Below are 66,957 nucleotides of genomic sequence, written 5' to 3'. Positions count from 1 at the left end.
GTTTTTTTAAGTGTTTTAAGTAAATTAAGTGATTAAATTAATTAGAGATCATTTCATATCAAGATCTGAAGATTTAGCATCATAGTTTTGTTTAGCTGTTTACATAAACTAAGCATAAAGTTCAGCAGAAGTCGACTTAACTTCGCTTTAAACACGGCTATCTTCTGCATATTTTCAGGTTCATAACCCAGCCACCTATAAAATATTAATAAGCATCTGTGCTTCTGAAAATGTTCAGACTTCCTCCAGTGTATGACGGAGTACGATGGAGTATTAGGGCCAGACTAGAGACTTTTTTTTCCGAGAATAAAGTCGAAAAATAACGAACCACAACCAGTTTTAGAAAGAAAGCTTGGCTTTATTCTCGTAATGTTGAGACTTTGTTCTCGTAAAGTGGCAGCTTTAGTCTTGTAATTCTATCAGTTTATTCCTGTAATGTTACAACTTTATTCTCATGGCTGGCTCTGATGGAGGTTTGATTGTTTTATTTGGCAAAATGTTAATTTCTGTTTATCTGACTGCGTTCATTATTATTCCTCCACTAAATGAAAAAAGTCATAATTTATTATTATCTAGAGACTATTAATAACAGGAGGTTAAATGCAGCTCCGGACGAGCTTTGAATGTGGTGATGTCATCAGTACGCAGCTGTTCCAGCTGACCCAGATTTCTTCTGCGTGCTCCCGTTCTCCCCGAGTCCAGAAGTTCCTGGGTTCTAGTCACGAACAGACTTGGCGAGGACACGAGTCCAGACTCGTGTTCTTGTAAATTGAGAAAAAGCATAAAAACACAGCTAGCTTAGCAACATCACACTTAGCTTAGCAGCATGACAGATAGCTTAGCAACCATTATACTGAGCTTAGTAGCATCACAGTTAGCTTAGCAACCATCATACTGAGCTTAGCAGCATTACAGTTAGCTTAGCAACCATCATACTGAGCTTAGCAGCATTACAGTTAGCTTAGCAACCATCATACTGAGCTTAGCAGCATTACAGTTAGCTTAGCAACCATCATACTGAGCTTAGTAGCATCACAGTTAGCTTAGCAACCATCATACTGAGCTTAGTAGCATTACAGTTAGCTTAGCAACCATCATACTGAGCTTAGTAGCATCACAGTTAGCTTAGCAACCATCATACTGAGCTTAGCAGCATTACAGTTAGCTTAGCAACCATTATACTGAGCTTAGTAGCATCACAGTTAGCTTAGCAACCATCATACTGAGCTTAGCAGCATTACAGTTAGCTTAGCAACCATCATACTGAGCTTAGTAGCATCACAGTTAGCTTAGCAACCATCATACTGAGCTTAGTAGCATCACAGTTAGCTTAGCAACCATCATACTGAGCTTAGCAGCATGATAGTCAGCTTAAGCCGGGCGTACATGAGAGATTTTTTCACCCTGCGGTTGAGTCGTACAGGGTGAGCTCAGAGCTCACGATTTATGTTCAGCCCGACCCTCTCATCCGATCTACCTGCTCTCACTGTACGTCTAAAAACCAGGTGGGACTCAGCTCCGCAGTGAGATGGCGCTACTCGGACTCGTCTATCTGGAAGCCAAACCAGAAGCAGAGGATCATGAAGCTCACTAGAGTGAAACGCGCTGCCTTGGATATTTGGGCGATTTAGTGCTGAAAGCCCTAAAAAGAAAAGGAGACGACGTATTTGGACAAAGACATGGCTGAGCTAACGGTCTGACAGTTTGACAGAAAGAACTCCATCTCACTCATTGTACCCCCACCCATGCTGCTGGGTTTACAGCAGAGAGGAAGAAGAAGAATCCTTGTTTGCACACTGAGCGATTATCCCACGACATTTTCTCGCGACCTTCCGATTCCTGATCGGGAGGTGGTCGTTAGAGGCTGATCACCCCTCGTTACCCCCCCGTTAGGGTGGCCAGATGTCCGGCTTTAGGGCGGACAGTCCAGATTTTCATTGCACTGTCCGGCGTCCGGCGCTGCACCCAGCCGGACGTGTATTTGTCCTCCTTTACCCCCAGATTCCACATACTCCGTCAGCGCTCCGCCCCGCTCACGTACGTCGTGCAGAGTACTTGTCTGTCATGTAAATCAATGAGAGCTGTTCCACATCCTCCGCTCGTCACCGCCCACGTACGTCTTCTCCTCCTTCACCGTCAAAATACGGAGCTGAGCTATTTTTTGCTCCCCTCCGGTCCGTCCAGATCAAGACCTGCTATTGCAATCACACCAAACAGAAAAAAGAATGTAGAGAAGACCCGGTTTGTCAAATTAAATTATAGTAAAAACAGATCGGTATCTAGAAATTAGAGCATAGTTTGTATATATTCCCAAAAACTAAGAGCAATTAATTAAATAATTGGATGCAGACTATTGGTGCTTCAACAGACCAGGAAGAAGTTGTGAGATTCTAGAGCGCATCTCACAACTTTAAAAGAAAATTCTTATTGCAGGAATGGATGAAGAGATGATGAGTTTGGAAGCAGAGAATAAACAGAGTTCATACAAACTATGTATGATCCTAGTTATCCCTGTTACAAAAATCCACAACAGAAAGAAAATATTTGGGCAGAAACTGAACATCTGCTGGATGATGATGGGGATTTTTTTAATATGTCAGATTAAATTAAGCGTTCACAGGTTTTATACAGGAATGAGGAGCTCTAATTTAATGCTCTTTTAATGCTATTAGAAATAATTTTAATGCCATCAACAAGTATCATGTACACAAGTTATTAGTTTACATGAAATAAGGAGCTGTAAGCACAGTTCCATGACTCAAGTTTATATCTATATATATATATACACTATATTGCCAAAAGTATTTGCTCACCCATCCAAATTATTGGAATCAGGTGTTCCAATCACTTCCATGGCCACAGGTGTATAAATTCAAGCACCTAGGCATGCAGACTGTTTTTACAAACATTTGTGAAAGAATGGGTCGCTCTCAGGAGCTCAGTGAATTCCAGCGTGGAACTGTGATAGGATGCCACCTGTGCAACAAATCCAGTCGTGAAATTTCCTCGCTCCTAAATATTCCACAGTCAACTGTCAGCTGTATTATAAGAAAATGGAAGTGTTTGGGAACGACAGCAACTCAGCCACGAAGTGGTAGGCCACGTAAACTGACGGAGCGGGGTCAGCGGATGCTGACGCGCATAGTGCGAAGAGGTCGCCAACTTTCTGCAGAGTCAATCACTACAGACCTCCAAACTTCATGTGGCCTTCAGATTAGCTCAAGAACAGTGCGCAGAGAGCTTCATGGAATGGGTTTCCATGGTCGAGCAGCTGCATCCAAGCCATACATCACCAAGTGCAATGCAAAGCGTCGGATGCGGTGGTGTAAAGCACGCCGCCACTGGACTCTAGAGCAGTGGAGACGCGTTCTCTGGAGTGACGAATCGCGCTTCTCCATCTGGCAATCTGATGGACGGGTCTGGGTTTGGCGGTTGCCAGGAGAACGGTACTTGTCTGACTGCATTGTGCCAAGTGTAAAGTTTGGTGGAGGGGGGATTATGGTGTGGGGTTGTTTTTCAGGAGCTGGGCTTGGCCCCTTAGTTCCAGTGAAAGGAACACTGAATGCTTCAGCATACCAAGACATTTTGGACAATTCCATGCTCCCAACTTTGTGGGAACAGTTTGGAGCTGGCCCCTTCCTCTTCCAACATGACTGTGCACCAGTGCACAAAGCAAGGTCCATAAAGACATGGATGACAGAGTCTGGTGTGGATGAACTTGACTGGCCTGCACAGAGTCCTGACCTCAACCCGATAGAACACCTTTGGGATGAATTAGAGCGGAGACTGAGAGCCAGGCCTTCTCGTCCAACATCAGTGTGCGACCTCACAAATGCGCTTCTGGAAGAATGGTCAAAAATTCCCATAAACACACTCCTAAACCTTGTGGACAGCCTTCCCAGAAGAGTTGAAGCTGTTCTAGCTGCAAAGGGTGGACCGACGTCATATTGAACCCTATGGATTAGGAACGGGATGTCACTTAAGCTCATATGTGAGTCAAGGCAGGTGAGCAAATACTTTTGGCAATATAGTGTATATATATATATATAGATATGGATAGATAGAGAACATGGTGAAATCATCTTTACTCTCGACAGGCTGCAGCCATGTCATGAATTCCTCTTTTCCAGCCACTTTTTGCAGTTTGCATCGTCCTATTCTCTAGCTCTTTCTCGAGCTTCTTTTCCAAACAACCGCTTTATGATCAATTGCAGGAGTTCTGCGCAAATTAATCGTGTTAAAAAATGGTCACTTTTTAAACACCACAATGTATTAAATAAATACAAATGCTGGGAACCAATTCTTTTTTACATTTCTTTAATATTTTGTTCTATTCAGCTACACAAGCATCCTCTTTAAACTACTAAGAATTGTACTATAAATGTGACTTTACCCGATTCTTATGTACACCTTAGTAATTTATTGATATGCCGCACAATGTCCTCCTTTTTGGAGCTATAGAAATGGCCACCCTACCCCCCGTACACTATACAACTCACGACCAACAATCAGGCAGAAAGTCGGGCCGATCGGAAGATTCTCGCACGACTTGAAAATCGCCCCGAAAATTGCAGTGTATGCCCGGATTTTATTAACATCACGCTTAGATTAGCAGCATCGCAGTTAGCATAACAGCATCAGTTAGCATAACAGCATCGCAGTTAGCATAACAGCATCAGTTAGCATAACAGCATCAGTTAGCATTGGATTACCAACATTTGTTAATCAAAATGTCTTAAAGTGAAAACAGCCTATTTAGAAATGAGAAAAGTGAATAAAGCAAAACCAAAGTGTTAAAAATGCTGTTTCAGTTTTTAAAGATGGAAGAAACACGTTGTAGGTCAAAGGTTAAAAAGGGACCAGATCCCAGAAGTTCCGGCGGCGGCGGCGGCGGCGGCGGCCTTGCCTCAGAAATCTGGGCCAACCTTTAAATAATTACAGAACAGAGATGTTATTTAACTAAGCAGCCTGATAGATTCGCCTCCTATGGCTGCATGACAGGAGCAAAGAGAGGAGGGGCCTCCCGCGGCGTTAGCCTCCATCTTTAGCAGGGAACACCTAATAATGCAGAAGAACAATCAACCAGCAGGAGGCGCCGACACCGGGAGCCTCAGCCTGACAGGCTCCACTTTCAGCCAAAGGTCTAAATTTAGAGCAGGGCGCCTCAGCCTGCTAAGGGTGATGTAACTGCATTACAGAGTGCAGCAGCGACAGAGAGGGAGGTTAAAGGTTCAAATCTGCCCCCCTGGGTGGGGCAGCATACGAGCAACGCCTGGAGAAAGGAAGCTTCTGGATAGAAACAGAGAAACAAATTTAATCAAACCGTAGGATGGAGATGAGTCTAGAAAGTGTCACCATGAGATCGGAGCCCTCAGCTGCTTCTGTTCATCACGCTGCCACTTGGTCGGTGTCACCAGCGCCCACATCTGTCTCATAGAACCCATAAATAGAACATATGAACGTATGAGGGTCTGTTCTAGATCTAGGGATAACATCTGCTTAGAGAAGCAACTTCAGACATCTCATTCCATTCAACTGGTTTCTATAGCACCAACAGTCCAACTGGATCATCCAGTCACCACCAAATGCCACTAGAGCCTAAAAATAATCTAGAATGAAAAGGAACCTAGAAGCGCTGATCTATAAATACTTTCTATGTTAGAAAAGTTAATGGTAAGCTAGATAGACAGGTAGCTCTGTCTGGGGAACTGTTAATCAGACGAGCTCTGAGCCAGTTTCAAAAAGAGAAGATCCAGTTAGTCCCAGTAAAAGCTGAGCCCACAGCTATAGGGGAGAAACAGGACTAAACACTGAAAAACAGGCAGAGCTCCAACATCTAGAAACAAAGGTGTTGATGGCAGCAGCACAGCTGATATTTCTCTCCAGGATGGAGTCACAGCCAAACAGGAACAGACCAGATGAAGCTACTATGAGAAAAAGCAGAGAGAGCAGAACGTTAGAGATTGAACTAACAGATTCTGCAGAGTGGGAGAATAGATAGACAATGAAGCAGAATGATGAAAAAGGGGTCCCTATGTCCTCCAGCAGTCTAAGCCTATAGCAGCATAACTATAGAGATAGATCAGGATAACCTGAGCCACCCTAACTATAAGCTTTATCAAAAAGGAAAGTTCTAAGCCTAGCCTTAAAAGTAGACAGGGTGTCTGCCTCACGGACTAAAACTGGTAGTTGGTTCCACAGGAGAGGAGCCTGAGAACTAAAAGATCTGCCTCCCATTCTACTTTTAGAAATTCTAGGAACCACTAGTAAACCTGCAGATTGAGAGCGAAGTGCTCTGTTAGGAACATAAGGAACAATCAGATCTCTGATATAAGATGGAGCTTGGCCATTTAAGGCTTTATATGTGAGAAGGAGGATTTTAAATTCTATTCTGGATTTAACAGGAAGCCAATGAAGAGAAGCCAGGATAGGCGAGATATGATCTCTCTTTTTCATTTTCATTAGAACTCTGGCTGCAGCATTTTGGATCAGCTGAAGGCTTTTAACTACAGTTTGTGGACTTCCTGATAGTAAAGAATTACAATAGTCCAGCCTTGAAGTAACAAATGCATGGACTAGTTTCTCAGCATCACCCCTGGACAGGAGATTGCTCATTTTTGCAATGTTCCTCAGATGAAAGAAGGAAATTCTAGAAACCTCTTTGATCTGGGATTTAAATTACAATTTAATCCCATCCAGATGAAGAGAATGACCAATATAATTCCAGATTAATGTGTTTGATGTTCTTCCTACAGGTTTCCAATCAGATCAATTCTTGATTCTAGAACTGATGTTCTGTTCGACTCTCTTTGGGTTTCTGCCTTGTTACAGAATCCATTTTAACAAGATTTCCTGGTCAGCAGACGGTAAAATCACCTAATTGGGTATTTTGATTCATTTAATTCTATTCAGTTTATTTCTATAGCTCCAATTCCCATCATGTCATCTCAGGTCACTTTCCAGTTCACCAGATCATCCAGTCAGATTGATTCAAAGTTTTCTATCTAAGGAAAACCAGCTGATTGCATCGACTCATTGACTCTTCAGCAATCCCTCACACTAAGCATGCTTGTAGCGACAGTGGAGAGGAAAAACTCCCTTTGAACAGGAAGAAACCTCCAGCAGAACCAGGCTCAGTGTGAGCGGCCATCTGCTGAGGCCCACTGGGGTTCAAGGAGACAGAAGCAGACATAGAAAAAGAAGCATAGATACAAAAGGCAACTGTCAACCAGCTCCACAGGCGGCCCCGTCCAGGAAACACACAGCCAGGCAGACGAGCTCCGAGCCAGCTCCCATGTCAGAGGATGAAGAGAGCACATCCAGTTAGTCACAGTCAGAGAAACAGGACTACACTGGAAAACAGGCCAAGCTCCAACATCTAGAAACAAAGGTGTTGATGGCATTTAGACTGATCCTGATTTCGAAAAAATTGAAGAAAAGAAGAAGCTTAATGGTCATTGTATAAGATACAAGACATTTCCCTTAGCAGCATAAAGTTAAAACACGTTGTTTAATAAATACTCTGTATAGCAGAGGATTAGATCAGGAGGTAGCAGTGTGTGAGGAAGGTACTAGATGTTCGTTCCTGCAGCGGCTTCAGTCTGCTGGTGCAGATTAGCTGGACTCTGAGTCTGGTGAAAATAGAGAGTCCTGGTTCTGCTGGTGGAGACGGCTCTAATAGATCATTTCTAGGCGTGGCAGTGGGGGGGAGGGGGGGGGGGGGGTCCATGACCCACTGCAGTTGTCTCCTCTCAAATGCTCAGCCTGGGGGGGGGTTACCATTAGAACTCTGCTCTCCAGAGCAAGTAGATTGGTAGTATAGATATGGAAACACAGGAAGGAGCAATCAGCTAAGTGAGCTTAGTGCTTGGAAAAAATCTTTCATTCCTTTAGAGACAGCATGAAAAGTCAGCTGAGTACAAAACATAGAGAGGAAAACAAGAAGAAAAGGGACAAGAAGAGAGGGACACAACCTAGAACAGATAATGGATGTCTATTCTATTAACATTTCTACATCTGGAGAATGGTCTTATCAGCAACAACAATGAGACTGTCTATAGAGAGGAGATCAAGCACATGGCCAGTGGTGCCCCTAAAATAACCAGCTCCTAAACACGACCAAAAGCAGGAGCTAATTGTGGACTTGATTAAGCCAGGCCAACAATTTCCTTTAACGCCCTCCCAAAACAATTCAAGCAGAATGATGAAAAAGGGGTCCCTATGTCCTCCAGCAGTCTGAGCCTATAGCAGCAGAACTATAGAGATAGCTCAGGATAACCTGAGAAAAATGATGAACTCCATTTTGGGAAAGACTCCCTCGGAATGATGCGTATGAGAAATTGCTTAGGAAACCTGCAGATTAAAGGAACCATCTTCATTTCAGTTGAAGATGCAGACAGCAAAGACTTGTTCCCAACAGCTTAAGACTGAAGTCTGCTATCAAAGGACACAGAGCAGAAGATTCTCAGGAATGTGAACAACAAGCTGTATGGTGAGAAGATAAGACTCACTGCACAATTGAAGCTTTCGATTACAAAATAGATCACACAATGTTGTCCAACATTCTCCCTGAAACTTTGACGAAACATCTTTAAGTCCAGTGGATCGTTTGTTAACTTTTTTGGAAAGACTGACCTGGATGACTGAGAATCTTCACCAGCATCTTATGCAGACGTTTATTTATAAGAGGATGTGCAGCATTTTTTTGTGAACGTAGCTTTCTAAACTCCTCTGTAGAATACCATATTTACATGTTTGATGTTTTCAAATCAAAAAAATTTTGGATTAAAGGCAAAAACAAGGTAAGTTATGGAAGCAGAGCAGCATACTGTTCATTGCTGTTAATTACTGCTGCACTTGAACATAGCACCAGAAAACATATTTGGGGGAAAAAAAATCCCTTTTTACCCTTTATTTCTATTAGTAAAGTAGTAAAGAGCTATTTTTAGTAGAGTTTCTCCGATACCTGGCTGTGCAGGATCGGCCGATACCATCTGTTTGTAACTGATGTGTGTGAATATATGAAGAACTGCATCCTGCCTGGATGTAAAATAATCGCAATCATGGCTTCATGTCAAGCTGCTGCCTTCCTTAGAGAAGCAGGAAACAGAATAAAGTGAATCCAGTAGAACTTTTTATTGCCTACCTGGAATGGGTGAAAATAGTTGAAGAAACTTTAGGCTCTAAACGGTATCAGTGCCCTATTGGTTGGTACTCGCTGATACCGATAGCACCATTATAGAGCTGGATCGGGGCCCCGCCTGATACTGGTATCGGTTCAACACTAGTTTTTAGTGTTTATACCAGCAACCACAGATTAAACACATTTTTGTTCTACATTAAAATAATTCAGCATTAATATTACTAATCACTTGTTCTTATAAGTTATGATTTTAAAAGCTTGTTTTGCAAAAGTAAATTTTCAATCAAAAGAATGGAAACTGCTAAAGATGAAATGATTATTTTTTATTCATGTGACATTTATCACCAAAGATTTTTAATCCATCCATTTTCTCCTGCTTAGTTCTTGTCAGGTCGTGGTGGGGGCGGAGCCTATCTCCAGCTGTCTACGGGTGCGAGGCGACGGGTCGCCAGTCCATCGCACGGCAACGAGAAAAACAGGACAAACAACCATTCACACACACTCACACCTTTAGAGATGGTCATGTTTTTGGACAGTAGGAGGAAGCCAGAGTACCCGGAGAGAACCCACGCATGAACAAGGAGAAGACCCTGGGCTGGGAATCGAACCCAGAACCTTCTGACTGCAAGGCAGCAGTGCCACCCACTGCGCCACTGAGCTGCCATACCACAAAAAATCTTTATAAAATTCTGTTTAGATTTAATGGATGTTTGATTGGATTCAATAACTTATTACTTTTTGAGGACGATATAAAACCAAGAATTAGTTTTAGTTTGTCAATAATTCACTTTTTACTATAAATTCTGTTTTCTGGAAAACCAAAAATTCCCAAAATGAAGTGGAGTTCTGAAGATTCGGCCTCCGGCTCTTCATCGGCGGTTCTGGAGGATTTTCTTGAACTGAACTCTGCTTTGGACCCGATGATGCAGCAGAGAATCGCTCCACCAGACGCATAGATCCGCAGCATCTAGATGGTTCAGTGTCAGTCGTAGGATTTTAGCTCCTTCCTCATAAAATGAACCAAACCTTTTGATTTATGTTGAAGATGATCGTTTCCTCTTCATGGGGGAAGTCAGTGAGTCGACTGAACGTCGGCCCAATCAGCCGCCGCCATGATGGATCGTGAAGAAGAAGCTCAGAGAATCTGGACGAGTTTTTAGTTCCGATCAGAATGCGACATTTTTTCACACTAATATTCCAGGACATTTATTCTTTGGTTTCTCATCAATAAATCATAATCATCACTTTCAGGAAATTAAGGTTTGGATTATTTCACTCAGTTTCAGTTTGTAATAAACTTTTTAAATCCTTTAATGTTTTAACCCTTAATAGGACAAACACAAGGCGAGTCCGTTTGAATTTAGATGGTTTAATGTTAATGCCATGCTGTGTTTCAATAAGAACGTTACAGATTCCCCGTCTGTGGCTCCAGTCAGATATCCAGTAGTACAAATCAGCTCCAAGTTACATCGAAGGAAGCAAAAAATGAAACCGCTAGCAGAATAAAAGCAGGGGAGAAGCAGCAGAGGCTAACGCGTTAGCTCCTGTCGGCGCTGCCGCCCCCCCTTCAGACATCTTCACTCGTCGGAGGAGTCGTCTCCTCCCGATGTTTGAGCAGAACCAAAGCAGTTAGAAATAAGTTAGTGTCGGGAAGTTTAGCATGTGAAAAAACACGTACAGTATTTCAGCACAAAACACAGGAACGGCTACGGAACAGGACTGACTGTAGTGTAAAACATCAAGCACTTCTTTGCCCCACGTGGATATCGCACGTTCTGCGATCTTCCCCGGATGATCCGACCCATCTAACAATCGGCAGCGGAAAAACCTCCAAACTGCCCGTTAAAAAAAAAACACCATAAAGGTCAGAGAATCTGTTCGACGCGTCGCTAAAAACGGATAAAACGGCTCCCATGACTACTCTTCAACATTATTAGTAATAAAAGTTAATTTCTGTAATTACATTACCAAAAAAAATCTCAATACATCCAGCAACTGATAAAAATGTGGAGGAAAAAACAAAAATACAACAATGAAAACAAAGATTGTTTTTTTTTTTGTTTTTTTTTTCCAGAACTACTTGTACCGGGACAAAAACAGCAAACAGGGACCCTTTGATCTCTTTCTCTCCAACCTTCACTTCCTGTCGCAATTAAGTGGTTTTTTTGAAAACTGTGCGAGGGCTGATACAAAAATAAGAGAAAAATCAACTCGCTAGCTCCACGGCCCTGCAGGGTCAGCGAGCTCCAGAGGGGGGGAGGAGGAGTGTGAAGGGGCGGGAGCGGGGCATCGAGTTGTTGGCGGTCCGTGGCAGAGTCTCACTGGGCCTCGTCCTCCACGTCCTGCAGCGTCTCTTTGTTCTGTTCTTCACCTGCTGGACGGAAGAATTAGAAAAGATCAGCAACAAATCCTCCTTCTCACATATAAAGCCTTAAATGGCCAAGCTCCATCTGATATCAGAGATCTGATTGTTCCTTATGTTCCTAACAGAGCACTTCGCTCTCAATCTGCAGGTTTACTAGTGGTTCCTAGAATTTCTAAAAGTAGAATGGGAGGCAGATCTTTTAGTTCTCAGGCTCCTCTCCTGTGGAACCAACTACCAGTTTTAGTCCGTGAGGCAGACACCCTGTCTACTTTTAAGGCTAGGCTTAAAACTTTCCTTTTTGATAAAGCTTCTAGTTAGAGTGGCTCAGGTTATCCTGATCTATCTCTATAGTTCTGCTGCTATAGGCTTAGACTGCTGGAGGACATAGGGATGTTCTTTTTCTATGTCTGCTTCTGTCTCCTTGAACCCCAGTGGGCCTCAGCAGATGGCCGCTCACACTGAGCCTGGTTCTGCTGGAGGTTTCTTCCTGTTCAAAGGGAGTTTTTCCTCTCCACTGTCGCTACAAGCATGCTTAGTGTGAGGGATTGCTGAAGAGTCAATGAGTCGATGCAATCAGCTGGTTTTCCTTAGATAGAATCTGTAGAGTTGACACGTGTTGTGAATTGGTGCTATAGAAATAAAATGAATAGAATTGGATGCCAATAGTGTTGCATAAAAGACAAACATTTTGTAAATAAAGAATAGCGGAGTAGCGATCGTTCCTCGCGGCGTTTTACGGATCAAACTTCCGGCACTACAGGACCAATTAAAATGCTGTCCCTCCAATAGGAACAAGTCTTTGCTTCTAACCCCAGAGGGTAGCCCCGCCCCCAGTAGGGAAGACAATAAGATCTGGAAAATGTAATTTGAAAAAAAAAAAAAAAAAATCAAAATTCATAAAAAGCTATCAGCAAAATTATATATATATATATATAAAAAGGATTATTTTTAAATAACATTTCAATATTGCATTAGATGAAGTCCATTTTTATTTATGGACTGATTTTCAAAATGTCTTCCAATCACTTTTAAAGATTAAAATTTATTAATCTTCTAGGTTTGAGGTCCTCAACAGGGGGTCCGTGATCCCTAGGTGGTCCACAGAGGTACTGCATGGGGGTCACTAAAGCTTTAGTTGATTGAATTTTTTTTTTTTAATATTCCCTCCTGCAGTTTTTTCCACTAATTGAAACGTCTTTAAATCCACATGAACATGAATCCAACAGACTGTAGTAAACAGATAAATGGAGGCAGAAGATGTCTTTCAGTCATCAATGCTCACATTCAGAGACACACAGGAGCTCTTTCAAGCTGGGCACCGTTTCATTCACAACACCTGTCCCATCAACCAGGAATCAGAAATACTTTAATAATCCCAGGGAGGGATTACTTTAGTTACATTACTCCATCTGTAATAGAGTGACTATAGGACCAGTTTGATAGAACACTATTCTATGCAATATATATATAATTAGGGGGTCCCCGCTCCATCTCACCATCAGTTTGGGGTCCTTGGCCTGGAAAACGTTGAAGACTCCTGATCTAAAGGATGTTCCTCCTTCACTCTACCATCATTATTATTCTAAGTTTATTCAATTTTGCTTCCAGAAGCTGCAGGTCTCTTCCTCCATCATCATCATCATCATCAGAAGCTCAACCAGCTGATAAAGAAGGTCGGCTCTGTTCCAGGAACTCCTCTAGAACCTCTGGAGAAAAAGGGCTCAATAAACATCCCTAACTGCAGTAAAGCTTTACGTTTCCTCCTTGGATTCAGCGCAGCAAACAGATCCCTGCTCTCCTCTCTGTGACTCATTTTTGGATTATAGTCACTAAAAAGTTATTTCAAAGATATTATTGAAAAAGGTAAAACTCTAATATTAACTTCCCTCAGCCTTCAGAGTGGATCTCTGCCATCGATGGTTCCTGTTCCTGTCAGTCAGACCTCTGCTCCTCACCCAGGAGCCTCAGGCTGTCTTTCCTGTTTCAGCTCCTTCCAGAGATGCTCAGTAGATGGAGCTCAGGGCTCCTAGGGGCCCAATGTTTTCCTCTCTGTCATTCTTTGCCGTTTCTGTGTTTTGGCTCCTGATCCTGTGGAGCTGCTGCTGAGACCAAGCTGTCTGACGCCGGCATCGGTTAATCTTACCGCTGGTTAACGCCAGAGGAGCATGGGGCAAAGAGCCTAGAATCCAGAGGTTCTGAGTTCCAGACAGAGGGGCACAGACTGCCAACATGGGTCCCTGAACAAGACCCTTAACCCCCCCACTGCTCCCCAAGGGTATGGGTTAAATTCAGAGAGGGAATTCCGTTGCTCTGCGCTTAGAATAACAATAAAAGCTGGAATAACTTAAAGAATCACCAGCAGGGCCTGGGAGCCCGCGCTGGGATATAAATAAAAGCAGCGAATCTAATCCTGATGCTAAGCTAGTTTAGCATCAGGGAACATCTTCACTGTCAAGACTTGGAGAACAGAAGCAACATTTCATAGCTGCAGATTTTAAAATGATTTAAAATGTTTAAACAGGAAGTTAGAAGAGAAATGATCAGTAATCTGCTTATAGCGGGGGGGGGGGTCCTTACCCTCTCCCTGCATATCTGAAGTCCATAATGTCAGGTTGTCGCGTAACAACTGCATGATAAGCGTGGAGTCCTTGTAGCTTTCTTCACTCAGCGTGTCCAGCTCTGCGATGGCGTCATCGAACGCAGCCTTCGCCAACCTGCGGAGCAAAGATGGCCGATCAGCTCCAGGATCCAAACTTTAAACTTTTCTCCTTAAATCCTCTAAAATACACTAAAACAGGAAGGATGGCTTCAAACCCGACTCATCCATCCAATTTAAGGCTTTCTGCTTTATTTCTAAAATCATTTTCTTCTGTAAACAATTTTAGATTTTAGATCATAAAAAAAAGAGAGAAATTATCCTGTAGAATAAAAAAAACACAAATGTTAAAAACTTAAAGCGATGAGAAAGTGTGCCGTCTCCATCGGTTTATTTAGCTTCATGATCATAGCTCAACACCCTAAACTAACCATTACTGGTCCCTAACTAACTCTAAGCTGAAGCTAAACTTAATCACCTGAGTGAAGTTGCCCCCCCCCCCCCCCACCTTCTGCAAATCAGACCAAATTAGAGTCAAACGTTTGTGCTGCTTTGGCTGAAGATGTTAATGGAAATGTAAAGGTCAAAAGGTCAAACCCCGCCCACCTTCTTCAAATTAGGCACAATGGGCGTCAATAAACTCAGCTTTGTTTGTGCAGCAAAAATTTTTTATTTTTTAGATTTATATTCTATATTTAAAATACATTTTTGTAACTTAATATTTTTGTATAGCAAAAAAGCTCATATGTACTGCTGTCATTTTAATGATATTAATAATATTTTGTAGAGGTCATCAAAGGTCAGTTAACATCTGTTTTTGTTGCACAAACGTTTGACACCCATTTTGTCTAATTTGAAGAAGGTGGGGGGGCTGGTTGACCTTTGATGACCTCTAGAAACATCTCTTTATATCTTTAAAATGGTAGCGGCACAAACGAACATTTTTGTTGCACAAACGTTTGACACCAATTTTGTCTAATTTGAAGAAGGTAACTTCATCCACCCATTAGTCCTGAACCTTCAGAATCGTCTGCCCCTAAAAGCGCCCAGATGGTCATCAAACCGTTTTTTCCTCAGTGACAGTGAGCCATTCCTGGTTGAATCCGAGGAACGCGGCCGTTTGGAGGACGCTCACCTGCAGGCGCGGTCGGGCGAGTTGAGGATCTCGTAGTAAAAGACGGAGAAGTTGAGGGCGAGGCCGAGGCGGATGGGGTGCGTGGGCGGCAGCTCCAGCATGGCCAGGTCCGTGGCCGTTTTGTAGGCCACCAGGCTGTTCTCCGCCGCCTCCTTTCTGTTGTTGCCGGTGGCGAACTCTGCCAGGTACCGGTGGTAGTCGCCCTTCCTGACCGCAGGGGAGCAAACAGAAAGGAGCGAATGAGAAAACATCCAAACCTTCTCAGCGTCAGACTCCGGAAAGGAGAGAAAAACCAACATCATGTATGAATTATTGATCTACGGATTACACAAACACACACATACAGATATATACACACACACACAGGGTTTATACAGGAATGAAAAACTTAATTTTAATGCTCTTTTAATGCTCTTAGAAATAATTTTAATGCCACCAACAGGTACCGGTCGACAGGCTGCAGCCAGGTCCTGAATTTCTCGTTTTCCAGCCACTTTTGTTCAAATGTGCTTTTTTTCCCCCCCATTCTCTCACTTTTTCTCCGAATCAAGCTCCTTTTCTGAACATGCAGCTTTGCGATCAACCGGAAGCAGTTCCTCACAAATATATTGTGATATAATATGTCTGACTTAATCGTTTTTATAAAATGTTTTTAATAAATCATTTTAAATGCTACAATAAACAGATTTAATGAATTTGAATGCCAATTAAGGCCTTAATTAAAAAAAATTATAACTTTATAACTTAAAGACTTTTAAAGATTTTTAATGACCCGCGGAAACCCTGAGATATATATATAGATATGTGTGTGTGTGTGTGTGTACCAACAAACTTCCTGATGCAGACATGACGCTCTTTCTGCTGCCACCAAGAACCTTATTTCTTTCTTTATTTTTCTTTTTGAGGTAAACAGCAGCCAGGTTAATACTGCGATCAAATAAATCTTTTTCTGCAGACCGGGCGCCTCCGGGCGCATCGCTGCCCCCCTCAGGACTCTGACCTGTGCATCTTTTCCTGGGCGTTACGCTGCCGTGGTTATGCAGAAGTTAGGCTGCCGTTGGACAGAAGTTCTGGACTCGTTATAAATCCTCTTTGTTTACGTCCAACATTGAAAAAGACAAAGTGCATTGTCTGCCAATCTGCTGTATTCAGACCTCCTCAGGTGGAAAAGTTTCACCTGGTTTAATTTCATAAAACATCGTCTTTAAGGAACCTTTGGGTTTCTGATTATTAATCGATTAATTGAGAGAATAAATCAACATATTGAGTGATTTTAAATAGTTAGTTGCAGCCCTACTTCACCAAACGATTCGATTCTCCGCCTGGAGGAGTTCCTGATCTTCCCTGAGCTTCCCAGCGTCCATCCCTCACCCGACACCCAGCGCTGCAGGAACTTACATCTTGTTGTAGAAGACCTTGGACTCTCCCATGGCTGCAGAGGGCAGCAGATGTCTGTCCAGCGCGTCCAGGATGTCCCCACAGATGGACTTCAGCTCCTTCTCCACCTGCAGACACAGAGTCACTGACCGGGTCAGAAACATATACACCTGATGATGGAGACCAATCAGAGATCCTCCATCAACGCGTTCAAAGACTCGAACAACCACCCAGCATGATGCAGCATGATGGGGGGTCCATTTATTTATTTGTTATATTTATTTTGGTCACTTTTCTGGTCACCTTAGTTTATTCTTTGTCAGTATTTATTTAACATAACTCAGGTCTCTTAAGTCATTTTTCTTTAAAACAATTCTGTTATGGTTAAAAAAGTTGGTTAAATAAAGATTTAATTCGAAGTCTGTGTTTTTGTTCTTTATTAAAATTAAATCATTTAGCAATATCATAAAAAGTCCAGGCAGAGCTGCACATAAAATATGGTTTCAAATCTTTTCAATAATTATCGATATCGATCAATATGCATTTTTTTTTTAATCAATAAGCTTTTTTTCTATATCGCCCAGCCCTAATGTCCGACCTCTTTATCCCATTCCTATTTGGAAAAGTCTGGAAACCAGGAATCATCTTTCCTCTCTATGAAGAGCAGCAGGAATATTTTAGTCTCTTCCTGCTTCTAATAAAAGCAGCAAAGGAAAAAAAAGGGTTTAGAGAATAAAACTTTGACATTTTCTCAGATTTGTTTTTTTTTTTTTTTTGGTAAGATACATTTTCATATTCTAATTTTTCATAATGTAATTATTTTGTTGTTTTTTCTGATAAAAGTTAAGAATTCCCTTCTTTTCAGATGAGGCGGGGCTTCCTCTGGAGCAGGAAGCAAAGGAGCATTTCTACTGGTTGATGGATGTCTGCAACATTTGATTGGTGGAGTTAAAGTGAAGAGAATCTGATCATAAAATAAAATTAAAGGAAAAGTCGCTCACATTCAGAATCCAAACTTCTGAAAGTTCTTTAAATCTGAAATGATTCCATCCTGTTCAATAAATGATCAGTGTTTTTAATTCAGAGTAATTTTCATGTGAATGTGCTTTACTGGAGGCATCCATGTTTGTCAAAGAACACTACTGCCACCTACTGGTTAGTGACATTGTCACGGCGCGGTATCGGCTGTTGATCAAGTCCCAGTGCTGTATCTGGTGTTTGTCACAACGCGCTATTATCCAAGTCATCTTGAAAACATTCTTCTTCCAAATGTTGGCTACATATTACGGGTTTTTTCTCTGGCCAGAAGTTCGATGGCAAATCCTCCCTCTTCAAGTTGGCGATCCAACGACCAACCCGTCCGTGGAGGATCAGGAATCAGAAAGGTGGAATAACTCTTTTTTTCACTTTTACCCGATGTATTCCAGCATCCAGCTGCCATGCACGTGGGCATTGTCAGTTTCACTATAGCTCTGGTGAATTTCAATGGTGAAGTCCTCTGGAAATCTTCAATAATTGTTGTTGATTGCAGATGTGTCTAGTAGTTCCCATTGATTTAGCTTGGAAAGCGGGGAGAATGGCGCTAGGCTTACCGCACCGTGACGTCACTGCTGGAAGATGGCAGGAGGGAGGGGCTACTATATTTGGGCAAACATGGCCGCTCCCAGACTCTGTGATTGAGACGAAAATGGTTTAAATTTTTTTACTGATTAATGCTAAATTTATTAAATCACCGCAAACATCTTAGTTTTAGGTATAAATAATGATCCATCGATTATTCCTCGCTGACTGAACTTTTAAAAGGAACCCAGGTAATTTCTTCTTCCTTCCTCCCTCCTTCTTTTTCCATAAGATTTTTCATTGTAAAATAACAGAAATCATTTTTTTATGTTCAAATCTTCCAATCTTGGATTTAAATTAATCAATTTCTTTACTATTATCTAAAAAAATGAATCATCTATTTTCCAAATATTTTCTTTTATCTCCATTTCAGGCTTTCAACTCTTCAAATATCATAAATTATGTTCACTAAATGACTCAGTCATTCCATTTGTTAGATATTAAATCAAATTGGGGAAAAAATGGCCGCTTTCAGACTCCGTGGTCTGATTAACGCTAAATTCAACGTATCAGCTTTAGGTCTAAATAATGATTCATGGATTATTTCTTACTGACCAAACTTTTCCTTTAACATAAGCTTGCAAAAAGAAAACATCTGTATAAAATATATTTTTTTAAATAATTTAATTTGAAAAATAAAAAAAATATGAAAAAGTTATTTGAAACAAAAAAAACAACTTACTCTCAAAACCTTTTTTTTCTTCAGATTTGATGTTTAATTTCTCCAATATTCTTGCAGCTAAATCTGTCCTAACATAATCTGGATTATTCCCGAACATCAGAACGCCATCCATGAACGGCGGAACGCCCTGCTGGCGTCCTCAGACTGATTCGATGAGGGGAAGCGGCTGAACGCCGTCCACGCTCCATAACCCCGATCCAGGAAAGGTTTTCCCAGAAACATCTCTGCTGCCATTAGATCAGCGTGCTCTAACAGCCCGGCCTCTCCCAGCATTAAACCTGCTCTTATTCCTCTCTATAAAAGCCTGAGTGATGCAGGGAGGACCTGCCAGCCATGACTCAGGCCACGTCCGTCCAGCTGCGGCGGCGTTCATGGCGGATCGTGATCTCACCGTCAGCAGGACGGATCAGAGCCGCTCTGACGCGACACGTACGTGAGAAAACCGCCTCCCTCCTCCCGAGTCATTTACCGTTTGCCTGTATTCCCGGATCATCTTCAGCTTCTCCTCTCCACCCTTGTTCTCTTCCCTCTGCTCGATGCTGCTGATTATCCTCCAGGACGCTCTGCGAGCCCCGATCACGTTCTTGTAGGCCACTGACAGCAGGTTCCTCTCCTCCACTGTGAGCTCCACGTCCATTCCTGCCACCTTCTTCATAGACTCCACCATCTCTGTTTGGGGAGAACACAAGTAGAAGCTTCACTGAGCAAACATGAGAGGAGATGCTCTGCTTTGCTAGCCTGATACCTGAACCAACAGGACATGTTTGCTTTTTAACTTTACAACCAATATCTGAAGGTATTAAAACAAAAATAATCAAATAAACTTCTTTAAGTGACGCTCTCCTGTAGGAGCAGCGCTCTGAGCTCCTCCAGGAAAGCTGTTAGCTAGCAGTGAATATAGATGTACATGTACGACCTTAAATAAACAAAAAAGACAAATTATACTCCCTATTTTAGGATGTAAAGCTTTGGTAACTTTGCTCAAATCTTAAGAAATTTCACCAGCAGCAGCTGCTGGACATCAACCAATGAGAGAAGCTGATCTGGGAGCTGGCAGGGAGTCAGACGCAGCACTGCTGATGCAGAGCGCTATGATCACTCCTCTGAAACTGTTTATTAACGCCTAAATTACCTTCAAATGTAGAAACCTGCCGGCAGAATATGTTGGCTTTTATTACAGGATTTATACAGGAATGAGAAACTCTAATTTAATGGTTTTTAATGCTCTTTTAATTCCCCTAGAAATAATTGTCATGGTTACTTGTTGATGGCATTAAAATAAAGCCACTTTTGTCGAAAGGAGCATTTTCCCATCTCTATCCTTTTCTCCGCCTCGAGCTTCTTTTCCAAACATGCGGTTTTATGATCAACCGGAAGCAGTTCCACCCACACATACAGTGATATATCTGACCGAATTGTTTTGAATAAACTTTTTTTTTTTTAATATAGCATTTTATATGCCCTGATAATCACATTTAATGAATTTTATTGCCAATTAAGGCCTTAATAAAAAAATAAACCCTGCATTATCCTGCTGCCTGCAGTTTGCATTACGTACGTGAAAAACGCTAAAAAATAAACCCAAGAGGCGAGCGGGCCTGAGGCAGCTGCTGCTGGGGATTCCCAGTGACAGCGCAGCGCCGGTATGTGGGGGTCTGAGCGGCTCCCACAGAGAAATAATCTTTGAAGGCAGGATGGTAATCTGGATGAACTGACTGCACAGACCATGTTTTCAGGAGGACTTTCTCACTTCAACATAGATTCTAACTACTTTCTACCCGCTGATCACAGCTAATATAGCAAAGCTGCTCTCTGGCATTGAACTCAGGAGCAGCAGAAGCATCTGGACTCACTTTACTCGACGGCTAACCAGCAGAAGGTTCTTTGATGGCGTTCAGTCTGAACATAGCATCAGATTTGCTGATAGTTTCAATTAACCTATGAAACATAATATTGTTCCTAAAAATTATCTCATGTTTTCCTTAAGAAATTTCCACCTCTATTCAGGCTCACATCCTTCCTATAATTAGGACTAAAGTAGTTTTGGAACAAAGACACAAAGTTAGCTGCTTTCCATCTCAAAATGCAGGAAATAACGTTTCAGAGTCTAAATTTCAACATTTTCTGGGGGAGGATCCCCTCGAACCCCCCTGCACCGTGCAGAGCCTAGAGATAAGATACACCAAGGTGGACAGCCTATGAAATAATCCCAGCTAAAAGCCTGGCTCCAGGTGGACCAGGAAATGATCTGCCATCCTTGTGCCATCAGCTCCGCTCGTCTATCGACACATTTTGGTTGGAAAAACATCTCCAAACCAGAGGATCTGAAATACAGCTGCAGTTTAAGCACATCTGAGATGTTCTGCTGCTGTTTTCAGAGTGAAGGCAAAGAACCAAATAACTTTCCATGGAGCTACACATAAGAACTGTGGTTTAAAAGGAGACGGGTCGTTTTTTTTGAACTCATTCGATTAAAATGTTCCTTAGAGAAATAATAACGCTCAGAGCAGTGGGGGAAAAACCTAAACATGGATCATTTATTCTAGCTCTGAAAAGAGGGATCCGAATCCGCAAAAAATAACGAAGAGCTGAAGTTAGAAGGAGGGTTATAAACACCAACCGGTGGGATTCTGGAATAACTGAGACTCTGGGAATTCCTGGAGGAGATCTGGGCCCTGAAACGCAGCAGAAGCTGAACTTTACAGGAAACAACTTGACATTGAATCAGCAGAGAGCCGGGAGATAAAACAACCAATCAGCGATCAATACCATCTGATAGACTGTTCTACTGCACCCCACCCACAACCACGCCCAATTCTGGGGCAGATGCAGGAGGGGGTTAACATTAGGCAATACTAGGCAGCTACCTAGGCCCCCCAAGTTCCTGGGGGCCACAAAAAACTCTGTTTCCATGTATGGTTAATACAACTATTCCTTATTTTTTCACATTAATTATGTTTTTGATAAAAATCCTTTGGCTAAAACACCATCAGAACGCTGATAATATTAAGCGTGTCTCAGCCCCCCCCTTCAGTGTCCACCATATTGGATCAGTCCATCTGCTGCACATGTTCAGAAAGGTCCAAACAGACAGCAGCAAACCATTTGAAAACAAACCATGCAAAGAGCAGTGTTGCCAACTTAGCGCTTTAGTCGCTATATTTAGCCACTTTTCAGACCCCTCTAGCACTTTGATTTCTAAAAAGCTCCTAGCGCCAAATCTAGAGACTTTTTTCTGCTACTGGAGACTTTGGAGACAACATCTAAAAGCAGCGAACTCTGCTCTCCAGAGCGAGTAGATTGGTAACCCCGCCTCCTGCTCTCCTCTATCTTGTCTGCTGTCATGATTCATGAGACATTCATGATTCCTTTAGAGACAGCATGAAAAGTCAGCTGAGTACAAAACATAGAGAGGAAAACAAGAAGAAAAGGGACAAGAAGAGAGGGACACAACCAAGAACAGATAATGGATGTCTATTCTATTAACATTTCTCTATCTGTAGAATGGGGCTGTTTCATGTCTTCTCCATTCAGGTGGCCCGCTGCCTGTCTTTGCCCAGGGCCCCACATTTCCTAAATCCGTCCCTGGGCGGATGGAGGACTTATTCCTGGTGTTTGGGCTGACCTCTGCTCAAAGGTCAAGTCTAAGCTAAGTTAAGGTTACATTTTAATTTATGAATCTTTTCCAAAATACCCAACAAGATGTGAATCAATAACTATCAGTACAGGCCGAGAGGAAAGACTAGTATGGAGAGGGCCCTGCCCTGTGGTGGACGGTGAGGGGAGATTTAGAGGGAATGTTGTCTCAATGATTCTTGACATCACATTATTTTATTTCAGTGATTCCATCAGATGAAGCAGCCTGCTGCAGATCCCTGATCAACGTCCGGCTCCTTCTTTTTATCAAAGTTCAGCTATTTTAAGGCTTCAGGAGGACTTGGAGCAAAGTTTGTCTACATTCCAGTCCGGTTAGAGTTTAGCCGCCCAGAGGTTCCTGTCAATGAGTCATGGTGCGTTCACTGACCGGCACCGGGCAACGTGTGACCGGTGGAGCCGAAACACCGGGGGGGTGGGGCGGAGTGATCGATCAGCGCAGCCCGCCTGCAGGAAACACCCCACAGAAAGGAACAGCTGCCTCCCCACTCCCACGCGTGTAATGCTCCACTTTGCATCGAGCTCCTGTTGGATGGGAGGAAGCTCAGATGCTAATAAAGGCCGAGCGTTAATGTCAGGGTAGGCATGGGGAGGCAGCCCCCCTGACAGCTCACGCTTCACTGAGCCGCCATTTTGTTTTAGCCACTGCGCTAATGTTAGCGGGAGTCAACAGAATTCCTGCGATATTCCTGAATCCAGCTGCTTCCCGACTCCTGGTGGGATTTTAACTTTCACTACTTTCCCTTAACAACAGATCATGTGTGACGTCATGTCAGCAAAGAGCAGGCCAATTAAAAACGGTGTTAGCAGGGCTAGCTAGTTTAGCTAGCCAGCTATCACTGAGCTTAAAGAGAGACAGATAGTAGCCGTGGAGGCGCCCCCCTCCCGGCCGGCGGCCCAGGCTTCCACTCACCGTCATATCTCTCCGCCTGCTCGGCGAGTTTGGCCTGATAAACCAGGTCCTCTCGTTCTCCCATGGTGTAGAAAGATGAGGAGATTCGGTGTCAAGCTGGCAAAGCTGGGAGTCAGATGTGTAACGAGCAGCCACGGTGGAGAGCCAGGTCCGTCGGCGGTTCCTAGAAACCAACTGATCGATGAAGAGAGTTCCGCCCCACCGGCAGCGCTGAGGGGACAGAGGAAAGATGGCAGCCGACCTCATCCGGGTCCCTTCATGTATGGCAGGACGTTTAACACATTATCCTACCAAGGAGTGTTAGGGCCAGCCTACAGATTGTTTTAAAACGAGAATAAAGTCCTAACATTATGAGAATAAAGTGGAAAAGTTATAAACATTAAAGCCGTAATTTTACAAAAAAATGAAATCTTACATTTAAGAGAGTAAAGTCGTAAAATTACGAGAATGAAGTCATAACTTCACATGATGCTCGACAATCCTCATTTTAGGGAAAGAAAAAGTCGTCATAAAATACAACTTTATTCTCCTAATTTTATGACTTTAATCTCGTTATTTTCTGACTTTATTCTTTTAATTTTAATTACTTTAATCTAATAATTTTGCGACTTTATTCTCAAAATTTTATGACTTAAATCTCGTAATTTTATGACTTTATTCTCGTTATTTTATTATTTAAATCTTGTAATTTTATGACTTTTATTCTCGTTGCGACTTTATTCTCGTAATTTTATAACTTTAATCTCATAATTTTCTGACTTTAGTTTCGTTATTTTATGTCTATATTCTTTTAATTTTAATGACTTTAATCTAATAATTTTTGCGACTTTATTCTCATAATTTTATGACTTTATTGTTGTAATTTTATGATTTTATTCTTGTATTTTTATGGCTTTATTGTCATTGCGACTTTATTCTCGTAATTTTATAACTTTAATCTCGTAATTTAATTACTTTATTCTCGTTAATTTATTGACTGTAATCTCATAATCTTGTAACTTCAACCTTGTAATTTTGTGATTTTAATCTGGTAATTTTATGACTTTAATCTCGTATTTTATGACTTTATTCTTCAAATTTTAATGACTTTAATCTAATAATTTTGCGATTTTATTCTCATAATTTTATGACTTTATTGTCGTTATTTTATTATTTAAATCTCGTAATTTTATGACTTTAATCTTGTAATGTTAGGACTTTATTCTCCAATCAAAACATCTCCAGCCTGGCCCTAACACTCCGTGGTATTAATCCACCTAAAACATCTGAGCAGGGAAAGAAGTGGCTTTTATTTTGGTAAAAGAACATTTCAAAATGACTGAAGTTGAAAATAAATTAAAAGATAAATAAACAAAAATTAGTCCATCCAACTTCAAATTAAGCACTTTTTAATAATTTGTCAAAAACTAAAGACATTAAGCAAAAAACATAGAAATTAAAACTTAGAAATACGAATAGATAGATACTTTGAACTTAAACTTTCCTGTGCCCATCGCACATTTATTCACTTTCATCATTGGGTCTCATTTAAATATTTCAGATTCTTATGGAGGGAATTTTATTCCAATATTGTTGTAAATAAGACATTTTGTGAATTGAAATATAAAACAAATACACTTAATAAGTAAAACTTAAAAATACATTTATTCCCTAAAAGATGTTTTGAGAGGAACTTTGCTCTTTTCTAAGATTTTGCTGTATATTTTTTTCCAAATGAAATTTAAAATTGTTCTCAAAATTTTATAATCTCATTTTTTATCTTTTTATTCTAAATCGTTTTGCTAGACTTTAGATTGAGTTTTACGAGCTGGATTCTTTTCAAACAGTGTTTTGCAGATCAAATCAGGTGCGTTCCAGTTGAGCTAAACCCGCTTGGATTCGATTGGTGTTGGTCCGTTCGCGGTGCACGCCGCTTCTGTCCAACGTCTGAAAGATCAGGACGAGACCAGCCGCCGGAGTTGATCAAAAGCAACTGCTGCGGTTGCAATGCTTGGTGCATGATGGGAAAACTTCCTCCTGTCACTGGGGTGCAGACAGGTGATTGTAACATTAATGGATTTCTAGTTGGTAGGCTTATTACAATTAATAAATTAGAAACTTGTATAAGTTATTATTAACAGGCAGAACTGAACAAACTGAGACTCAATGCGGTGCAAAGGCCTCCAAAGGAAACCGTATAATTGTTTTATTAAGTATTTTCTATCAATAAGTTGCATTAAGCGAAGGTGATGCCGCTGCCAGTTGCTCCGTCCAGCTTCTCCTCAGACCTTCAACTGCTTCCATGAAAACAGCCATAATCTCCACATTCCAGGTGAGGCGCTCTTCATCTCCAGGCTGCTATTCTCTTCATTTCTAGCCCAATCAAAACGCTCGCTCTTGACCAATAAAAATGTTGCTAACGTCCAGCAGACCAATAGAAACTCATCTTCCCACTCTCTCCAGAGGAAAGCTCGCCCCCTAGAGGTGATGTGGAAAACACAATTTGTGTGTGGAAGGAATGACACTACAAAACGGAATATTTGAAAAAAAAAAAAATCTTAAATATAAAACCAGTAAAGACAAATAAAAAATGTAAATGTTAAAATTAAAATATGAAATAACCTAAATCTGAGAAAACAGCAGTTACTCTAAAACCTTTGATCTATTTCCTTTCTTAGTTTTAATTGACAAAATCTGAGCTCTGCTTTCCACAATAATGACACAAATATCACTCCATACATTATCAGAAACATTTTGTTTATTTAATTCATCTTTTCATTTTTCTCTGACTGTTTTTAAATCTTTTGTCAAAACCCACCTTTTGACTGTTGATACCGAGCAAGACGTTGGACTTTATTTGATGCTTTTCCCTCATTTTATTGCTTTGATTGTGTGAATGTTACTTTTACTCCCGTTTTAGCTGATTGTCCTTTATCTGTAATGTTTAAGCTTTAAGGTTGGTTTTTCTTTCTTAACATAGATGGCTTCCTTCATGTCCCAGCATGGCGTGAAGGAAACCATCTAAAACTGTGACAGAGGCGGGGTCTGCGGTGTTTTAGATCCCGTTCTGAGCTCCTATAAAAACCTCCTGATGACTCGGCAGTGCATTTCTGGAATAATTTGATATGTTTCAGGTTTTTTTGTAGCTTGGAATGACCATTTCTGTCTCATGTTTTCTATGAATAAAATTCATAGAAATATTCTGGTAGACTCTAATGTAATGATGGATCAGTTCAGTAGCTTGTATTTGTCCCAGTATGGGAAATTTATGTGCAGTAGTAGGACACCTTTCACACACACATTCATATCTCACAAATAAAAAATAAAAGAAACACAAAAATATTATAAAAAGATACAAGTAAGGTGGATAAAACAGAGGGAATAAAGGAGTGTTCCTATCTATTGGTCTGAGCTGGTGGGTATTTAAAACGGGAACCAGAGGATAGAAACTGGAATTCGTTATGTAGGGGATGGGTGTAATTATCCAAGATGGACGCCTTCCTGATTACCTGATCTTCATACATTTCAGTCATGGTTTTCTGTTAAACACCTGTGATTTTACTGCATATCTGCCATCATACCTGCCATCTGCTGTGTACCAGCAGAGAAGGTAAGTATGGACTCTATAACAGATCTATAGAACATGGTCATCAGAGTCTTGTCAACCTGGAACCTGGCTAACTTTCTGAGGCAGTATTAGCGCTGCTGCCCTTTCTCACACAGCATGTCTGTGTTGCTGTTAATTTGTCATCTATGATAGACCCAAGATATTTATACTGGTGAACAATTTCACTGTTTTGCCCATTCATGATGGTTGTAGAGGTTTTGCACTTCCTTTGTTTTAGTGACGTTCAGATCCAGCATGGCTTCCTGGCACCAGTTTGTGAAATAGTCCATGATGAGGCCATGTGCTGTTTCACCGTCACCCAGCAAGCTCACAATGACAGCGTCGTCCGCAGACTTGACAATGTGGCGATTGTCAGTTTCAGAATGACAGTCATCAGTGTAGAAGATGTAGAGAACGGGAGATTAAACGCAACCTTGAGGAGAACCTGTAGATGTAAAAGAAGGATGGTCGATTACTCTCACTCGCTGGGATCGGTTGGTGAGGAAATCCAGTATCCAGCCAGAGATGCTGGAATCCAGTTGGAAGCGGTGTAAAAGCTTTTGCACCAGTAGGTGGGGCTGGATGTTTGACATTGAGATTCAACAGGGTTATGGTTGCATCCTGGACCCCTTTATTTGTTCTGTATGCAAACTGCAGGGTGTCAGGGTAGGAGGCCCAAAGTTGTCAGAAAGAATCTAATTTAATAATCTTTTTTTCAGTTTAATTAATGAAATCAACCTTTAAAACCTGTTTTTACTCAGGTTATTGTTTTTGTAATATTAACATTTGTTTGATGACATTTTCTTTTTTCACCTTTACAACAACAGAGACGCCATCAGCAGGATTTTGGATTCTCAAATATATCAAACCTCTTTCATTCCCGCATAAAATGCTCCTTTAGTGAACGTCTTGGTCTGTTTTACATACATTGGTTTAATTATATTTAAAACAGCTTCATTATCACCTTTGTAGCTTTCCATCATATTCAAATGACAAAAATAATCAAGGTTTTTGTTTCACTTTTACCATCACTCTTGGTAGAAGTTTCAGACTTTCTAATCCTCTTTATTTCATAGCAGCGTTCTTGGCCAGAAGAGAAGCACTCCTGCTTATGGGATGAAACAGGATGCGTTAGAAGCTAAAGGCTAATGGCAGCGTCCAGTTAGTCTTCTTATGAGTAACTATTGAAATGCCTTAAAATCAGGAGTATCAGACAGACAGATCCTGCTGTCCAACCCTCAGTGATGATTGTCTAAAACAAAGCGTCTTCTTAGCACCTTTTCTTGTTCCAACACATTTGCTAAAAAGAAATCTATGACCTCCTGACCCAACTATGTTCAATTCTATTCAGTTTATTTCTATAGCTCCAATTCACATCATGTCATCTCAGGTCACTTTCCAGTTCACCAGATCATCCAGTCAGATTGATTCAAAGTTTTCTATCTAAGGAAAACCAGCTGATTGCATCGACTCATTGACTCTTCAGCAATCCCTCACACTAAGCATGCTTATAGCGACAGTGGAGAGGAAAAACTCCCTTTGAACAGGAAGAAACCTCCAGCAGAACCAGGCTCAGTGTGAGCGGCCATCTGCTGAGGCCCACTGGGGTTCAATGTGTGAAGTTATCAGCTGTTTCATTCAGTAGATTTTCCTAACAGAGCACTTCGCTCTCAATCTGCAGGTTTACTAGTGGTTCCTAGAATTTCTAAAAGTAGAATGTGAGGCAGATCTTTTAGTTATCAGGCTCCTCTCCTAAGCAGCCAGTACAGAATACTTTCCATAATTCTGCTTCATTCTATCTCTATAGTTCTGCTGCTATAGGCTTAGACTGCCGGAGGACATAGGGACCCCTTTTTCATCATTCTGCTTCATTCTATCTCTATTCTCCAACTTTGTTGTTTAACTAACAAATAATTCACTTTTTCAGATTGTCAACGTTCTTAGCCGTTTGTTTCAGAGGAACTTACGAAGCTAACTTACCAGGGCTGTGTTTAAAAAAACAAAACATTCTGCATGGATTGAATTTCTGAAGATCAATATATACGCATAAAGGTTGGTTTTTATAAATTCATTTTTAACCGTCCCTCCCCAGGATGGTAGGAGGCAGATGGAACTACGATCTGCTCAGTTCTGGCGAGCGGACCCCCTTCAGGCTGGGATTTATGGAGGGAATTTTGGTACATTATTGTTGCAAACAAAGAATTTTGTTTTTTAAATGAAAATTTGTAACATAGCCGTTTTCTCCAATTTTATGTATATAATAAAAACAATGGAACTCTATTTATCTCACAATGGAGAAATTCCCTCTCTGCATTTAGCCCCTCCCCCTGGGCAGCAGTGTGGGGATAAGGGTCTTGCTCAGGGACCCAGAGTGGAGGCAGTGGGTTTCAATCTCTCAACCTCAGGATTCCCAGCACCATGCTCTAACCACTAGGCCACCACTCCCCATTCATTTATTTTCCCATTTTGTTTATTCCCATATTACAGAGTATTAGGAACAGGCTATAGATTATTTTTTTTTTAGAATAAAATAACATTTTGAGAACAAAGTCATCATACTGCGACGGAGTATTAGGGATAGGCTAGAGATTTGTTTCATTTTGAGAATAAAGGCACAATATTATGAGAATGTCGTACCATTACAAGAATAAAGTGAAAAAAACTATAAGAATAAAGTCATTAAACTACAATAATGAAGTCGTAAAATTACGAGAAACAAGTTGTATTTTATGTTAACTCTTCCCAGAATCCCTTTCTTCCCTAAAGTGAGGAATGTGGAGCATCGTGTGAAGTTCTACTTTAGCATCGGTTTGACAAATCAGGAAATCTTTCAGCAGCAGCATCAAACTGGGCAGGATGTCAAAGTGGACTCTGGTTGCTGATTGGTGGAGCTGGTCGGCCGTCATCTGGTGGGCGGAGCTCCAAGCTTTCTTTCTGAAAGGGTTCGTCTTCAAACCGAATTCTACAAATTTCCTTCTTTTAAAATGTTTACAGATCATATTCTCTTTTCTTCTGGGGGCGGGCTTTACTCGGGGGCTCCTATTGGTCTGCTGAACATCAGCAGCAATATTTTTATTGGACAACAGCGAGGGTTTGAAAAGGGCTGGAAGATAACATGAAATATGACTACATAAAAATAATGCAATTCATCATAATGTAATCAGAAAAGTAACGTTTGAAAAAAGGAAAAAACATTTATATATGTAAAACAAATAAATTGAACAAATAAAATCTGTATTTTTTAAAATTAAATATTGAAAAAAAAAGCTTATTCAAAGCTAACTTCTGGAATGCATCCCTTCTTTGAATTTCAGGTTTTATAACTTTTGTTTTTTATTTTCATTTACAAAACCTGTTTCTTACAACAATAATGGAACACGGTTGCCTCCGTAGGGAATGAGCTGCTAATGGAACCGCTGCCAGAGCAAAGACTGAAGCTGAGGAAGAGCGACGTCCTCCTTAAATTAAACTTTCTGCATGACGGACTTTAGCTTATTGGAGCAACAGCAGCAGCAGCAGGAACACTTCATGGTCCCTTTGAAAAAAAACGGTAAGTTGCCCTATAAAGTTTTAAAAGAGCAGGATCATCTCCGCTGACGTTCCTCCTAATGATCTATGATGTGTCTGAACGTTTCCCATCTGAGCTTCTCAAGTTCAAACAGCAAAAACGATGCAAACGTGTTTCATGTTGGACTTTATTTACTAGTATATTAACACATTACATGCTACTGAAAATAAAAAGGTAATTTCAATTGTCTTGAAAGAATCTAGTGTTATAATAAAATGGCACATTTCGATCTAACAGTTTCCGCCGCATCAATCGTCCCTCCGAGGGGAAACCAACCACTTCATGCAGGGCTTTAAAAAAATACTTCTTGGTGGTTTTTCATTGGCAACACAATCGTGGAAAGATGAGCTTTGAGGCGGAGCAGCAGAAAGGAGCCGGATCGGGTCGGAAAGAGAAAAACAGACATGAGGTGGAAGCTGGCAGAAATAAAAGGTCAGACGGGGCGGAGGAGGAGGAGGCAGGACAGGAACGCACTGATGGAGCAACCTTCACAAAAATGAACGAATTACTCCGTTAATCCAGAAATTACTGGAAAGAATATCAGCCTTTAATCTCTGATAATCCCATTAAAATTAGTGGAGAATCGTTAAATCTGAGCACTGAGTGGCGTCTCCATCTGATGGAGAATAACCTGCTGCGAAAATACGGAGAGAATTTGATTCCATTATTGGTTGTAAATTCAACAAAAAAAAAAATTAATCTAGGAATCATTTGAAAAGATTGTGAATCAATAAAAGGCTTTGAGAGCAACTTTGCTCTTTTTCATAGGTTTTATTTTATTTCATTCTTATTTTTCATATTTCATACCCAACCAACATTTTTTTCTACTTTAATCAGATTAGGATTGGGATTGAGGTGAGGATCACGTCCCTGCAAATCATAAAACTCAATCTAAAAAACTGAAACATTCCAAAATATAAAATCTGAAGAAATTATTCATTCCCAGATGTTTACTTTCTAGATTTTTTTCAAACTTCAAATTGACAAAACATGTTTTTTTTTTGCTTGTAACAATAATGGAACAAAATTCCCTCCATAAATGAGGCTTGGATGAATCAGATCTAACAGAGGAAGACGTCCACCTCTGAATGCTGCTGCAGCGGCGCCATCTACAGGCAACAGCAGCGCTAGAGCAGAGGACGACTCAGATTAAAGTCTCCATCAGGATGATTGTCAAAATGAAACACGTTTCCTAAAGGGGCGGAGAAACAGAAAAACCACCATGAACTCCAAACAATCAGCCGGTTTCTTCTGCAACTAAAAGGCTTTAAATAAAAGATTAAATGAGGAAGCACCAAAGGAAACTAAAATAAAATAAAGAAATAAAAGAGTTCATGGAAGGTTTGAAAATGGAAAGGACCAGTACAAAAAGACACCACCTGCCTTCCTTCACTGCAGCCGCCTGCTTAGTATGCAGACGCAGACGGCTAATGTGTCCTAACTAGTATGGTGGACACACAGATGGCTAATGTGTCCTGGCTAGCGTAGTGGGCACGCAGACTGCTAACGTGTCCTAGCTAGTGTGGTGGACACGCAGACGGCTAACGTGTCCTGGCTAGCGTAGTAGGCACGCAGACTGCTAACGTGTCCTGGCTAGTGTGGTGAACACACAGATGGCTAACATATCCTAGCTAGTGTGGTGAACAAGCAGACGGCTAACATGTCCCAGCAAGTGGTAGCGCCGCCTACATTCACTCTGTTTTACTTCAGTCATTTCCATCAGATGGGGTGAGGGGGGTCAGGTCTTCCGTCCTCGCAGTGTTAAACCCCCCAAATTAAATGTGCATCCCAGACAAAAGCAGCTATGAAGACGACTAGGAGGATAAAAACAATACTGGAATGAGAACCACGGTTACCACGGTTACATGGGTCCATGACGACGTGTTCTACGGATCCTACATGGGTGTAGTTGGAGGGAGAAAGGGCCTCAGGTGGGAGGACACGGCGTCCGCCTCTCTGTCCGCTCGCCGCTGCTTCCCACTCTGCACTCCGTTCACCTTCATGTCGGTTTTCTGAAGCCTGCCGCCGCCGTTCACCTCAACGCCGCTGCTTTCATGTCCACGGAGATGGGTGGGGCGGGGGATTAGTGTCGTGCTCTACAGCGTCTCAGGGCTTCAGGAGAGAGCGTGTGGTGGATAACAGGAAGGCGGAACAGAGTGCCTCTCCTTGTTGAACCGGTAATGTCACCGGGGCTAATCATGCTAGCATTTAATCCAAGCGGTCTCTGGAGGACGTCTTCACACGGCCGTCAGAGATCCGTTTATTCCAGCGGCTCTGAGGAAGCCGACATCCGTCCGCCGGTAGCAGCTCTGGTTGGTGCATCTCTACTTCAAAGACATGAATGCAGCCAATGAGGGCCGAGGAAATGGCAGCAAACATCTACGGGGCGGGACACAGGAAGTGGAGCGTCCCTCCTGTCCAGGGAGCAGCTGGGGGACGTGGATCACGGTCTTTGTTCTTGGTAATTCTCAGTACTTGGTGCTGCTAAATGCTGAGGGAGGGGGGAGAATGGGTGAGGGCAGGGCTAATAGTAGTGTAGTGTCCGTGGGTGCGGGGGCGGGCCGCCCTCAGCTCAGCTCGTCCTCGCCGCTGTGCTGGTCCAGCAGTTTGACGTGTGTGAAAGGAAAGTGGCCGTGCTTGCCTTTACATTCGCCCTCCCACTGGCCGTTCACGTTTATTTTGGTCACCTTCACCATGTCGCCCACCTGGGGGGGAGAGAGGGAGAATGGGTGAGGAACAGAACCATCATCAGACAGATGAACACAGCAGCTCCTCATTTCAGGAGGAGTTTCTATGAGGTCTGAGCAAACAGACGGTCCAAGGTTCAAGGCCGCCATGATAGCGAGCGATAAGTCAGGAAACGGCTCAGTCATCACCTGATCGGACGGCGCTAACCTCTGGACCGCCTCTCCACGGCTAAGCTAAGCACCATGCTGACCTGGACTGCACACCCTCTGACTATCCAGACGTTTAAAAAACAATAAAAACATTTATTTTTAGAAGAATTTATGAATGTTAACCTTTTATAATTATGTCACTGATTTATTTACTCATGTAAACATGTTTACTCTGGTTTCTGTCCAATAAAGCTCAATTATTATCAGTTATTAGATATATCAAACTAAAATAGCTGTTGAAACAACCAAATATTTAGAAATAAAAATATTTAAGATTAATAGAAGTGGCCAAACTTTTTCATATGACTGGATTTATCTTTATTTAGAATAATAATGAATAAGTAATAAGTTCCTCATTTGTTTCATCTCCTCTAGTTTCTTATTGAGTGAGAGAACAATAGAGACCGTTAATCACCGATTTAATTAATTACTGATTAATCAGTGATTCATCAGTTAATCAGATTAATCTGTGAATAATCATTTAACCAGTAATTAACTATTAATCAGTTAATTTATCAGTAAATCGGTGATTAATCAGTGGTTGATCAGTTAATCGTTCCAGTTGTTTTGATCACTGATTAATCTGTGATCAAAACAACTGGAACAAGTAACAGTTTATTTATTTTTTTTATTAGATGCTGGGCTCTAAGGGACGCCAGGCCCTCTAGGGGGCGCCGGGCGGGCCCTCCAGGGGGCGCCGGGCCCTCCAGCAGAGCCTCCTGATGGGCGCTGCAGGAGATCTGAGCTGATCATTAACTGTTCAGGGCCGATATGCTGAGTCACAGAGCAAAGCCGGCTGCAGGCGAAGGATCCGGCGCTCCTTTCCACACCTCGCCAAACAAACAGACCAACATCAAACGGGGAGAAACGAACCACCAGCTCCTGCTTGCGCTCCATCAGGACCCAAAAGACCAAACGGTGGATCTGCTCTGGAGCTCAGCTGCACTGCAACCTTCCAGGAAACACAAACTATTTCCTCCCACAGACGGCCTGGTATGAGGGGGTCCCGCCATCATGTCCGGATGGTTAAAAACAGTCGGCACACGGCGCGGCCAGATGCTTCATCCACACAGACCCACAAACGCCGTCTGATCCACCAGATGCCAACCTTTAACCATCTGCTCACAAGCAAAACGCTCTGTGGTGAGAAGTCACCCTGGAACACGGCGGTGGCAGCATGATGCTGGTTTTACTGAAAACTAAACTCAGGATTAACCCAAACCTGGATTAGGGAGATGGATCAGTGGGTTTACCTCCAGGGCCAGGGCGGTCTTGTCGTAGGCGTTGGGAACCCTCTTCTGGATGGCCCTGGCGAACACGGGCCCGTTCTGGAGGTTGGGCAGCGGCGTGGGCTGGGCGTACTGGCTGGGGTCTCCCAGCAGCGGCGCTCCGGACAGAGCGGCAGAGCTGTTAGAGTTCCCGTGCGCCGCCATCCCTGCGGGCGGCACTACGGGCCCGCCGGCCCCCGCCGCGGCGCTGGGCGAAGCCGGCCGGTACTTCTCCACGTACGGCACCGGGATCATCCCGGTTTTCCCTTCAGAGTTCTGGGCGTTCCACCACTGCTCCTCCGGCTTCTCCAGCACCCGGAGGATGTCGCCCATCCGGAACGGGAGATCCTCGTCGTCGTTGCCGGGGAAGTCAAAAAGCGCGCGGACGAACTCGTCCTCCAGGCGCGGAGGGGCCCCGCCGCCCGGAATGAAGGAGGGGTGTTTGGACTTGTTGATGGGCTCTATCAAGGTGGTGGTGTCCAGGTAGTGGATTTTGTAGAACTCCAGGAGAGCAGGAAGAGCGTCAAACTCCTGGTCGCCGATGCGGAACCTGGGGAGGCCCAAACCTGGAGAGAGAAGGAAGTCAGATTATTTAACCCCGCCGGGCTCCACCAGCAGGGGCAGGGCTAAGGGGGGGCCAGCGGCCAATTATTGCCCCCCACCACCATTTTTTCCCTCCAATACAGACGGCAGAAGCAGTAATACCCTGAAGTGAACGCTCCAACTTATTTTACATTTTAATGTTTCCTATATTAACAGTTAATTAACAAAAACACTGGTTAATTATGAACATTAATGTGCTAACATTAAAGATGAAAGCATGTTTTCCTCATTTAAATAAGCGCTGTTTAAAACTGTATGACCAAAGCATAACTTTGATATGATAATATGTTAAGAGCTATCTCTATAGTTCTGCTGCTATAGGCTTAGACTGCTGGAGGACATAGGGACCCCTTTTTCATCATTCTGCTTCATTCTATCTCTATTCTCCCACTCTGCAGAATCTGTTAGTTCAATCTCTAACATTCTGCTCTCTCTGCTTTTTCTCATAGTAGCTTCATCTGGTCTGTTCCTGTTTGGCTGTGACTCCATCCTGGAGAGAAATATCAGCTGTGCTGCTGCCATCAACACCTTTGTTTCTAGATGCTGGAGCTTGGCCTGTTTTCCAGTGTAGTCCTGTTTCTCTGACTGTGACTAACTGGATGTGCTCTCTTCATCCTCTGACATGGGAGCTGGCTTTTATGCAGAACAATTATTGATAAAAGTATGTTAGTAATGACTATGATTAACATGTTCGCCCCAGAACTCAAACTAGAAAGATTTCTCTCCTCTAAGCCTTTTATTTAGACGCCATGGATGTTTAAATATATGCGTCTATTTGTTAGCAGTACTTTATAAAACCTGGAACTAAACGCTATTTCTGAAATGTTGAATTGAGAAACGTCTTCAAACTTTGAAACAAAGTCCAGTGGATTGTTTTTAATTTTTTGGAATGACTCCCCAAATAATGCCTTGCGACCCCCCCAAGAGGATCCTGACCCTTATTTTGGGAACCACTAAGCTAGAAGAACCAAAAAGCTAATTTCTATACCTAGATGCAAGTCCATAAATGATTGCAAATGTTTATTTATTTCACCATGAAGTTATGGAGAGGTTCTAAAGCTGAACGGCTTCGAGTTCAGGGAAGTTCTGAAGGACAGGGGCGGATTTAGGAAAAGTGGGGCCCTAAGCAAAGACGGGCAGGGGGCCTCTGAATGGAGAAGACATCAAACAGCCCCATTCTCCAGATAGAGAAATGTTAATAGAATAGACATCCATTATCTGTTCTAGGTTGTGTCCCTCTCTTCTTGTCCCTTTTCTTCTTGTTTTCCTCTCTATGTTTTGTACTCAGCTGACTTTTCATGCTGTCTCTAAAGGAATGAAAGATTTTCTCCAAGCACTAAGCTCACTTAGCTGATTGCTCCTTCCTGTGTTTCCAAAAAGGCCAAAGTAAATAACCCAGTCCTTCTTTTCACTGTAGACAAGCCATGATCTGCTTCTCTGTTCTCCATTTTTCATTTGGATGAAATAATAGCTGCATGAATCATGACAGCAGACAAGATAGAGGAGAGCAGGAGGCGGGGTTACCAATCTACTGGCTCTGGAGAGCAGAGTTCGCTGCTTTTAGATGTTGTCTCCAAAGTCTCCAGTAGTAGAAAAAAGTCTCTAGATTTGGCGCTAGGAGCTTTTTAGAAATCAAAGTGCTAGAGGGGTCTGAAAAGTGGCTAAATATAGCGACTAAAGCGCTAAGTTGGCAACACTGCTCTTTGCATGGTTTGTTTTCAAATGGTTTGCTGCTGTCTGTTTGGACCTTTCTGAACATGTGCAGCAAATGGACTGATCCAATATGGTGGACACTGAAGGGGGGGGCTGAGACACACTTAATATTATCAGCGTTCTGATGGCATTTTAGCCAAAGGATTTTTATCAAAAACATCATTAATGAGCAGAAATAAGGAATAGTTGTATTAATCATATATTTATGGGGCCCCGAGAAGCTTGGGGCCCTTGGTGGCTCCCCAGTACTGCCTAATGGTAAATGCCCCCCTGCTGAGGGGCCGCCTGGTTCGCTTATGCTTTGGACCTGCTGAGGTAAAACATTTCTGGATCCAGATGTTTTTCTCAGCAGCTTCGTTTCCTTGTTTGATATTTTCCCAGAAATGCTCCTGCAGGGACCCGTAGATCATCTGACTGCTCTGCTCCTTCCTCCAATGATCCACAGACACTGCGTGGGTTGCAGTAGCAGGTGGATGATCCGTGGGCTCCACGCTGGAGGCCCGGTCCCCCTGCAGGATCCACGGTGGCTCCGCTCTGTCCTGCAGGGACGGTCCCAGCATGAGCCTGGCCCCTCCACGCCCCCCTCCGCGCGCTCTTACCTGGGCCGGACGCTCTGCTGTTGCTGTTGATGATGTAATGGGAGACTTTGGAGTTCTCCGACACCGACAGCACGTAGTCCCCCGGGCTGGTGATGGAGTCCCGGACCAGAAACACGCCGTGCCGCTGACCCTGCAGCAGGGACAGCGCCTCCTGCCTGCTCAGGCGGCCCCAGTACCAGCTGCCGCGGTCCTTCGCGTCAAAGTGACCGGCCATGATGACCACCACAAAGCCGAGGTTTCAACCCGGGGCCTTCCGCGCTCTCCTCCCGTTATCCACCAGCGGAGCTTCAACTCATACAAAAAACTTTAGCGCCGAGAGCCGCTCCGGTGAGCAGGCGGCATCCGCAGCTGGCCGAGCCGAGGCTCCGATCCGCGCCGAGAAAAGCGGCTCCGCTGCGGCCTGAGCTCCGCCTGCTGCTCCCCGCTCACTGCGCTTCACCCGCGGCGCCGATTGGGGCGAAGATCCGGCGGCTGGTGTCCACTAACTTCAAAAACTGAAATGGCGGATGCGGGGAAACAAAAAAGGCCCCATTCACCGGATGTGACGTAGAGACGTAAAGCACGCACGACGTCAAGATCGATGCGTAAAAATAAACTAATAAGCGCGCATCTCATTAAATTCCCGCATTTATATGTTCCTTATTCTTTCAAACATTTAATATTCTTTTTATAAACCGTTTTTTTATTTTACTTTGAATATTCAAACTGTTTGCCTTTTGGCTTTAATTATAAACCAGACCTGAACATTTAGATGTTTCTTTAACAGCAGAGGATTAGAGCCACTGAAAAAAAAAAAAAAAGTTAACTGATTTTTAATTAAATATTGTTTCAGTTTAATATGGGAAAACATTCTGACTTTAATCTCTGAATTGTGACTGAATTCTGGCAGCTAACATGTTAGCATCAAGCTGTAGCCATGTCTGTTTTACAGACTACAGCAGCTCTCTGTTTTTAATCACCTAATTCCTCCCAAACATCTCTGCCTTCATGCTGCCCATCTACAATAAGATTAAGAAGATTTTTTCAATATTAAACTGAAATAAAATTAAAAAATCTGTTAACTTTTTTTATTTTTTCAGTGGCTCTAATCATTTTCCGTAAAAAAAAAAAAAAAAAAAAAAAACCCACCCAAATCAAAGTTTTTTAAATTTTCTCATTATAACTATCATATATGTGCTCTCTTCATCCTCTGACATGGGAGCTGGCTCGGAGCTCGTCTGCCTGGCTGTGTGTTTCCTGGACTGGGCCGCCTGTGGAGCTGGTTGACAGTTGCCTTTTGTATCTATGCTTCTTTTTCTATGTCTGCTTCTGTCTCCTTGAACCCCAATGGGCCTCAGCAGATGGCCGCTCACACTGAGCCTGGTTCTGCTGGAGGTTTCTTCCTGTTCAAAGGGAGTTTTTCCTCTCCACTGTCGCTACAAGCATGCTTAGTGTGAGGGATTGCTGAAGAGTCAATGAGTCGATGCAATCAGCTGGTTTTCCTTAGATAGAAAACTTTGAATCAATCTGACTGGTTGATCTGGTGAACTGGAAAGTGACCTGAGATGACATGATGTGAATTGGAGCTATAGAAATAAACTGAATAGAATTGAATATACAACAGACAAGGTATCGGCATCAGATGTATATAAACCAGAAAAACCTGGAGAAGCCGACCCAGGGTGCTTCTATATTTACAGAAAGGACAAATAAAACAAAAAAACAAAAAGTCATATTATATTGTTCTGCGTCTTGTTCTTGGTCCGTGAATTTTAGAGATAAGAAGAAGTGGCAGAGTTCCTTGTAAAAATTGGGGAAATATGGTTTAAATTTTGAATTGAAAAAGCTTCCAGGATGGGAAGCGAAACGTCCTCAAACTTGGAAACAAAGTCAAGTGGATTTTTTTTTTTTTCCGAATCATCCCACAAAGCGTTTCAATGCACACATTCATAGAAAAGCTGCTCAGTCGACCTGAATTCACCATGAAGGAATAAACAACTGTTTTCATCAATGGCAAATGGAAATCTAAGGACTTCCTTAAAGGGATAAACACCTGTTAAGATTTTAAAGTGGACTTTCTTGGATTTTGGAGGAATGAGAAGATTTAAATTATTTGTTCTAATTTTCATCCTCTCAGCCTTTGAAAAAAAATACAAAAATATATACAGAAATATTAAATTTGGATTTCATACAAAGGACACAAATAACTAGTAAAACATTCCCTAATGTTTAGTTTATTATCTGTCCTACTGAGCCCATTAATCAGATGTCCAGGCAGCACAGGGCTTCTGTAAACAGGGTTCTCATAAAAACATTTATCTGTGCATAAAATATCTTTAATCATATCTTTAATCATTATTTGAAATTCACTTTTAGTTATTTGCAGGTTATATTTAATACTGAAGTCTTCATAAGATACAATCCCTCCATTATTTAATAAAAGCATCACAGACCAAACACCTTGTTCTAGCCAATTATATTCAAAGATTGATTTATGGTTCATTTTTAATTCCATACGGCGGTATAGTGTGGGCTGTAGTTATGTTTATAGATTCCACCCTATTCTTAGTAGGTTTGGGAAAAATTAAATCTGAAGGTGCATTTCATATGACCGTCCTCTAGATGTCGCTAAATTTCTCCTTATGTCTGATCTACATTCATAAAGGGTTCATTCTAGAGAAACATCAGTTTTTCTGTTTCTAGAAATATCACTTTTTAATTATTTTTATGCTAAAATACGTTTTAATTGTACTTTCAAACTATTTTCCACTATCAGCAAGTTAGAATTTTATTTTTATTAAACTCTTTAAAGCCCTAATCAACGGATGTGACGTCCCCATGGTCGTTTATTGAGGGAAAGAGCTTTATTTGGAGTTCAAAAATATATTTTTCCACATTTGATAATGTAAAAACAGCTATCAGATAAATGATGCTATAACAATACCATGTTTAATACTTTGAAAAATATAAGGTATTTGCTTTGTTCTTGCCTGTTTTCCAGTTGTGAATCTGTGACCTTGCAGTCTTTGCAGGAGGCAAGTATTTAAGGCAAGTAGGTTCTCCAGATAATGCTAGCTCACCTCCATTATCTAAAGATGTTTTTCTTTCTGTAGGTCATTCAGTCCTTTATCTCATTAATAGCAGTTTTCAGGTGTAATTCCTGAACATTTGAACCATGATGTTCTACTGAGGGAACATATCCCAGATCCTGCTGCTCTACAGAACTATAGGCCTATCTCTAAACTGCATTTCTTTTCAAACTGCATACCAGTAGTGTTCTTTGACAAACATGGATGCCTCCAGTAAAGCACATTCAAATGAAAATTACTCCTAATTAAAAACACTGATCATTTGTTGAACAGTTTGTAATAATTTGAAGTATTTTCCGAACTTTTCCTTTAAAGGCGTTTGAACACTTTAAAGAACAAACGCATGAATAGTTTTATCCTGACTTCATCCCCTGGAAGGACATCAGTTCCTCTGAAGGAGACGCTGCGATGATGATGGAGTCAGAAAACGGAGACAGAGCTGAGGATTCATTCCCTCTGTTTATTGGTTCGACCGAACAGCAAACCATAATCATACAAATCCTCTGGCGTCTGAAGAAGTCTACAAACTTCGTTAAAACAACCGGCCTGATAAAAGGACCAAAGTTAAGCTCTAATAAAGAATAATACAGGAGAATACAGAGCCAACACATTCACTCCCATGTTTACTCTTCAGCATCACAGTAACCTCTCAGTAGATTGTTTGAGGAGCAGAAGAAGCATCTCCCTTTGCTTCCTGTTGGTCCGACTGAGACCGTCTCACTGGAAGATGGAGAAGAAGAAGCCAGTCATCGTGGTTCTACTTTAAAGCTTCAGGTGAACATTTCCAACAGTTTTATAGATTATATCGGAGCCTTCAACTGGATTTCTGGGTCTGAAGATTCCAGTTTAGCATCTCCATCTGTTGATTAATCCAGGCACTCCCAGCACGGTTGGGATTTGGCGTTAAAAAGAGACCTGTGGCGGCGGCTCGTTATGATCACCTGCAGCTTGCTCTGCTTTGGTCTTTCTCTGTGGGCGGGTGGAAGGAGGTCGACCACCTGAAGCTCTGACCCCAAAGCCTGCCGCTGCGACTCAGAGGGACGGTTAAACCATACTGCGGGTCAATCCGGCCGGCGGCAGACCTCCTTCTTAAAGGGTTCAGTCTTTATAAAACTGGCGTGCATGCAGTTACTGAGGATTAAAGGGATTCTGTTTCCAATAATATCATGTGCGAAACTATTAAAAAGCTGCTGGTGTGGATGAGGGGCGAAATGAAGCACCTGTGAAGAAAATGACATCATGTTTCTGATGAACTTTGAACCGAACTGACTGGATGATGAGATGAAGTAAACTGGATGAAGAGCTGTGATGAAGATGATCTGAAATGCTTCTGATGGATGTAAAGGGCTGGTTATCGTCCCGCAGCAGCGTGTCGCAGTTAGCATGTCGCAGGTATGATGCAGACATTTTTGATTTATGCCCAATTTTGAAGCATGGTCAAAGCATCAACGCCAGAGAGCCAATCAGGAACTAGCTAGGATTGATGGTGTCTGTGTGTTTGACGAGCTTATTCGCCGTCTACAACCCCTCATCCAACGCAGGACGACTGTTCCCCAAAGACCGGCCGTGGTGCTGCAGGTTTGGCTTCAGGTGCAGACCAACAGACCGTCGCTCTGAGCTAGCGTCCTGCACGGTGTCTGGGATAGCGTCCGAGGCGCGCCGGGCGTCGTGGACGGCGCTGCAGCCAGAGTTTCTGCCATTAGGAACCAAACAGGAAATAGGCATAGATTAGAGCGGATGTAGATTTGACCAATCAGAGGCCTCCTGTCTGCGCTCACCTACAGTGACCTACAGCACCACAGTGGGGGGGCATGTCTGCGTTAACTCCGACCACGCATGCAGACGGCCTGGTTTCTGAGGATAAACAGGCTTTAAGGCTTCAGCAGAGAGAGAATCTTTTCCTTTGGTTCATCTAAGCTCAGAAGGCCGTAGAGGACTTTTCATTTATTCTTCTCCAGCTGTGATGAGCAACATTTTTCCAACCCTTCCAGATGTGGGCGTGGTCTCCCCCAGGTTTCCTGTCATGGTCTTGTGATGTTCGCTGCTGCATCTGAAGGTCAGCGTGTGAGGAACATCAGGAATGTCTCAGGCGCCATAGCAACAGGATTTATATGTTATAATTTAAATGCTTCATTTATTTATTGTGTTTTTTTTAACCTGATTAAAAAAAAAAACACGCAACATTTTGGATTGAAGAAAAGAGGAGTTAGTAAAAGATACTTTTATTAAAATGTGTGTTTTAGCATCTTAACGCAACGCAGTGTATCTTTTAACCACTAGGGGCGCTAGATCTCTAACTTTATGGGTTTAGAGATGGGATTTAGAGCTTTTGGAGACCAACTGGATCCTGGCAGGGGCGGAGCTAGATGGGGGGCCAGGGGTGGCCATTGCCCTGGTCTCTAATACAAACGGTGGCAGCAGTAATACTCTCAAGGGGAATGTTCTTATTAGACATTTACGTTTTTCATATATTAACAATTACTTTACAACAGAAACACTATGGTTAATTAGGTACATTAATATATACTAAAATAAAGATTATAGGTGCAGAATTCATGCTCTTTTCAGGGGTAAATTTTGTGTTATTTGGGGTAAAGAGAAAATTATGTCTGTGCAAGTCATCTGGGAGTCTTCAGTGAAATCATAGATAAATAACTACTTTAATAATTGCGAGTCCAGCAAGCAAATGGCTTATCATGGCGCCGAACAGTGGTGAATATTGGAAGTTCCGTTTAATAGAATCCAAGTGTGTAAAAAGTTCCATCTGAGATGAATGAAAATAGTTGTTTTAATGGTTATTGAGTCAGATATGTGGCGGTAATGTAGCAAACCACCTGTTTGGTTATTAAAAATATTAAAATATTCCTTTACCATATAGTTGAGCTATTTTTCAATGCATTTATTTTCATGATTTAAGTGTATAAAATACAGTTCATGATTTGTTTTTACAATAAGAAATGTATTTCATGTGTTCTGATATGCAAATTGCTCGGTTTTGAGTTTTTGGTTATAATGAGCTTTATTTTGAAGAACCGCTAACTACTTCCTGTCAGTATTACACTGTGGAAAAACGGAGGGAAAAACAGAACAAGCTACCGGTAAAAGTGAGAAGTTTAAGGAAAACAAAAGGGAGATAAGTAACAGTATGCAAGATAAAGAGTAACCTCCCGAGGAGGCACAAGGTTAGTAGTAATGTGCAGAAAATTCCGGCTGTATTTACCTCAGAGATTTGTTTAGAAAGCTAAGGCTATGCTAAGTTTTTCTTACATGTTTGGTAAAGCTGTGCTGTGTCGCATACAGAGATGAAGAACAGCATTGTAATTAAATGCATTTTCTGTCTGTCAGTTCTCACGTTGGTTTCAAAAAGTTACTTTCATGGAGCCTGGAAATAAATACTGAAAACCATCAGTCCAGTCTACAATCTTTCGGAGGGTATTCTACAGGTAATGTTTGGTTTATCTAAAGGAATTTATCTGTTACTGTGGAAATATGTTTGGCTGATATTTAAGCTTCTAATATATCTGCAGGGTGGGACTATAAATGTGATATCTGAGACCACGGTGCTGCTGCTGAAGCTCCTCAGAACGTTATTAACACCCAGAACAGCAGTGAGAAGTGATGGAGAGTTATTGTGACTGGATGATTGAAATAATAAATATTATGCCTAATTCGCATTCCAGGATTGGGGGCGTTCCAGTGACGTCACGATTCGAATGTGACGTCAGTGGAAGTGTGTTTGAATAGTAGACCCGCCAATTCGCTCCATTCCCTCAGTGGGCAGAGTCAGGAAAGGCTGAAGAATAATATTCTCTGTTCCAGAAAGGATTTTGGTGTTTAGATTAAGCAACAGATCATCCATCATGGTTTCCTTTCTACGCTGTCTTTCACTGGGGCTGAATTTGTATAATTCCACCCAAAGCACCGTGACCTCCAGCGCTGCGGTCCGTTCTATCTACATCCAAGTGTCTCTGCAGAACCCTGGCAGAAACCCTGAAGGAGAAACCACATCACCGCTTTCCAGGTGGATTTACCTGCAGCTAAAACAGAGCTGATGATGAAGAACCTCAGAGACATGAAGCCTCCTCAGACGTCTGCAGGCTCATTTTTAGATCCGACCAGCAGGGCTTCCAATGCAGAGACACAGAAACACCTTCAAGCTGCCGTCGCTGCTCAGACTTCCCATGAAACAACCCGTCAGAATAAGGAGATTATCCCTGAAGAACACCACGGATCACCCAGGATCCAAACAGAACCTGCAAGTCAGCCAGTGTTCAAGTCTCTTTCTCCTCTCCTGTGTTTTGCTCTTTGTCAGGTCCCGCCTCAGATCGACGCTGATGACCAGCAAATGTTGAAAAATCCAACGAGAGCAGAACCTCAGAGGGTCCACCTTACTGAACAAACCTGGACATGGCTGAGGAGGTTTTTAGGATCTGCTGGGAACGCTTTAGGGGGAACCTGGTGTAGAATGTCACTGATGTTGGACCAAATCAGAAAAAGCATCACGGCTCTTTTTAACACACTCAGAACCAGAATCCTAGCTTTCCTCAACCGAGCCGACGGCAGAATCCACAACATGTTGCTTGATGCAAACGAGGCCGTTGGTTCTTCTTTTGACACATTCAGAACCAGAATCCCAGCTTTCTTCAACACGGCCAGAGAAAGGCGGAGAAATAACGCGACTGCCGCCAGAGAAAGGCTGAGAAATAACGTGACTGCCGCCAGAGAAAGGCTGCAGATTATTACTAATCAAATGGTAGCAGGTTTGCATGCTTTAACTGGGACAATCTCCGAGTATTGCCTGTCTGTTCAATTTTTTGTATTCCTGATTTTTTTTACTTTTCTTACCTGCTTTATCGTGTTTAGTTAGAATCCAAGATTTCCATCCGGAGATGGAGTCCATTCTGAAGAAACCAAATCCAAAACAGATCAGCCAATGTCCAAACCTAAAAATGTAGAATCGTTCTAATGATTGATTGATTTTTTTAAAGCTGTAGAATTCCTGCTTTTCTTACTTTTTTAATAAATAAAATATTTTCCGCCTTACCTTTATCATATTTTATCTCAGTTTCCTCAAATTTTTCTAAATTCCGTGTCTTAAAAACTCCCCAAACTAAAAATATTAATAGGTGCCTCCATGTAATGCAGGAACATAGAAAGCTGTGGCATTCTGTGTTCCTGGCATTGCACGGAGGCACCAATTCCTTTAAAAGCTTGCAGGTGCAGCATTGCTGCCCTGATGTGGGTTCTCTCCGACTGCTTCGGCTCCCGCATCCCAGGAACATGGATGGATTGTCTCCTTCATCAGGGCTAACTGGCTTTTCAAGCCTCTTTATTGACCTTTGAACTCCTGTTGACTTTTCCACTGTGAACTAGGGGTGTAAGTAATAATCGTTTTATATCGATGCGTCGATCCAACAGCCGACGATCCGATGCATCGACACGTCCGCAAGAGTATTGATTCGTGGTCTATTTTTATCCATTTGCTCCTGGACGTAATTCTCCCTCCCGTGCTGGGGGGGCACTAAACCTATTTTGCCCTCCTACCTCGCTTCCTGCTTATCCATGTCGCATCAATTCTCTAGTCATACGAAAATGTTTGAGATCGTCTGAGTTTTGGCCTCATCGTGCGTCCTGCGTCGTGTAGTATACAGGGCGTAATGAGGGGCGATCAGTCTCTCATGACCCCCTCCCCATCAGGAATCGTAAGGTCAGGAGAAAATCAAACATGTTTGATATTCAGTCGGCCGTCGTAAGGCGTTGGTGGGTAAATTCTGCTGTTGAAGCAGAGCAAGAGCCGATTTACCGGAACCTCACAGCCGTGCAAACGAGGAAGTTCTTCTTCCAGACTCACGAGTTCGGCTAGCGCCATTTCTCGGAGCTGAGTCCGACGTGTGGTTTTTAGACGTAGAATGTGAGCAGGTAGATCGCATCAGAGCGTTGGGTCGCACAAACATGGTGAACAAACATGGTGAGCGGTGAAGCTTCAAATCCTGCGGTTTCGACGCACAGTGTGAGCTGTAGCTGCGTAAAACGATTGAAAATATCGCACAGTGTATTCCCGGCTTTAGGCCTCTATGGTTGGACTGGCTAGCATCGCTAGCTGCAAGCTACCTCATTGATTTTGATGCATTCCTGAGCTGTTATTATTCATTTTTCACATTTTTGAATGCATTTAAGATCTCTGTGTCAGGGATGTTTATATTTATCTGCTGCCATTTGAATGCATTAAGCCTTAAAATTAGCCTTAAAACTTTGCTCATTGAATGGACTCTTAAAACCCCTTTTCCCCTTTTTTTTTGCTTTTACATTTATTTACTTGTGCTTATTTTCAGTAGTGTTTAGCAGTGTTGTTTAGTAACAAAGTAAAAATACTTCACTACTATACTTAAGTATGTTTTGGAGTACTTTATATTTTCCAACAGTATACATTTTTTTGAGAACTTTGGGCCGGATCTATCAAAGGTTTGCGTGTATAAAAACGTGAGCTATTTCACTGCGCATGCTAAAAAATGTACAAACTGATCTATCAACAGCGTGCTAAAAGGATTTGGTCTTTAAAACGTGCTAAATAGCGCCTCTTATCCATTTCGTACTTTTTCTGCAATAAATATGCAATATGGGGCGTTTACACGCAAAAGTGCGTCTTGTGGGAGGAGAACATGTAAATATATTAATTTAGCACTCGCAAAGTGATTTATCAAACCTGAAAGCAATTTTGCTAACGGTATCTGACTCTATATTTAACACGTTTCAAAAGAAGGTGCAAATGGTCTGTATGCGTAATTGCGCACACATGGCAGCGGTTATTGTCGCAAGAAGGAGACATTGAAATGAAGCAAGGAGACGCAGAGAACGCATTTTTTCACTCCGTGTGAATATTTTTGGAATGAACGAGGAAACGATCAACAAAACATATCGTTTATCCAGCATTGCCATTTTGGAGCTGTTGGGGGAACTCCGAATGGATTTGGAGCCAGCCACAAGGAGGACCCACGCAATACCAGATATCACTAAACTCCTTGCAACGTTGCACTTTTTTGCATCTGGGATCTCCCAATCTCGTTTTTCCAATGCTGCGGGGATGCGTACGCGCAGTAATCTCATCCACAGTCACTTCTTGTGAGCCATTTGGTACGTGCATTTTTCTACAGGCCAATACAAAACACCTGTTTTTTTTGTTTTTTTTTTACTGCAGTGAAGTAGAAATTCAGCCACATACCACCTTAGCGAATAAAGGTTGCCAAACTACAAACTACTTTGCCGCAAACCACAAAACGCGCAAAACCCTCATTTAAATAGGGCGTCTCCAACAGTTTTGCACCTGCCACCAGTTACGCAATCACTCTTATTAAATCACCCGCAAACCATGGTTCAGCCCCTCGCGCAAAATTCCAGTTTTCGAGCTCAAATTACTGCACGCAAAATTGGATCTTGATAAATCCGGCCCTTTCACTTTTACTTCACTTCATTTACAAACTTAATTGCATACTTTTACTCCGATACATTTTCAATGTTTGGTTTAGTTACTAAGTAAAAAAAAATAAACGAACGAGAGGGCAAAAGAAACAAGTGTTTTGACTAGTGTGCGAAATACCTGTCAATATTTGGGGGGGTCTCCATCTCCCGATTGTTGCGCAATACCAATCTAAATTTTCTCAATATGCAGTAGGCCTATAACATTTCAAAGTCAGTTTTAATGCCAATTCTTCAGATTCACCAGACATACAAGGACTCGAGAGGACGTTTGTTTCTCATTCACCAACAGTGAAACAGATAAAGGCACAACAGATAAGTTCAGTTCCTAATACTAAAATTTAAACATTCAATTTCACAATAAAATATAAAATGTGCAATAATATAAAACATGCAATACTTATGCTAGTGCAAAAAGGCAGATGGTAATGGCAGCAGAAAAAATATTATTATTACCAATTATGTAAGATATAGCATTTGTAACAGCAACAGTGCAAAAGAACAGTAAATAAATATAGTATTAATAGTAGTGCAGGAGACAGTTTGTCAGGAGTGATTTTTTTTTTAGGGGGGGCTCAGCTTCCTGACAGCTTGGTGGATGAAGCTTTCTGTGAATCTGAGCGGGCAAGAGCCTGAATAGACAGTTTATGAAAACACACACACGCACAAAGACTGTCTGTCTGTCTGTCTGTCTGTCTCTCTCTTTCATGCACGCACATGTCCTGCTTTAATCCAGTTTCTGACGAATGGAAATGGGTTGAATCTGTCCAGAGGAGGTCCGTTGAGGTCCACAAACAGGAGTGAAGACCTGCTGTCTTCACGCAATCAGTTCCGCGTTGCCCGTGTTATTAACTGCGGAAAAGCACATGGCTAATTTGCATACGCGAACAGGATTGGCTGGCTCCACTTCGCAAAAAAGCAAAAAGCAGTTTGTAAATAAAGGTTTTGATTTTTAATACTGGACATGTTGAGCTTAAAAACATTTTAGTGACCATTAGCGACAAAAAAAATGATCTATGTCCTGCCCTCACTCTTAGCTTAGCAGGTAGATAACCATCATTTCCAGTAACCACGCCGTAAGCCTTTTCTTTGGATTTATTGGCTGGTATGGATGGATGGATAAATGGTAAAACTGCAACAAAGAAATAATGTGCATAAGTCTTTGTGTAAACAGGCACAATTCCAAATAAACAGGCACAGTTCTCCTAAATAATAAACTCAACATATTCCCTGAATATGTACAGAAACACATAATGACACAAACAAGATGTTAACAGTAGCCGCTAGCTAGCGGCATCGCTAATGGCTAGTTAGCGCGTATGCTAGCGGCTAGTTAGCATGTATGCTAGCGTCTTTTTAGACTTCTCTTCTCGGTGACCTTTCTTGCAACAAACCTCCAAAGACAACATGAAACATAGTACTATATGTACATAAACGAAATACACCCTTCACATCAAATTACATGCTGTACTGGCCAAAAACGCAGCACAGAGAGAACAGATTCAGCTATGCAGTGTTTACTCGTTATCAGTCGAGCCCCCCCGGACCCCCCCGTATTTCGTACTCTGGTTTTGACCCCACCTACTGACTACAAAGTCGGGTCTTGCCTGGGCTTGTTCATCAACACCAATCGGTCTCCGCCAGTCACGTGACATTTGTTGCTAAGACGCCATTTTTGGTGGAAAAGGCGTAGTGTAAACATCCGCAGCATAGCTAAACGAAGGACTAAAGGATTGAGGTTGTTTCTCTGACTATATGGAAAAAAGTAAGCAGAATGCGAAATTACCGTACCGGCAAAAACTTAATAACGAGGCCAGGGACCGTTACTTGTCGAAACTGTCGGATATTAACGGCATAGATCCTTATGATCTCCGCAGCAAAGACTGGAGCTCCGACGTCGCTTCACTGCCTCCGACCTCATCAGTGGACATAACAAACTACCTAGTGTTTGGCGTCAGTGCCTACACTTGCGAGGAATTCAAAGCATATAAGTCACTGGAAGCACACGGACAGTTCATAAAATGGCTCCTTTTTTGTCTGATTTAGACAGGGGGAACAGATTATAGCAGGTGGCCTGCTATAATTTGTTCCCCCCTTATAACTTTAAGAAATAAAGGTCAATCAACTCCAAAGTTTCAGGGGTTAGTTGTCATCATAAAAGATGCTTATAAGCCAAAAATGAAAAAGCTGGGGCCTTTTTTGTCTGATTTAGACAGGGGGAACAGATTACAGCAGGTTTTATTTCATCCCATATTGCCAGTTCTGACAATATGGGGTTAAAATAAAACGGCTGATGTTAGAAGACAAAGGGCCGGATCTATCAAAGGTTTGCGTGTATAAAAACGTGAGCTATTTCACTGCGCACGCTAAAAAATGTACAAACTGATCTATCAACAGCGTGCTAAAAGGATTTGGTCTTTAAAACATGCTAAATAGCGCCTCTTATCCATTTAGTACTTTTTCTGCAATGAATATGCAATATGGGGCGTTTACACGCAAAAGTGCGTCTTGTGGGAGGAGAACATGTAAATATATTATTTTAGCACTCGCAAAGTGATTTATCAAACCTAAAAACAATTTTGCTAACGGTATCTGACTATATTTAACACGTTTCAAAAGAAGGTGCAAATGGTCTGTATGCGTAATTGCGCACACATGGCAGCGGTTATTGTCGCAAGAAGGAGACATGGAAATGAAGCAAGGAGACGCAGAGAACGCATTTTTTCACTCCGTGTGAATATTTTTGCAATGAAGGAGGAAACGATCATCAAAACATGTCGTTTATCCAGCATTGCCATTTTGGAGCTGTTGGGGGAACTCCGAATGGATTTGGAGCCAGCCACAAGGAGGACCCACGCAATACCAGATATCACAAAACCCTTTTTGCAACATTGCTCTTTTTTGCATCTGGGTCATTCCAGCGTACGGTTGCAGCGAGAGCTGGGATCTCCCAATCTCGTTTTTCAGAAGTGCTGTCCGACGGGGTCGGGGTTCTCCCCCTGCGCCTGTGGAGCAACGTGCCAATGCTGCGGGGATGCGTAATCTCATCCACAGTCACTTCTTGTGAGCCATTTGGTATGTGCATTTTTCTACAGGCCAATACAAAACACCTGTTTTTTTTGTTGTTGTTTTTTTTTTTACTGCAGTGAAGTAGAAATTCAGCCACATACCACCTTAGGGAATAAAGGTTGCCAAAGGTTTTTCTTTATATATCACTGTAAGATTTAAATTTCTTAATGCACTAGTTTGTAGAAACTACAAACTACTTTGCCGCAAACCACAAAACGCGCAAAACCATCATTTAAATAGGGCGTCTCCAACAGTTTTGCACCTGCCACCAGTTACGCAATCGCTCTTGTTAAATCACCCGCAAACCATGGTTCAGCCCCTCGCGCAAAATTCCAGTTTGCGAGCGCAAATTACTGCACGCAAAATTGGATCTTGATAAATCCGGCCCAAACTGTTTATTAAGGATAGTACAACAGTGATAAATTGTATGTTACTATAAACACAAATATAGATTTAAGTACTAAATTTCAACCAGGAAACAATTATTTTCCTTCTGCATATAGTCTTTAATGATTACACGTGCACTCCATTTTCTATTTTATTTTTATTATAAGTATATGGTTTACAACAGTTTTCAATGGGATGAGAACATTTGGACACTGTGAAACAATGAGAGATTTTTTTTATGAACCTGTGGAAAAGAACAAGGATCTGTTTGCTTTCAGAAGAAGGAGTAGACACTACTGTCAGCGACCAGCTTTCAAGCAAACGTTCGTGTTTTATTATTCGTTTTAAATCAATATCACTGGCGATATTCTGCTATAACATGTGAAGTAAAGAATAAAACAGTAAAGCTCAACTTTCATACAGGTAAAACCTTTCAAATTTCAAGTTCTGCACGTTGGAATTGAAGCGGAGTTAAGTCGGGTTGTTCTTCCTACTCCCGACGAGGGGATACAAATTTTCGCAGGGATAACTACCTTGGCACGACACCGGGACTGGCAGCCTCTCACACAACACGATCGTGTCATTTCTGGTAAATAATTGTGCCGAAAGAACAGCCGCGTGTGGGTTATCTCGACTTTCCACCTAATATGTTGGTTTTCCCACGATGCACCGCGCCCGAGGTAAACAATTGACGTCACTTGGCGGAGACCGATAGCAGTGTTGGGCAAGCTACTTGTCCAGTGTAGTGAGCTAAGCTATCAGTTAAGCTTCACTACACCAAAGCTACCACCTAAAGAATTATAGCAAGCTAAGTTACACTAATGTGTTAACAGTAGCTTAACTACATCAGAAGCTACTTAACGTTGCACCAACCTAATATCAATTCAACATGAGTCTGATACACTGGTTACAATATTTATTAAAGATCAGCCAATGACATATCACAGTGTAAACATTGCTTTATGATCAGCATATTAAGATAAAAACTGAAGTATTTACTAATAGACAAACTAGTAAACAATCTGATGTTATTAGAACCAAATGAAAGGTACTGTGTATTGTTCTACACATCGAGACATGGCTATGAGTTTGCATTAAATGGACATCTCTAGGGAAAACAAAACCCTACAAAAGGCATCTTATTTCTTTAGGGTCTCCCTTAGAGAAAACTTCTTCAGACCTCAATTAAACAGTCGATTCAAGGAACAAATGAAACTGTTTACAAAAGAAGGTGAAAAAATAAAGAAGCTAATTAAGAGATATATATATATACATTTATGTCTCACCGTATAATTTAATTTCTACCTACATATTTATTCATTGTATTTTTGGGGGCAATTAATCGAATGCTTATTTATTTATTTATTGAGCATTTATTTATTTATGTATTTATTTTATATACGGTAGAGCTTATGGGTTTGCGAGCGTATCTGAGACTCGAGCAGAGCACGGTTTGTGCGCGAAGAGAAGGAGGCAAGCGAGAGGAGAAAATATCTGTGCAAGAAGCATTAAATCTGAGAGAAGAAACAAAGATTTGATAGAGAAGAGAAAATATTTGAGAGAGAGCGCATGTTTGGAGTGTGAGCATTATAAGTTTAGAGTGCAAGAAGATGAAATCCTTTTCTCAAATTAAAATGATGTGCTCTTGTATCATGGCAGGATAATTCTCCCATAAATAATAACTTAAAAATTAGTTTCATGCGAATATTACTTGATTTAAATATCAAATTTTGGCAGAATGATTATTGATAAAAGTAGGTAATGACGATGTAAAATATGTTCACCGCAGAACTCAAACCTGAAAGAATTTTGTCCACTATAGCTTTTATCGAGACGCCGCGGATGTTTAAATAAATGCGTCTAATTAGGATCCTGGGAGATGAAGACAATAAAGAGTTGGGCTGTTTCCAAACATCCGCCCTAATCACTTTATCGTGGTTACGCCATTTTGAATAAGACGTCTAGTGACTTAGACAGATTTTATTTTGTCATTTTGTACACAAGTGTATACAAAAAGAAATTTGGTTTAGTACAGCTCTTTAGACTTTTCTAATTTTTTTAAAGTGCAGCTCTGATAAAGGTAAGCAGCGGCGATAAAAACACTGTGATGAAATAAAGTGACGTAAACATACCACTGTATATAGTGGATGAATTCCCACAATGCACCTTGAAAGTTAGCGGGCTAACGTTAGCCCGTCTGCAGCAGCAAGGGCTAACGTTAGCCCGTCTGCAGCAACCAGGGCTAACGTTAGCCCGTCTGCAGCAACCAGGGCTAACGTTAGTCCGTCTGCAGCAGCTCTCTCTCTGCATAGCCGTGTATGAAGGACCGCTTGCAAGTTTTTTTGTTTCATTTGGGAAAATGTTCATTTGATTTGTGTTTATCTGACTGTGTTCATTATTATTCGGTCACCGCTACTCTGCAAAGATTCTGATTTCAGCCGTTGCGTATATTAGCTGCGACACATGAATCAAGATGCTATGACCGAAAACATTTGATTGACAGATGACCGTTGATATATGATTGGCCGAATTTAGGTGTTCAGGCTGACGTAGAACTAACTGGCCTGCAGAAGATAACGGAAAAAACACACAGATTTTAAGACGGGATTTTTTTTTTTAAATAGAAGTGTTCTAACTTTTGGGACAATATGGTCTGATAAAGAGAACATTTATAAACATATTTAAGCCAGAATGATTTGACATTTAAATATGATTTCCCTTTGACTTTAAGTTTAAAATCAAATGGAACAAAAGCAACATGTTTTGTCAGCAACTGATGAACAGAAATTAATCCATTGAATTTGTCTTCAGTGGGTTTCCATAATGTGTTTAGAAACAAGTTAAAAATCCTTTTCTTTTGAAGGTTGAGGTGCAGCAGAAGTTTGTTTTAATCCATTATTTAAAGAGGGGAACATTCAATGCAATGCAGGCTAAATGAGATAATGTGACAGATGGCGTAAAGATGCAAGGCCCCTTCAGAATCAACATGGAAATCTTCTAGTTGCCTAGTAACCAAGAGCGCCAGCTGTGGCTCAGGTAAAAGCAAGAAACAGAGTCTGGGTGGCTTTAAACCCGACCTGAGAGCTGCTTGGTCGGCTATAACGCCAGACTTTAAACACGCTCAGCTTTCCCATCACTTCCTGCAAGATCTGGTTTATTCCTGATAGTTTTAATCTGAATGAAACTTAGTCCTCCTTATGGTTGGTTTATATTTATCTACTAATGGCCAAAGATAAAAACATTTAGTACATTTGATTGCTTTTATTGATTTTGTGATTACAAGGTTCTTCTAAATAATCTTCAAAGACTTAACCTTTTATTTTACTCAAGCACTTCTCCTAAAATTGTCTTTAAATTCCTTCCTTTTGAGTCATTGTCATGCCCCGCCTTTTTTGCAAAGGTACGCAGGAAAATCTGACATGTGTGCTCAGGTAGATGTAGCGTTAGCAACGTTAGCAGGTAGCCATGGATGGTTTACCGTTGTTTACTGATCACTGACGCAATACGTAGAAAGTTAAAGGAGCAGCAACACTTAAAGGCTGAATGAAGCGCCTGCGTCCCCTGAAGGACAGATTCATCGGCCGATTACATCATAGCGCGGCGCCGAAGCCTGTTCGGATTGGAAGGCTCCTCGCTTTGCGGCCGACAAATGCATCCTTTTTTTGCCCGTTTTATCCTCGGTAGCCTTGGATATCCCATGATTCATTGCGAGTCTAAGCAAGCCGGTTGCTAAGTGATCAGAGGAAAAAGGGAAATGGCGCCAAACAGTGGTGAATATTGGAGGTGCAGTTTAATATAATCCAAAGATGTGAATAGTTCTGTCTGAAATGAATGAAAATAGTTGTTTTAATGGTTATAGTCAGATATGTGGCGGTAATGTTTGATTTATCTAAAGGTTTTAATCTGTTACTCATTAAATGGGTTTGGCTGTAATTTAAGGACAGATTCTAACATATCTGCAGGGGGGGGACTATAAATCTGATATCTGAGACGACCGTACTGCTGCTGAAGCTCCTCACAAATATTATGAGCACCCAGATCATTAATGAGAAGTTCAGCATCCATTCTTTGTCTGCGCTGTGTCTTCTGTCACGGTTGCTAGGCGACAGAGTATACGGGCGATAAATGCCCGAGAAGGCTGGACCTGTTTGAATCCACAGCCAAACTCCTCCATCCTCCTTTTTTTCACGGACCTCCGAGGACCCAGTCCAGGTGAGCGGGTCCTTGGAGGACGCAGCTGCTGAATTGGAACACTCCCCCTGACTGCCTGCAGGGGAGTCCCTGATTGGAGTAGAGGAGATAGCAAAGCATGCTAATGTTAGCATCCTTCTGACAGGAGAACCATAATCACCCTTTCTGGTCTTTCCTGGTTTAAACAAAGAGTCGACAGGAAACAGGAAAAAACGGTCCACCTTCCATCTGTGGATTGTCTAACAGGCTTTAACTGAAGCCCAAAACCAACATGCAGGTCAGATTATAAGGTGATGACGCCTTTAATCATTTATATTAGTGAGAAACTTTCTACTGAAGCTGAAAAGTGTTTTTTAATTTTTCTCATTAGTTGCATTTTTTTGTTTGTTTCTTGCATAGTTGAACTAAAACAGGAACAGAAACTGTAAAAAGATAAAATAAACTTGTTTTACGGATTGTCCACTAGGGGCGCAAGATCTATCCTCCAGGATTAGCGCCCCTAAAGGCCACTGGCAGCACTGCACTGTAGCTAGATGAACCAGTCTCCCTCAGTGTTCTGGTTCTGGTATCAGACCCGTTTGGACCAGCAGGTCCAAAAGGCATAGAGTAAAGGTGGGTGGGTCACCAGATGGTCTCATAAGGGATGTGATCAGATCCCAGAGAAATATGGAGGGCCAAAACATTTCAAGAATTTCATTTTAATTTCCCATGGAAAAAATAAATAAATGTAACATGAAATAAGTACAAATAATATTTATATCAACTATTTGTTGGAAGCTGGAGAAGTACCTCTCTTCTCCAGCAGAGTCCGCTGTGGATCCTCCTGAGCAGAGCCCTCTGCACAGCTGCTGCTCGTTACCATCATCAGGAGGACCCTCTACTTAAGCTGTCTTCAGACCTTGCCTCAACGCCGCAGTGTTGAGCCAGTTGGTTAGCACCTAAGCCCAGAACCTCTGAGAACTTTGCTTACTCTGAGATTCTGACAGGATCCTAATCTTGTCTCTGTCTCTCCAGGAAAACCTGATCTTCCTTCGTGAAGCTCTAGTAGAGCTTAACCCGCCGAGCCTGCCCTCAGAGCCAAACCTGAAGACTTCCCCTGGATTCTCTTGCAGCTCTGGACCAAGAGCTGGAAATCCAAAGTCAAGGTCTGCTGCCTTTCTAGAAGCAAGACGCTGAAGCAGCTAACGGACTCAGCTAATCAGACTCTCTCCAGTTCCAACAACCTTCCTCTCCAAGATCCATTCAAGGACCCACAGACTCCGGTGAACCCGTTTGCCCAGGACCAGAACCAGAACATACTACCATTGGATTGTATTCAATAAACTCTGTTAACTTTTCATCTGTTTCCTGTGTCGTGGTGTTCTGCATAATTGGGTCACATTCGTGTACCGATCATGACAGAACACTGCGGCCAAACACCAGGCCCAGCAGAACACATCCGCCGTCGATTGGAGGAGCAAGATGCACAAATTTATGGACAAGCTCAGACTCTCCGTGAGTTATACTGTCTTGTGGAAACTAACAATCAAAAGCTTCAGAGCTTTGCTAATTTCATGAACAGTGCTAACGCCTCACCGGCAGCGCAACCTTTTCCGGGTCCAGTTCCCCCTCCGAGGTCACCAGCAGTGACGTCATCAGAGTTCCGCCCAAGCCTTCCTGAAAAATTCTCGGGTAATATGAAGGATTGCAGAGGATTTTTATTTCAGTGCAGATTATTGTTCCAGAACTCTCCCAACAGTTTTTCGACGGACTTTAAGAAAATAACCTTTATTCTCTCTCAACTAACAGGAAGAGCTTTGGAGTGGGCCCAGGCCAGATTCCCCTCAGATGAAAGTCTCAACTGCCGATACTCTGATTTCATTTCTGAGTTCTCCCAGATTTTTAATCAAGAAACTGATCAAACAATTGACTCTCGTGCTCTTTTCAGTATTAAGCAGGGAAACTCATCTGTGGCTGATTTTTCGATCAACTTCCGGGTTAAGGCAGCGGCTTCCGGATGGAATCAAAGTGCTCTGAAGGGAGCTTATTTCATGGCCTTAAATGAGAATATTAAAGACGAACTGGCAACTCTCGATGAGCCAGCCTCCCTTGAGGATCTAATCAAACTGACAATTAGATTGGACAACAGAATTAGAGCCAGAAGCAGCTCCAAGTTAAGAAATTCTGGGTCTCATGCCTCTACATCTGCTTCAAATATTATGACTGTTTCTTCTCCTCCCACAGGGCGACCTAAAGCCCAGTCCCTCCCTCTGCCTGTTCAGGCTTCACATTCTGATGGTATGGAGGTCGAACCTATGCAGGTGGGACACACTCGGCTTACTCCTGAGGAGAGGCAAAGACGTTTTTTGAGCAGACTTTGCATCTATTGTGGTGAAAGTGGACATTTCATTGCTTCCTGCCCGGCTAAATCAAAAGGCAGGGCCCGCCAGAGGATCTGAGGAGTCTGGCGGGCCAAACCAGCTCTAAGAAATCTCCTCGATTGATGCTTCCTGCCACTTTGTTTTGTGATAATCAGAACCTCTCCTTTTCTGCCTTTATTGACTCAGGCTGTGAACGGAACCTCATAGACTCTAACCTTGTTCAACAGTTGATGATTGAAACTGTTCCCCTTTCTCAACCTCTCCGTGTCTCTGCCATTGATGGGAGAAATCTCCACCAAGTTACTCATCAAACTCAACCCCTCGAGCTCCTCCTCTCAGGTAACCATCGTGAAACTATCACATTTTTTGTCATTCCCTCCGCATGTTCCCCGTTGGTGCTCGGATTCGAATGGCTGGAGAAACACAATCCACGCATTAATTGGACCGAACGTCACGTGGAAGCATGGTCTACGTCATGCCATGAGACTTGTCTTCGGTCGGCAGCCCCCGTGGTGGGGCCTCCTAGAGGGGGGGAGGAGATGGACTCCCCTGACCTATCTTCAGTCCCCTTTGAGTACCATGACTTGGCCCCGGTCTTCAGTAAGGTCAGTGCTACGTCCCTTCCACCACATAGACCATATGACTGTGCAATTGAGTTGTTACCTGGAGCACCGTTACCCAGCAGCCGTTTATACAACATCTCCAAACCAGAACGAGAGACAATGGAGAAGTATATTAACGAGTCTTTAGCTGCTGGAATTATTCGTCCGTCCTCTTCTTCTTTGGGTGCTGGTTTCTTTTTTGTTGGCAAGAAGGATGGTTCATTAAGACCATGCATTGACTACAGAGGGTTGAACCAAATCACTATAAAGAATAAGTACCCTCTACCTCTCCTAGCCTCAGCTTTTGAACCAGTTCAGGGGGCAACAGTCTTCACCAAACTGGATCTGAGAAACGCATATCATCTCCTCAGAATCAGAGAAGGTGATGAATGGAAGACTGCTTTCAAGACACCATTAGGTCAGTTCGAGTACCTGGTGATGCCTTTTGGTTTAACTAACGCCCCCGCTTGCTTTCAAGCACTAGTGAATGATGTTCTCAGAGATTTTTTAAATGTGTTTGTCTTTGTCTATATAGACGACATACTCATTTATTCACGGAACCTAACTGATCACAAGAAACATGTCCGTCTGGTGTTACAGAGGCTACTGGAGAACAAGTTATTCGTCAAGGCAGAAAAATGTGAATTCCACCAACCATCAGTGACCTTTTTGGGGTTTGTGCTCGAGGGCGGGCAGGTTAAGCCTGCTGAGGACAAGATAAAGGCGGTATTGGACTGGCCGATTCCTGAAACTCGAAAACAGCTTCAAAGGTTTTTGGGGTTCGCCAATTTTTACCGTCGTTTCATTAGAAATTATAGCCAGATGGCTCAACCTCTGACCTCTTTAACTTCGGTTAAGAGGAATTTTCAATGGACTCCCGAAGCTCAGTCTGCTTTTGACAAACTGAAATCTTTGTTTTCCAGAGCACCGGTGTTAATTCAGCCTGACCCTTCTAAACAGTTCATCCTGGAGGTCGATGCTTCGGATTCTGGCGTTGGAGCCGTCCTTTCCCAGAGACTCGACTCAGATCAAAAGATTCATCCATGTGCTTTTTTCTCCCGCAGACTCTCATCAGCAGAACAGAACTACGGTGTTGGAGATCGAGAACTATTAGCCATTAAGTTGGCGTTGGAGGAGTGGAGACACTGGTTAGAGGGAGCTGAGCACCCGGTTCTAGTCTGGACTGACCACAAGAACCTTGCTAGCATCCAGTCTGCCAAACAGGCCAATCCTCGTCAATCCAGGTGGTCCATTTTCTTCTCCAGATTTAATCTCGTTATCTCCTACAGACCCGGATCAAAGAATGTGAAACCAGACTCCCTCTCGCGCCTATACTCCGTCGATCAACCCGAGACTCCAGAGCCAGTCCTCCCGGCCTCTTGTACTGTGGGAGTCGTGAACTGGGAGATCTCCGATCTCATTAACTCCGCCCTGGCCACGGAACCCGACCCAGGTAACGGTCCGGCTAACAGAACTTATGTCCCGTCTTCCGTCAGGTCCAGGCTCATTCAATGGATGCACACTGCCAAATTCTCGGCTCACCCTGGAGTCAGTAGAACCATCGCTCTCATCACCAGACGCTTCTGGTGGCCCACTCTCCACAGGGACGTAAAGGAATATGTGCTGGCCTGCCCCATTTGTGCTAGAAACAAGGCCTCGCATCAGCCACCCTCTGGTCTGCTTCAACCTCTTCCGATCCCTTCACGTCCATGGTCCCACATTGCCATAGATTTCGTCACTGGTCTCCCCGTCTCTCGAGGTATGTCCACAATACTCACCATCGTTGACCGTTTTTCCAAGTCCTGTCATTTAGTCCCTCTCAGGAAGCTCCCCTCGGCGTTCCAGACTGCTCAGCTTCTCGTGAAACACGTCTTCAGATTACATGGCATTCCCCAGGAAATCCTATCAGACCGTGGTCCTCAATTTATCTCACAAGTTTGGAAAGCCTTCTGTTCAGCTCTGGGTTGTAAGTCTGCTTTGACTTCAGGTTATCATCCACAATCCAACGGTCAGACCGAGCGCATGAACCAGCACCTTGAATCCACCCTCCGCTGCCTAACTTCCAACAACCCCACCGACTGGAGCCAGTATCTCCCTTGGATTGAGTACGCCCATAACTCCCAGAGATCCGCTTCCACCGGCCAGTCACCATTTCAGGTCAGTCATGGATACCAACCACCACTTTTTCCCGCAGATGAAAAGGAGATATCAGTCAGGACGATCAACCAACACATCCGCCGCTGTCAAAGGGTTTGGAAGGAAACCATCACCACTCTCAACAGATCATCAGAAACCTCCAAACGTTTTGCCGACTCTAAGAGACGTCCCGCTCCTGAGTACACCATCGGACAGGAGGTATGGCTGTCTACCCGGGACATTCCCCTCAAGGGAATGTCTCGGAAACTGTCTCCCAGATTCATCGGTCCGTTTAAGGTTTCCCAGGTCATCAGTCCCTCCGCAGTCCGTCTCCAGCTACCTCCGAGTCTACGCATCCATCCCACCTTTCATGTGTCTCAGGTCAAGCCCGTAGTCTCTAGCCCTCTGTGCCCGCCATCCGACTCCCCACCACCCGCCCTGGAAGTCGATGGTCACCCTGCATTCACCGTCCGTCGCATCGTGGACTCCCGTCGGCGAGGTCGCGGCTGGCAGTACCTCGTCGACTGGGAGGGCTACGGCCCTGAAGACCGTCAGTGGGTTCCCGGCTCTTACATCCTCGATCCTTCCCTGATCGAGGAGTATGAGCGTTCCTACCCATCTACTTCCTCCGGACCGCCAAGGGGCGGTCGTTGAGGGGGGGGTACTGTTGGAAGCTGGAGAAGTACCTCTCTTCTCCAGCAGAGTCCGCTGTGGATCCTCCTGAGCAGAGCCCTCTGCACAGCTGCTGCTCGTTACCATCATCAGGAGGACCCTCTACTTAAGCTGTCTTCAGACCTTGCCTCAACGCCGCAGTGTTGAGCCAGTTGGTTAGCACCTAAGCCCAGAACCTCTGAGAACTTTGCTTACTCTGAGATTCTGACAGGATCCTAATCTTGTCTCTGTCTCTCCAGGAAAACCTGATCTTCCTTCGTGAAGCTCTGGTAGAGCTTAACCCGCCGAGCCTGCCCTCAGAGCCAAACCTGAAGACTTCCCCTGGATTCTCTTGCAGCTCTGGACCAAGAGCTGGAAATCCAAAGTCAAGGTCTGCTGCCTTTCTAGAAGCAAGACGCTGAAGCAGCTAACGGACTCAGCTAATCAGACTCTCTCCAGTTCCAACAACCTTCCTCTCCAAGATCCATTCAAGGACCCACAGACTCCGGTGAACCCGTTTGCCCAGAACCAGAACATACTACCATTGGATTGTATTCAATAAACTCTGTTAACTTTTCATCTGTTTCCTGTGTCGTGGTGTTCTGCATAATTGGGTCACATTCGTGTACCGATCATGACACTATTAAATAGAGCATTTAATAGTCATTTGCTTCTGTCTCCTTGAACCCCAGTGGGCCTCAGCAGATGGCCGCTCACACTGAGCCTGGTTCTGCTGGAGGTTTCTTCCTGTTCAAAGGGAGTTTTTCCTCTCCACTGTCGCTACAAGAATGCTTAGTGTGAGGGATTGCTGAAGAGTCAATGAGTCGATGCAATCAGCTGGTTTTCCTTAGATAGAAAACTTTGAATCAATCTGACTGGATGATCTGGTTGATGTGGATCTATAAAGTGACCTGAGATGACATGATGTGAATTGGAGCTATAGAAATAAACTGAATAGAGTTAAATTTACACCATTAAATAATTGCACTTCTAAATGCATACATATGAAAACATTTAAAATGATTCATTAAATAAGTAAATGTCATTTTAAAGAATAACTGTATTTAAAAATGTATATATATACTTCATTATTTATGCCTAAATAAATATAGAGTGAAGTAAAAAAAAAGGAATAGAATAGAATTCAACTATTCCTCATTCCACTGTCAGCCGTACAGAGCAACTAAATTCCCTCTCTGCATTTAACCCCTCCCCTCGGGGAGCAGTGGGCTGCCATTGTGCGGCGCCCGGGGAGCAGAGTGGCATTAAGGGTCCTAATCAGGGACCCAGAGTGGCAGTCTGTGGGAGTGGGACTCAAACTCACAACCTCTGGGATCCAAAGCCCTAACCACTAGGCCACCACTCCAGAGGCGTAGCCAGAAATTTTTTATAAGGGTGGCTAGGCAATAACCAATGTACACTAAGGGGGGGCTGAAAGTGGATCGGCACCAGAACCTCACAGTCCATCTACTCTGTTCCAACAGGAAAATTAACAAGCAAAACATCCATATTTTCTAAATAAAGACAAACTATACTTTCCTACAGCCTTTGCTAAAAAATAAGCGCATATATTTAAACATCCGTAATTTTCTGATTAAAAGATAAACTGGATGAAACTCAGTTTTGAGTTCTGGGGCGTAAATCAATCATCACTGTCATTACTTACCTACTTGTATCAATAAATGTTCTGTATAAAATGGATATTTACAAGCACTAATATCTACATAAATTAATTATTTGATCATTTTTTTTTTATTTAAATTGTTATTTATCTATGATTTCACTGAAGACTCCTAGATGACTTTACCCCACATAACACAAAATCAAGCTCTGAAAAGAGCATGAATTCTGTATTTATCATCTTTGGTGTTATATTTAGTATATTGATGTTTATATCTAACCACAAAAAAATAAAATGTTTTGAATATTTCACTTGAGAGTATTACTGTTGCCACCATCTGTCTTAGAGGGGAATAAATGATAGGGGTGGCCAATGATCGGCTAAGGGTGGCCATGGCCACCCCTGGCCCCCCATCTAGCTCCGCTCCTGCTCCACTCCAATTTATATTTTAAGGGTCCAGATTGTTGCATCGTAATTGTCTAAAATCTTTGGGATTCTGTTTTAGATAAATAAATCAATGTTACATTTATTTATTTGTAGAACATTCATATTTTGGCCGTCATATACCTGAGGATGACATCACCATGATCATGAAACCCGCCCTGCAGACGCCTGATTACTGTCTGACGTATGGAAATATGTCATATCAAATGGAATGACTGAGTCGTTTAATGGACATAATTTTCATATTTGATGAGTTGAAAGCCTGAAATGGGGTGAAAACAAAATCATTACGAAGAGAGACGATTCATCTTTTAGATAACAGTAAAAAAAATGATTAATTTAAATCCAAGATTGGAACATTTGATCTTAAAAATCACTGATTTCTGTTATTCTACAATGAAAACTCATGGAAAAAGAAGAAGAAGGAGGAAGATGAAGAGAAATTATCCTTTTAAAGCTGAACCGATGGGCGGCCTTCCTAACTGTCCTCATTACCAGCAGGTTACCTGCTCCGTCACACAGAGGGGCCTCCATGGAGGCTCAACCAGGCATCGACTGACTTCATTCATCTGCTGCCTTTGGATGAAGCTTGGATGAAGGGACCAATAAATACCATTAATTAAGCAGCAGTCTGGTTCATCTGATCCAGATTAATACTAAATATAATCTCCTGGTTATCATAAGTTACTAACTAAGCTACCCGGTAACTCCTTCAAACAGCCAAAGCTTAAATACGCTGAGATAATTTTCCTATTTACAGCAGAACCAGAAATACAGTTAATCTATTAAAGCTTTGCATGATGTGAGGCGCTGAGGGAAGCAGGGTGGAGCTACATACTGCTACCTCCATAGGGACAGTGGGGGAGGGGGTAGATATAAACACAGCGCCACGGTAACAGGAAGTGGAGCGTGAGCTGAACTATGAGCATAAAGGCGTGTTAATGTTTGATGCTTGCTTGAAGGCAGCGATTAACTCCATGTTTTCCTTATTCGCTCCCTCTGAATGGAACGTCTCTCTTCTGAACTTTGACCCCTGCTCTGAGCTGAGGTGCTACAGGCACATGTAGGCATTAGCATTAAAACAAGGAAGGACCTGACTGAGGAACATTCTGCTCACAGGAGCCTCATGGGGGGGTTAGCATGCTAACGCTGCAGCCTGCAGGGACCCACAGGCCCCCACTGCCTCTGTCCACTCAGGACGGGACACAAGAAGGAAAACACAAGCAGGTGGGAGCACTGCTCAGGTTAAGGGCTCTGATTGGTCCGTCAGGTCCTCCTCCTCCACCCTGATTGGCTCGGCTGCAGCTAAGGAGTGCTGGGACTGGCTGGAGAAGGACATGTGTGACGAGCGGCTCTGGGTGTCGTCCTCGTCCTCCGCCATCACCGCCTTCCTTCTAGGTCGTCTCCTCTGGTCCTTCCTGATGTTTTCCTCCTCCTCCTCCTCCTGCTGCGCTCTCCTGCTCCTCACCGTCGCTCTCCTCTGCTCCCCTAACGTCCACATGCTCTCCTCCTCGTCCTCCTTGCCCTGGATTTCCCGATCAAAGTCCAGCAGCTCCTCCATCATCTCCTCGATCTCCGTCTCTCCGTCCATCTCCCCCTCCACCTCTGATCCGAGTTCTCCCATGCTCTCCGTCAGGTTGGTGTCGTCCGTCTCCTCCTCCTCCCCGAGGCCCCTCGGCCTTTCGGGCGGCTCGCTGGCCTGACTCTCACCGAACTCCAGGATGGTGGGCAGGTTTCCCTGCTTGGGGCAGCGCTTCCTCAGGCTGACCAGGAAGGGCTGAGGCAGGGAGAAGATGTCCACGTTGTTCCCCAGGTCGATCCAGGTCACACTGGGAAAACTGCTGGGATCCTGCAGAGGAAAACATTCACATTATAACGGGATGATCAGTAGTTACTGTGGTTAACCCACCTCTCCTCTCTACATTTAGAGGAGTGGAATGAAAACTCATCAGGGTTGAGCTACATGGGGGGCCCAGAGGTGGCCCCCCACCCTTAAAGGCCAGTTTATGCTTCTGACACATAGCCTCTGCAACAACCACGCCCCCCACGCTAAGGTTCTGCATCCATCGTCACGCACCTAAAAAAAATCCTGACTACGTGTCAGACGGTCGTAAACCCGCTCACACCTTAAGCGGAAGTGAGCAGACAAAAAGCAGCTGTGATTGGTCCTTGGTACGCCTTTCCGGCTGTCTGTTTTGCCCCCCCGGTGCTACCGGGGGGGTTGGGTGGTGCAACTTCACTCAGGTATAGGATGCAGGAGTTCAACCTGCAACTGAAGGGTTGTCGGTTTAAGCCCCGGCTTTCATGGCCGCTGTGGGCAAGGCGCTCCCTGCCTACTGATGGTGGTCAGAGGCCCGGTGGCGGCGGCTGTTCGGCAGCCTCCTTCCGTCAGCGAGCCCCAGGGCAGCTGTGGCTGCCATGCAGCTCACCACCATCAGTGAACGACTGAATGTAGTGAGGAACGCTTTGACGAGTCAGGAGACTCTATAATTCAATTCAGTTTATTTATATAGCGCCAAATTCACAACACGTCATCTCAAGGCACTTTACAGATCAAGCCTGGTTATAAGTACAGAGCAGTTTATCATGTCTTCTCTAAAAACTGAAAAATTACAGATAGCCTGGGTAATTTTAGTCTGTCTGATTTTCATCGGGTGTTTCTGACCTTCAGGGCGTCGGTGAGCTCCTTCAGGATCACCCTGGTCAGCCTGTTTCCGTTCAGGGCCAGCGTTTCCAGGTGCGGCAGGGCGGCCAGGGTGGGCAGCAACAGCAGGAAGGCCTCGTCCGTCAGCTCGGTGAAGCCCAGCTCCAGGCTGACCACGGTGGATGCGTGACGCTGCAGGTGTGCAGACAGGCGCTCCATGTCCCGGGTCGTCAGAGGGATGCCGGACAGATCCAGGGCGCCGCTGGCCAACGGCGCCGACAGCACCGCCTTCAGACTGGAGACACAGGAGAAGAATCGCTTTAAAGGTCGGAATGTTCGCCTACGGATCGGAAACGACTTCCTGTTCTTAGATGTTCGCTATATAACACCACGGATATCTGCAGTTATAGCATCGGTCACTATGGAGCTAATTCTGTTCCATTATTGTAAAAAATGCCCCCATTTACGTTTAGCTGGTTTGGAGCTGGATGACAGTTGCCTTTTGTATCTATGCTTCTTTTTCTATGTCTGCTTCTGTCTCCTTGAACCCCAGTGGGCCTCAGCAGATGGCCGCTCACACTGAGCCTGGTTCT

General features: G+C 42.9%; 3 protein-coding genes and 1 long non-coding RNA gene across 6 annotated transcripts in view; 1 reads left to right on the top strand and 3 right to left on the bottom strand.

Annotated features, from left to right (window-relative positions):
- Positions 1–10,495: 10,495 nt before the first annotated feature.
- On the bottom strand, positions 10,496–23,720 carry ywhae1 (tyrosine 3-monooxygenase/tryptophan 5-monooxygenase activation protein, epsilon polypeptide 1). Of its 2 annotated transcripts, none has more exons than XM_038273441.1 (6): positions 23,485–23,720; positions 19,387–19,586; positions 16,637–16,743; positions 15,239–15,445; positions 14,085–14,221; positions 10,496–11,516 (listed from the first exon to the last, which is right to left on the bottom strand). In XM_038273441.1, exons 1-6 carry the CDS (start codon positions 23,546–23,548, stop codon positions 11,461–11,463), a joined length of 771 nt encoding a protein of 256 aa, XP_038129369.1. In that variant the 5' UTR covers positions 23,549–23,720; the 3' UTR covers positions 10,496–11,460. The 2 variants fall into 2 exon arrangements, with proteins under 2 accessions (XP_038129369.1, XP_038129370.1); XM_038273442.1 differs by having other exon boundaries at positions 10,496–11,513.
- Positions 23,721–32,769: 9,049 nt separating this feature from the next.
- On the bottom strand, positions 32,770–38,268 carry crk (v-crk avian sarcoma virus CT10 oncogene homolog). The gene is made up of 3 exons (XM_038273440.1): positions 37,719–38,268; positions 34,789–35,369; positions 32,770–33,343 (listed from the first exon to the last, which is right to left on the bottom strand). The coding sequence occupies exons 1-3, from the start codon at positions 37,930–37,932 to the stop codon at positions 33,206–33,208; spliced, it is 933 nt and encodes a 310-aa protein (XP_038129368.1). The 5' UTR covers positions 37,933–38,268; the 3' UTR covers positions 32,770–33,205.
- A 5,578-nt stretch (positions 38,269–43,846) lies between these two features.
- Positions 43,847–44,464, top strand: LOC119775445. Its single transcript, XR_005279652.1, has 3 exons — positions 43,847–43,968; positions 44,132–44,229; positions 44,314–44,464. It is a non-coding gene; the product is annotated as an uncharacterized LOC119775445 (long non-coding RNA).
- A 19,119-nt stretch (positions 44,465–63,583) lies between these two features.
- The window catches only part of lrrc75a (leucine rich repeat containing 75A), a 63,711-nt gene continuing 60,337 nt past the window's right edge, over positions 63,584–66,957 (bottom strand). For both annotated transcript variants that reach the window (XM_038273450.1, XM_038273449.1), the window contains 2 exons: positions 66,386–66,659; positions 63,584–65,569 (listed from right to left, as the gene is read on the bottom strand). In XM_038273450.1, coding sequence (XP_038129378.1) covers positions 64,961–65,569; positions 66,386–66,659 — 883 coding nt within the window. In that variant the 3' untranslated portion in view covers positions 63,584–64,960. The remainder of the gene's footprint in view (positions 65,570–66,385; positions 66,660–66,957) is intronic.

The sequence above is a fragment of the Cyprinodon tularosa genome, unplaced genomic scaffold (assembly GCF_016077235.1).
Source record: "Cyprinodon tularosa strain WSP-4 unplaced genomic scaffold, ASM1607723v1 ctg871, whole genome shotgun sequence".
Taxonomy (NCBI): domain Eukaryota; kingdom Metazoa; phylum Chordata; class Actinopteri; order Cyprinodontiformes; family Cyprinodontidae; genus Cyprinodon; species Cyprinodon tularosa.
Note: the sequence above shows the minus strand (reverse complement) of the source record. Positions and strands in the feature narration are given on the sequence as shown.

What these genes read in the sequence shown, in the direction of transcription:
- ywhae1 (XM_038273441.1), bottom strand. Translation starts at nt 23,548, where the DNA reads ATGGGAGAACGAGAGGACCTGGTTTATCAGGCCAAACTCGCCGAGCAG. An exon ending in GCAGGCGGAGAGATATGACG is followed by an intron (nt 19,587 to 23,484) that starts GTGAGTGGAAGC and finishes CTCCCCAAACAG; the next exon opens with AGATGGTGGAGTCTATGAAG. An exon ending in TTCAGATATGCAGGGAGAGG is followed by an intron (nt 11,517 to 14,084) that starts GTAAGGACCCCC and finishes TCTTCCGTCCAG; the next exon opens with CAGGTGAAGAACAGAACAAA.
- crk (XM_038273440.1), bottom strand. Translation starts at nt 37,932, where the DNA reads ATGGCCGGTCACTTTGACGCGAAGGACCGCGGCAGCTGGTACTGGGGC. An exon ending in CAGCAGAGCGTCCGGCCCAG is followed by an intron (nt 35,370 to 37,718) that starts GTAAGAGCGCGC and finishes TTCTCTCTCCAG; the next exon opens with GTTTGGGCCTCCCCAGGTTC. An exon ending in AGACCGCCCTGGCCCTGGAG is followed by an intron (nt 33,344 to 34,788) that starts GTAAACCCACTG and finishes TCTCCCCCCCAG; the next exon opens with GTGGGCGACATGGTGAAGGT.